Raw genomic sequence first — 72,089 nt, forward strand, 5'->3', positions numbered from 1 at the left:
GCTACCCTATCTCCTCTGAGATGCCTCCCTCTGCACTTCTTTTTCTCAACAGAGTAAAAACTCCTATCTTGTTTCATACACTATTATTTTATTTCCAGTCTCTATTACTACCTGGTGAACACAATTTCTAAATGATACACATATTTAATATTAATTGAAAATATTTTGGGATTTTAGGGTTAAATCTCTAGATATGAATAATGGCTCTCCCCCTCCCCCCACATTTCAATTTGTAAGAAAAAAACTAAGTGGTTATGTGAAGTTGTACTATTAATACATTTTGTGTAACTGTAAAGGATGACACTTGTAATGGGAACTATAAGTAGACAAAAATGAAAGCTTTATTCAATTATTTTATAACATGTATATGTGGACTTAAAAGAGGGGGAACATACAGCAATAGAATGTTAATAACTAGTTTTTCTTTACTTTTTGCAGATTTAGCTAACATAAGTACAATACTAATAGCAAAAGAGGGAGGAAAGATCAATCTATAGAGCAGTCGGATGGAGTGGTAAGGATTAATCATTTTCTCTTCAGAAGCTTCCCCCAATTCTCTTCGTCTTTTAAGATCCAGCTCTTTTGTGCAGCTCTCATGGATTCCCCTGTAGGAATTAACCTCTGCCCTTTATGCATTTATAGAATCAGGACTAAGGTACAGTGAGTAAGGCATTTGCCTTAGGCACAAAATTTAAAAGGGGGCCAAAAAGCTCAATAATCACGATAAATATTTGAATGGAATGTTTTAGCACACTATAGCATGCAGGCTGGTCTCCTCTTTTTGTAAATAAATTTTAAATAATACTTCGCTTTTATCTTTATTACAGAACTCAAATAGTGCTTTTTATAAACATCCTCTCTCAACAGGCCTATACTCATTTTTGTATTCCTCAGGCACCTACTACTCTGTTTTAAGCATAAAGGCCTCTTAAAAATATTAAATTGGCTCTATTGAAGGATTTTGCAAGAATATACTAGGGACTACAGGGTTAAATTTTCATAATTAAATTCAACTATAGCAAAAGGATACGCAGAGAGTGAAGAATGTTTTGAAAGTACTTATAATTCAGGTCTTGGGAATATCACCTGACTTCCCTATGACTAAAACCCTCCCCAGCCTAGAGAAACAGGGAATTATAATACTACTTTACATTCATATAGCATTTTGTCCTATATAAAGTGTTTTCTTTTAATCCTCACCTTAATCCTGCAAGGTAAGTATTACTATTCCAATTTACTATGAAGAAATTGAGAAGGTAAGTGACTTGCCCAAGCAGTTATAGGCAGGAAGTGGCAGAGCTGGGGTTTTAACCCAGGTTTTCTGGGTCAAAATCCCATTCCCGCCCTGGCTTGTGTGGCTCAGTTGGTTGAGTGTCCTCTTGTGCACCAAAAAGTCTGGTTTGATTCCCAGTCAGTGTACATGCCCAGGTGGCGGGTTAGTCCCCAGGGTCAGGATGCATGCAGGAGGCAACAGATCGAGGTTTCTCTCTCACATCCATGTTTCTCTCTCTCTCAAATCAATAAAAACATATATTTAAAAAATCCCACTCCTTTCTTCTTCAAGCGCTAAGTCTTAGGCTTGACTGAGGAGAAACAATTTAATAGAGCAACTATCATAGCGTGTATTCTGTTTATGAAACAATATCAGTAGCACCTTAAACAGCAGTATTTTACCAAGCATACTCATTAATAATTAAAATTCTTCTGATTTTTATGTGTATGTGTTCAATGACATAGATTGTCTTGTAGCATAGCATTAAATGTTTTATGATTAAGCGTGGAAACCTGCATATTGACATGTCAAAGGACGGGGATATTATGCAATACTTGAGTATGTTTCAAGCTACAGCTGTCCTACTGATGTGCAAAACATTCTGCGAAGAATGTAAATCATACATGTTTGCTTCTTTATGAAAAGAACATTTGGCGAAGTCTGAATTTTCAGCTGAAAAAGGTTATTTAAATGTGAAATTAAAGTACTTCAGAGTTAGGAGTTAAGCCTGATGGATATTTTTTTTCTTCATACTTAGGGGGAAAATACCTATGACTGTATTTTAAAACTCTATATGGTAATTAAATTTGTTTGAGAGTCTATAACTGCTTCAAGTATAATTTCCGTCAGCATATAATAAAGGCATAACCCAAACCGAAAATGTCTATTATTAGCCAATCTAGTAGATTTCTTATAAAAAGTATGGGTTCTCCCCATTGATTGTTGCCCGGAGAATTAAAAAAACTTCAGTCTTCCTTTGATAAGCTGGTAGGGAGTTCCCAGGAAAGCCTCATTGTCAAACACCACCGGAGCTCACAACAAATCCAACGCATTTCATTCTGGGGAACGGCAACCGGTCATCAACGACTGTTCATTGAATGCTCACGGGGTGCCGGGCAGTGCCAGGGGATTTGTCTGCATCAAAGGCTTTCTAAGGGGAGCCTGAAGATCTGCAGACGTCTCCAAAGATGCAGGGCGGCTACCTGGAAGGAACAGTCCGAACCGACCGGAGCGCTAGGGGCTCCCAGCACCCACAGGCGACTCTGGCGCGGAGACCCCCGCTGGGTGCCACGCCACAGGCCGGCGGGGGACGCGCCGGAGCACCCCCGGGCCCTGGACACGCCCAGCGCTCCCGGCCCGGGGCAGGGCCGACTGCGGCAATGGCGGCCCCGACCGGCCACCCCGTCCTCGCCCTTCCCCCACGCCGCGCTCCCGCTCCCACTCCCACCCCCCACCCCCGGCTCGCACCATCTCCCAGTCGCCAGGCCCCGGCTGGTTCTCGCGAGATCCGGGCAACTGAGCGCTCGGGGCCTTTTCAAATCGGGATCCGTTACCGCTTTCCCGGCCGCCGCCATTGTCACGCTCGGAGCCTCTCAGCGCGGGCGGCCGAGGCGGAGGTAGTGGCGGCGGGATGGCGGACGCTGACAAGGCCGAGGTGCCCGGCGCCGCGGGGCACGACAGCCCGCTGGCACAGCCCGCCGAGCCGCCGGGGGAGGCGCGGCGAGAAGCGCACCCGCCGGAGGCGGAGAAGCAGCCCCCTCAGCACAGCAGCGGCTCCAACGGCGTTAAAATGTATTGTCTTTTCCTCCGGGGGCCGGGACGCGGTGGGGGACGGGAAGTCGGCCTGGGGGGGGGGGGGGGACGGCCTGGGCCTCGGGGGGAACGGCCCTGGGCCGCGGGGCGCGGGCGGAGCAGGTGCAGCCGGGCTGCTCCCAGGCCCGAGCCTCCCGCTCCGGGCGCGGCGAGCGGGGTGCGGGGGGCGGCGGCCCCGTGCCGTTTGCAGCCGGAGGTCACGGCTGAGCCCCGCCGCCCCGGCTGCCGCCGGAGAGCCGGCCAGCAAAGCCCGGCGGCCGGCGCGGTTTGCTGGGAAATGGTCCCGCGTTTAAAGGCCAGTAGTTAGTGTTCATCACTAGGGAGTATCTAGGGATGACATCATCGGACATTTCCTCCTCGCCGCGGAGGCGGGACGCGTTTCCGAGGACTGTCCGCGCGCCTCCCCGCCTCGCGCTGCGCGGCAGACCTCCAGTCGTTCTGCTGTTTTCCAAAGTAAACACGCACTTGTGAACAGATAGGTACCGAGGGGAAGTTTACTAACGGGCTGTGAGGCTGAATCCATTGTGCTACCCTTGAATTGGAAGAGGTGCTTTTGAAAAGGGAAATGTAAGCCTTGCTCGCCCTTCCCGGCCCCCAAATGTTTGTCTACCGTGCAGGTATTTTTTTTTTTTTTTTTTTTTTTTAAAACAGTGTGTGATGGTAGGTTCTTAATTCTGGTATGGTGGCATAGTAGGATTTTTTTTTTTTAATTGAGGGAAATCCACTACTTTTAAGATTGCACCTGTCATTAGGACCTATGAAGAATTGAGTTGACGCGAATTCATACTAATTTCTAGTTAGTGTAAGGAAATGTTACGCTCCCCTTTGTTGTTGTTATGGGGGTGTGTGTGAAGGCGGGCTTTATTTGCATATGCCCAGCTCTTTAAACCTGAAGTGGGAAGGAGGTTGTTAATTTAGTGAAAACATCGTTTTCCTTCTCTCAGCTATTCCTCAAGAGTGGAAAGCAGTGGACATGTGCTCCCACTACAATAGACCAGGGAAGTGGTCTTGCTTTTCTTTTGTGTAAAAATGTTTGAAAGTGTAGTAAATCTGGCCCAGCCTGTCTAAGGGTTGATTGCAGATGAGGTTAGTTGTGGCACTCCTGCTCTCAGTTGGGTGTGGACAGGATAGGCGCTATCTTTAGGCAGAATGGAGGTAAAGGTACAGGGAGTGTGTTCCTAGGTGGAATGCGGTGCACCTCCGCAGCCCAGGGACCAAAAGTGACTGAAGCACTTTCTACCATGCCTACCAAATTGTGCGCTTTCAGGGATTGGGCATCATAAATATGAATGAAAACCAGTGAAATGATACATTTAAAATGTGCTTTTTAAAAATATCTCAACATGGGCCTGCCACCCTTTTCTCCTGAACAGAAAGTACAGCCTTGGATTACAGAGAGAAACCCTACTGAACTTGGATATAAACAGTGTAGTAGTGTCAGTACAGGTAAAGCTGCTGTCTAAACCTCCATCAGATCTAAAAGTCTCTAATCCCTTTTAAAGTCTCTTTGTGGTTTACTTAGACAGGAGAGGAGAGAGGCGGAAAAAGAATCTCTTTAACTTCTAATTGAGGAAAAAGAAAATACAAGGTGAAGAAATTAAGAAATGTGACTATTAAATACAGATACAGATCCTTTTCATACTGCTTATAGTTCATCTCTCTCCTGTCCTCTTTTCCAAGAAGTTGAGTGAAGAGGCAAGTTTACTTTCAGGAGTTTCTTGAACTGCCTATTACATAAAAACATAATCCAGCATGGTCCCTCTCACTGAATAACTAGGTACATTTACCTGTATCAACCTAAGAACCTTTTTTGACCCTGTGAACCAACGGGTGGAGTAGTTAACCCAACGCATAAACTTCAGTTGATTTCCATGTTTTTAATAATAAGAATTCATAGAGATGATAAAAATTGCCAAGTATTGCCTTAAAATATATATTGGTCAGAAGTGAACACAATGTCTCTTGTTATCAAGATTGAAATGACTTTTGCTGAGGTTAATCGATAGTCATTGAAGATGGAGACCACTATGTCTTATTCATCTTTTATCCCTGAGGCCTTATACTTAAAAAGGCCCAATAAGTATTTGTTTAAGAAGTGTAGAAGTAAACTTTTATGGTCATGAAACTCACATACAGAAGATTTAGTGGGTATGTTCACATCTTTTGACAAGAAATTAAAGATGTTTTCCTAGTGTAGTCTTTTGCTTTGCGCTGAATGGTATACTAGCTCTCCTTTTCTTAAGTGAGTAAGAGGAAAAAGAGTATTGTTATAACTCCTCATTATTCAAGTGTGATTAAGTAGTACCTTGGAGTATGTGGAGATTGTTAGTTACATTAGGATACTAGCATAAAAGTTTAAAGCATTGGAGTAGGGTGAAGTGGTTGAAGTAGAGTAGTACTTTTTTTATCATGTTAGGAATAAAGAATGGAACTGGACTTAATTTTGGATCTCATACTATAGCTTTATGTTCTTAAAATCATATTAAAACTATGTTTTCTTATTTGATGTCCCATATTGACTTTTCAGGAATTTATGTTATAATTTGGGTGGGCATAATTCAGCCTTAAGCGTAAATAACTTAAAATAGTCAACATGTACAACAGTATAGTGATTCCCGGGGTGGGGGGAGATAGAAGAGGGTAAAGGGGTCGATAAATGGTGACTGAAAGATACTTACTTTGGGTGGTGAACACATAATACAATATACAGATGATATAGAATTGTACACTTGAAATCTATATCATTTTATTAACCAATGTCACCCCCAATAAATTTAATAAAAATTTTTAAAAACTGAATAGTCATAGTCAGTATTTCAAGTATGTTAAGAGGAAGGTTTGCTTAAATGAATAGTTTGGGAATTATTAAATGGAATTCTGAATATAGTACCAATATTTTAATATTATGTAGCATTGTTTTTCTAAGAGTTTTAACATATATTTTTACTGTGTCTTTCATAATGTATTTAAGACATATAAAGAGTTCAGAAATTGAGCAGTTATAGCTTAGTTTCTTAATCAAACCATACCTCTAGCTCTAAACTTCCATAGGTAGTCTTAATTATGCATTGTAAATTAGCAGTTGCCATTTTCAGTAGTGCAACTCTATACAGACAAGTAGTACTTGCTAGAGTTGGACAGGTGAGATGATCCCTTCTAGGATTTCCCATTTCTGAAAAGGGAAGATGTTTGACAGTGAAGGTGTCCCTGTCAGGGTCTGAAAAAGTGGCAAAGCAAGTTTGGCCCTAATATCTCTTAATTTTAGCAGTTTTCCTGGAAGACAGTAGCACCATCTGACTGTTTGCTCACTCAAGAATTAATATTTATCGAGCGCATGTTATGTGCAGTCACCATGCTAGATGCTGCTGATCCCAACACAGATAGTTTTTCTTTTTGTAGAGTTTTACAAATTATATGTATGACTGTGTTGTTAACCTGCTCAGAAAAGTGGTGTGTGAAAAGTTCTATATATCATGGAACAAGTGACTAGAATAAGATGTGTGTGTGGAGCACAGCAATGTATATATTCTCACAGTTGCTTGGTTTAGAAGATAATTTAGAGACTGGATTATAAAGCCTGATTGGTTATCAGAATAATCCAGGAAGCTGTAAAAAATTTAGATTCCTGGGTGTCACTCCCAGAGATTTTTATTAATGCATATTTATAAACAATTGCTTTAAAGTAAAAGTTTTAGTTAGTTTTAGATTCACTAGTGTAATTAGTGATTTAAAATAAATCTATTGTTCTGTAAAAAAAAAAAGATTTCTTTTGAAAAGTAAATTGCATTTTTAAAATACATATTTAAATTTTTTATCAACAGGATTTACTTTAAGTATATACTTGTATCCTACAGAAGGTTGATGGATAGCATCACATAGTTGAATTGTCGTTACAGTTTTATAAATTCAAAAATTTTTCGGTTAAGGCCTCATTAAAAAGTAGATTTATAAACTTCTAGTTGGTGTTGTGTTTAAGTGCTGCTTCCTCCTCCACCCCACCCCCCCATTATTGATAATACTAATAAAAATGACTTGATTCTCTTACCGTACCCTGTCCTAGTTTATAGGTTAAAACAGAAAATGTTGAGCATGAAAATATTAGTATACCTTATCAGTTTTCTATGTTGATCAAAACTGAAAATAGAAAAAAATTGAGTCATATGGTAGTGTGTGCATGTACAGATACGTAGATATAACTACGTATTTTAACTACGTTTTTAAGCAACAAGGGAGAAGAGTTCTGGGAAGAAACTGTTAACCTTTAAGAGATGAAATTTTTCAGGGTATCATTTTGTAAATTAATTTTTTAGAGTTCTGAATAAGGCCCAGAAAGTTAATTCTCCATAAAGGTGGCAATTTTACATACTGTAGGAATAAAATTACACATTTCCCCCTCTTAAGTTCTAATTACGTTTATTATGCATTATGAAGGGAAAAACTGGGTGATTGTTTGGATGCTGCAGCTATTTAATATAGAAAAAAAGGATTGTGAAGTGAGAATTTTGGTAACATGCCCAAATCCTTGCTTTGAAATGGCATTGGGTAATTTCATTGCCAGCAGTCTGACTCTTCATCTGCTTTGCTGAGATCTAACTTAGTGGAGAGTTTTGTGAAGTGAAGTGATAAATATTGAATATTTAATATAGACTTCCATTTTCTTGTTTTTAATTCATAGGGAGAATGATGAATCAGTGAAAGAAGAGAAATCTGAATTAAAGGAAAAATCTACAGGAAATAAGAAGACTCATAGATTTCATCCTTATTCAAAAGACAAGAATTCGGGCACTGGAGAAAAGAAGGGTCCAAATCGTAATAGAGTTTTCATTAGCAACATCCCATATGACATGAAATGGCAAGCTATTAAAGATCTAATGAGAGAGAAAGGTAAACATCTTTGATAAACCCACTGTTGGGTAATCTTCATATAGAAGGGGGAGGGGACTAAGTGAACTTTTTTTATACCTATGAGCCAAACAGACTCAAAAAACCGATTTTTGTTCATTTCTTAACACGTGAATTAATCATTCCCTCTTCTTTCACTTGACACAATTTCATTACAAGGTAGTATGGATAAATAAAGTTTTTTTTCTTTTCTTTTTGTTATTTCAGTGGGATAGTAGTGAGCCAGCATATGCATGCCACCAAGAATTTTGTTAAAGTGATTGCTTTGTTTAGTTGAAGTTTTTATAGATTTTAAAGGACTATTGCATTAGTTAAGCAATACATTTAGCTGTTAAAGTATGAATAATAAGGTCTGATTATTTTTTTTTCCAAAAGCTGTTTTGTTATTATCTTGGTGGAGTCTGGAATCTGGCTGTGGAATTCATTTTGTTTGCATTGTCATGAATGCGATGATGCTGTCTCTGCAGTTCTATATTAAAATTGCGTTACTGCTGTTTCAGTTTTGTTTTCAGAATAACCTGAAAACCTTCATTTTATATACATGGTTGGTTTTGGGGAAAAATAATTTTAATACTTGATCTTGTAAAAGTTAGTTTTGTTATCTCTTGAAAAATTGAGTTTCAACAGTCCTGCAAACTATGTACTTGGCTTTGAGGCTGATCTCCTCTAATAAATTAAAAAAAAATTGCATTGGTGTATCTGTTGTAAGGTGACAACTATTTGATTGGTTTTATTCATTGACTTTATTTAGAAAGTGTGTGGCTTGCTGTGAAGCATGACTTGTAAATTTAGTTTGATGGCAAAACATGATTGAAGACATTCAGGTAGGAAGTCACCTTAAAACAGCTGTTGTGTGTAGGCGACTAAAGTTATTTGAAAAGTGCTAATGTTGATGTTTTTAATATGATAGGCTAAGGGACCATTTGTATGTATATGTGCATTTGTTCACCAACTATATCATGCTGGCCAAAATATGATCTGTAGTATGAATTAGGTTAATATGGTTGTTAGCTTTTTTAGAGAATGTGGATGATGTACATTTCTGAAAATTAGTTAAATTTACATAGCCATTGACAGGAGGTATGCTGGTCTGGTTTTGATTGTTGGTGAATAATAGGTGCTTTTCTGTAGAGTTGTGCACAGGTGTGCAGTAAAGCAAGATATTGGTGTTTAAATGTATTGTTTCTTGGTATCTTCCTTTTGTATGTCTTATGTAGTTGGTGAGGTTACATACGTGGAGCTCTTTAAGGATGCGGAAGGAAAATCAAGGGTAAGTGCTGTGGGCAGTAATCTGCTTGAGGTTTAAAAGTTCCTCAGCAGTTTACTTTTTGTATAATACTTGTACCAGTTTTTGGAAACTTAAGTTTCATTTTGTTTTACTTTATTATGCAAGATTTGAGGCTTTATATTAGCAAGTCTGACACTTATACAAATCAAGCTAGCTGCCTGGAAGGGATGGGTTTTGTAAATGCTCAAAAAGAGCATTCACTTTTTTAATGCTCTAAGGTAATGCTTCTTCTTAGACTATAGATTTTAATGTAGGATTTTTTTTTTTGTTGTGTTTTGATGTCTTCAAGGTTATTTTAAAAGTCACTGAATTGATAATATTCCTTAAGAGTTCTATGAGAGGCCTGTAATTTAAAGGTGTTACTTCAGAATGTTTGTTTGGAATTTATACTGAAAAAAACTTAATTTGGTAGCCTACAGGACTACATAAGAGGCAGTGCCCTGATCAATTGGTATGAATGACACTGATAATTAAATTGACCTAGAAGGGATTGGGCGATAGTCAATTTTGATTTTTGGCAACAAACAAGAAAGAATATGCTGAAGAAAGAATGGAAAGCTCTTAACAGTGTTTAATTTTATTAGCAAAAAAACAGTTGGGTGCATGAAAAATAAAAAGTTTGTCATTGCATCTAGTGACACTTTGAATAGTAACAATGACAAGGAATTATTTTTAAAATGATACTACAAATTTGTTTCTTTAACATAGGTGACTTTTTTTACATTCTTGCAACTGGCTGCTGTTAAATTGTATGCAGCCAGTTTGAGAACTTTGTTAAAAGTGAGATTAATATTTCCTATTTTGATTTTAATAAAATTGAAAAATATACATTAAAAACTATTTATGCACAATGTAGCTCCTGAAAATATTTATAACTGTGTAAGGATAGGGATATTGGAGTCTTCAATTATTTCTTTGAATTAGTTTTCATTGAATTTGTGCAATGATATTACATTGGTTTAAACTTAAAGAAGAATCATCTAAAATGTGCTTCAAGCTTATGCTAGATCCTACTATCTTAAAAAGATATTTAAAACTGACAAAAAATTTGTGGTCACTTGCCTTTTATGTTCTGGAGGTGTAAAAGAAAAAAAATGACAATTGATTTTAATGACTTAAATGTTAGACTCTACTATTAACTTCGTCTACTGATAAAACTTTTTTTCTTTTGCATATATTGACAAATCTACCTGGATATAGGGTTGTGGGTAAGAATTTTTTTTAAGTATCTTAAGTCAAATTTAAACTTCTGATTGTAAAAAATAACCTTAGTACATTAAAATTTCCTCCCAATTTTTCTCTCAATTAAGTGTGGTTGAATTTAAAGATGAAGAATTTGTAAAGAAAGCACTAGAAACCATGAACAAATATGATCTTAGTGGAAGACCCCTGAATATTAAAGAGGTAAGATTGCTTATATTTGGAATAATGTAAACATTTGAATATAAGGACATGTTTTCTTTGTATTTTTATCATTGGTAATGCATTTGTCTGACTACAACATTTTTTTTAGCATAGATTCTTATTAAAGTATTATCTATTGATGACAATTTTGCTTGTACATGATTTTCTATTTGCCCTTAAGCAGTTGTCCTAATATTTGATTTGCTCCAAATTATTATAAGCAGAGGAACATGATTTAAAGAAATTTCAGGACCCAAGCCCTGGCCAGTACGGGTTGGTTGGACATCGTCCTGTGCACCAGGAGGTTGCCAGTTCGATTCCCAGTCAAGGGCATGTGCCTGGGTTGTAGGCTGGGTCCCTGGTAGGGGTTGTGCAGGAGGCAGCCAATTGATGTTACGCTCTCACATTGATGTTTTTCTCCCTCTCCCTTCCTGTCTCTAAAAATCAATAAACTATTCTTTTTAAAAAAAATTAAAGATGACACACTTTAGGTGTTGACTTTATTTGGTATATTTATTTTCAGTTTTTAGATTGTGTTTAATTTGAGAAATGTAGATTATCAAAGCTTGCTTAATAATGCAAATACCTTATGGATTTGAATAAAATTGATACTTTTAATAACATTAACCTGAAATTATACCAGATTAAAATTTTTAAAAAGTTACATCTATTAGCGAAATTTATAACTGGAACTTGTAAACCCCTAAAATGGAGATGTTCCCTTTGTATGGAATTGTTGCAATATAAATACGTTGATAAAAGAATGATTGGAAGATACATAAAAAAAACCCTAACTATTTATAGTTTGGTGTAAATTGACCTTAGAAATAATTAGCTTGAATAGCAATCATTTTCCTCTCTTCCTTTAGTTCATATTGTTAATCTTATCTGAATAGTTTGATCACAGACCAGTTTTGTATATATCCTTGCTGAAGTCTGTATTAAAAAAGATAGAGTATACAACTTGGGAACCCTGAAGAGTCTCCATTAGCACAGATGTTAATCATTGGTAATAGAGCTGTACTATCGGTCACAGTTTAACTTAGTATAGTAGTGATTTGAGTCCCAGCTCTGTCACTTCTAGCTGTGTGAGTAGACATGTTACTTATTCTCTAAACCTTAGTAATTGAATAGTACTACAGATAATACTTACCTAATAGGGTATTTATAAGGATAAATTAGATACATGGTAAAGAACTTAGTCTGTGGCATAAGAGAACCTGTGTGACCCAGGGCAAACTACTTAAGCTCTCTATTTCTTTGTTTTCTTATTTCTAAAATGGGAATAATACTAGAATCTATTAATAGTGTTATAAGGAGTCAAAGAGTTAATATATATAAAACATTTAATAAATGTTAGCTATTTGTTATAATTGTGGTATTATATAAAGCACTTAGCATATTGCTCAAAATATTGTAACTACATAATAAATGTTAGCTGTAATAATAATTATGATTGTCGTTATTCCTGTCCAAGGTGTAGATGTTACTAGTCATTGTTCTCTTGTTCCTTAGTATGAGGTGATAATGCAGTATTTTCCCTTTATCTGCAATGGCTGCATTCCAAGACCCCCAGTGGATGCCCGAACCCTAAGTATATTCTGTTTTTTTCTATACATATTACCTTTTCACTTAAAGGAAGCTCTGTACAGCTTCCCTTTGTCATATTCGAATTGCCATCATCACTACTCTTGCACTTTGGGGCCATTATTAAGTAAAATAAGGTCACTTGAACACAAGTACTGTGATACCATGATAGTTGATTTATAACCGAGGTGGCTTCTAAGTGACTAAAGGGTGGGTAGTGGTATACAGTGTGAATGAGACTGGACAAAGGCCTGATTCATGTCCCAGGCTGGATGGTGTGAGACAGCACAAGATTTCATAATAATACTCAGGACAGCACACAATTTAAAACTCATGAATTGTTTATTTCTGGAATTTTTCATTTAATATTTTCAGGTGGTTGTTGCCCATGGGTAACTGAAGCCAAGGAGAGTGAAACCATGGATAAGCAGAGACTGCTATAGCTTAAAATGAAAGGCCAGGCTACTAACATACACAATATAAAAGTACCTCGAACCTCTCTATTTGAGTTAGTTTCTCACTTCCTTTCTAACCCTGTTTGAGCCTGGGGTTTCTTCTTTTTTTTTTCTTCTGACTGGGAAGTGGAGAATTGGTAGAGAAAGTTTAGACTGTTATGGTCTGTGCCAGCCCATTTATTTAGTGGTTTTTATGTGTAGGCCAGGACCAGTGTTCCAGAAATGTGTTGATATTCTAAATAATTTCCCATAAGGGTGACATTTGTAGAAAACCATTCTTCTGGGAAATTATTATTTTGAGGATTATGATTTACTGTTTTATGATGTTTCTTATTCTTCAAAAGACAAATATTACAGATTCCCAGTGTTTTTATTTTTAATTGGAAGAAAAGTGTATTGGATGCTAAAGGCCAGGTCCATGTCTTTTGTGTTCTTTTAAGTTTTAGCACATTGTGGATACTCAGTATTTCAGAGACCCTAGAATAGAGTTATGTGATCCGTGCCAATATAGGATACTTCCATTTTTAACCCTTTTAAGAGGAAAAAATTGTATAGGTTGGCCTAGCTAAATGGTGAGATGTTCTTTATTCAGTTACCTTTTTTGGATTAATATCACTAAAGGCCCCTTTTCTGGGAATATCGGATTTACAGATGGGTCAGTGCTGAGGTCAGTGCTGAGAACTACTAGTGAGAGTCTAAGGAAAAATTTATTTCCAATGTTCCTTTACAGGTATTAGAATTTCACTTTTCATGTAATTCAATGGGGTTTAGTAACAGTTGTAAACTTATTATAGGCTCTCTACTAGCATTAGCAGGCAATGACTGGCAGGCTGACATCCAAGGTAAAAAGAGGAATAAAAACTATTTATATAGTAGGTAATTTGTGTTATATAAATTGTATTGTATATATGTTTTTTTAAAAATATGGCTTTATTGATTTCAGAGGGAGGAAGGGAGAGGGAGAGATAGAAATATCAGTAATGAGAGTCACTGATCAGCTTCCTCTTGCACCCCCCCTACTGGGTATTGAGCTGGCATCCTGAGCATGTGCCCTGACCGGGAATCAAACCTTGACCTCCTGGTTCATAGGTCAATGCTCAACCACCAACCACACTGCTGGGCTGTACATATGCTTTATATATATGTATATATATTTGTATATGTCATGTACATAGAAGACAAATCAAGACATAGTAATATGCTTTATTAATATTAAGAGCAAACAACCTATCTTAATAGTTCATGAGCATCTATTCTTTTGTGTTCTTCTCCATAGGTAACCACAATCTTGACTTTTGTATTTGTACAAGATTTTGAAACCTTAGACCTAAAGCATTTATTGTTTCATAGCATTCTTTAAAATAATTTATTTCCTTACTTCCATATTTCTTTTTATTCTTCATGGTGAAGAAATATATTGGAGGCCAAAATACCTTTACTTGTGCATTCACTTTTTTACCTTCTATTCTCCCAGCCTTTCTAGAGAATTTAGTATCTAGAGAATGTATTAAAGTCACCAAACTTTCTTTTTATTGGTATTTCCAGACAGGCCAGCAGAGTAGAGTTGATGCTTACATATATCATAATCATTTGGTATTGCAGATGATAGCCTATTACTGTGTTTGTGTGGTTTAAAAATTTTTTTTGTTTTTTGCATTTCACCTAGTGAGATGAGTGAGAAGTATATTTGAACTTGCTTTTCATTGGTTTAAAGGTAGAATATTTCTCTTATAAAGTTAATGAGCCAAAAAAAGAGCAATGTTTACTATCATTCTTCATTTGGACATTTAGCCTTTATTCCCTCTGTGCACCCGATCTTAGATCATAATCATGAGGAGGGAAAGCATTTAGAAGGTGGATAATTATATTTTGCTTCTTCAGAAATGAAACTTGCACATTATCGTAGTTCCCCTCTACCCCAATATTCCTGGGTAATTCAGTGTGGCATTGCGTTGGTCATCTAGCAATGACAATTCATTATTAGTGCATTTGGGAAAGAAAAGAGTTGCAGTAAGTATTTTGTTCCTGTTTGAGTTATGTGTATTTATGTGTATGTGTATATACTTTTAAAATAGTACAAGGGCAAAATTAAACTATTTCAAGTTCTTAAGTGACTTTAGTGATTGGAAAGAGGTATTTAATTTACATCCCTGGAGACTGTAATCTTTTATCTGTCCACAGGTTTTTATGGGACTGAATTTTCTGGATGAGAAAAAAGCTCACTCTTTAAGAGGGCCAATATTTAACCCAGATGGGATAGCTACTGTAGAATTTGAAGTTGCTGTTTTAATTATATAGACTTTCTGATGTATCTAGTGGCATTTAACATTCAATGTGTGTTATAGGATCCTGATGGAGAAAATGCTCGTAGGGCATTGCAACGAACAGGAGGATCATTTCCAGGAGGACATGTACCCGATATGGGATCGGGGTTGATGAATTTACCACCTTCCATTCTGAATAATCCAAACATTCCTCCTGAGGTTATCAGTAATTTGCAGGCTGGTAGACTTGGTTCCACAATTTTTGTTGCTAATGTAAGTTTAAGCTTTAGTCTAAAATTTTGTCATTCAGATATGTAGTTCTAATTATGAGATTATTTAATTAGATGAATGGGTTATAGGTTTATAGAACATTTTATTTTTAACTAAAGTAAGCCAGACATAAATTATTGTAAACTGAAACCTAATTTAATTATATATATAAGGTTAGAGTGTATATACGAGTATTTAGAATTTTGAAAAAAGAGAACTGTGGAATTTATAAACACTTAGCAGTTCTTGACATTATTTACTTTTATTGTATGTGACTTTTGTTCATATTGGTAAGTAGATTTCTTTAGCTTTAAAATTTGATATTTGTGAATGTGCATGTTGTAGTTGGTTTGTCATTTGTTTGTTTTAAGCTTTTGAAAGTCAGTGATATCAACAATACTTTCCAAAATCTGAATTTCTCTCAGTAAAAATAGATGTGCAAGTTTCAAATGTACAAAACAGGATTGAGTAGGTGAGAGACTGTTTTGGGAATTTAAAAAAATTAAGGATAAGGAACAACATAGATGTAGCTTAACTAATTTTAAACAACTTAAGATCTTTGTATTTGAATATTATTGATATACTGTTTAACAAGAATTATAGTTCTTTATAGTTTGAGAGTTTAGAAAAGATTTGTTTGTATTATTTATAAATGGGGAGGGGTTTATTAGGTACGTAACTTTATATAATTTTATGTTAAGCTTGACTTCAAAGTTGGTTGGAAGAAGCTAAAGGAAGTGTTCAGCATAGCTGGAACTGTAAAGCGGGCAGATATTAAAGAAGACAAAGATGGCAAGAGCAGAGGAATGGGCACAGTCACTTTTGAACAAGCAATTGAAGCAGTTCAAGCAATTTGTATCCTGATTTACACTTTAGGGCTATTTAATAAGGTTGAAGAAGCTTAATACCAACCACTTTGTGGGAGTCCTGGAATTTAAGGTTGCCTGGCTTAGAAATGTGTGTTAGACTTTAGTCTCCAGTACGTAAAACCTTTTCTATGTCCAAGTACTAAAGTCACTCTTAAAACTTGAATTAGCCATATTGTACAGGCCTGGTATGAACCTTTTTCTACTTTCTCTTCCCGCCACAATTAATTATATGCATACATGCTCTTGACAGTTATGTAATCCATTGTAAATTAATACAATTGCTTTAAATGAAGCAGTGTTAAATTTTTTTTCTCAATGGTTGAATTAAAAGAATACATTTTATATATAAAATCAAACCTATAAAGCAAAGAATTGAAGTTTTTGAATATATAGAAGACACAATACAAATGAGTAAAATATTAAAGATGTTGATTAAAATACTAGATAGTCTGACTTGGATTATTAAAATGTGTTTGTATTCAAGTATAATTTTATAGTTGTCTTAACTGGCTTTCCTTGACTGAACCAACAGCTATGTTCAATGGGCAGTTTTTGTTTGATAGACCTATGCATGTGAAAATGGTGAGTTCCTATATATCACTTCATCTCTTCTCTTATCTGCTCTCTACATTGCAGATCTTTTTAGTTATATATTAACCTTATAATAAACTTTTTTGTAATTAGGATGACAAGTCTGTCCCTCATGAAGACTACCGTTCACATGACAGTAAAACACCACAATTACCACGTAAGTAAAAGCCATCAGAAAAATACAAACTCGTTTTTCAGTTTTATTATTTGCTAAGCAGAACTCCTTGTTTTTGTGCCTATATCCCAAGTTGCCCAAAGTTTGGAGTTATGCAGATAGTTTGGCATGATAGATTAGGAAGACAGACGATAAATATGTGCCATTTTTTTCTCTCTTTGGTAGTTTTTCCTCATTATAAAAGTAATATATACTAAAAAATTTGATTAGCTTACATACATGAGGGGAGAAAACTCTTTGTAATTTTACCTCCCATAAGCTATCTCCATTATAACATTTTTTGTATTTTTTTCCAGTCTCTCCTTCTATGTATATTTCTTACATAGTTGAGAATTACCACACAATAATTTTGTATTTTTTTTGTTTAAAATAGAGTGTAAGTATTATTCCATGTTGAAAATTATTTCCAAATATTTTTATTGAATGTATAATAGTCTATTATATGAATGCTCCATACTGTTATGTATATTTAGGTGTCTAATTTTTTTTTCCTTTAATCAACAACAAAGTAATTCATATCCTTTTGTATACAGATCTTTGGTATGTTTTAGTTACAGCCTTAAGATAGGTATCCTGAAGTAGATTTATAGGTTTTTCAAGGTATGCTCATTGATCAATATTATCAAAATGTTTTTCCAAAGGATTATAAAATCACAATGTAACGTACTTAACACCTGTGTCTCAATACCCCATCTGTAAAATGAGAGTGATAATAGTAACCTATTTCATGAAATTGGATGAGTATTGCGTGAGTTAATATATATAAAGCACTTAGCACAGTTTTCGAATAATGTAACCACTCAATAAATACTAGCTCTTGTTCTTACTGTTTTACTGTACCTTCTCTGGTTATTGTTAAACTTCTTAATAAAATACCTTAGATATACAGACAAACCTAAAATTACTCATGTATCCATCATAGTCCATATTTGTTTTAGGTGATTTTTCTTTAAAATAAAACTTTACAGATAAAGTTGAGATTCCTCTACTCCCCCGCCCACCTCTCACCAGATATCTTACCTTGAGGAAACAACTTATTATGAATACAGTGTTTGTCTTTTCGGTTTTAATAATTTGACTACACATTTATAAATCCACAAACGTTATATGGAATTGTTTTGCTGGATTTAAAATTTGGTGTGTGTGACATCATACTATATATATTATTCTGCAACTTGCTGTTTTTAGTTCAACATTGTTTTTTTGATATTCATTTATGTTGATACATTTAGCTCTAGTTCCTTCATTTTAACTGCTAATACCACATTTTATATGTTTTTCTGTTTCTTAGTTATTCTAATTTTTGTTATTAGAAGTAATAATTTGAAGAATGTGTGTGCTTTTTCTAATAGAATGATCTCTTCTCTTGATGTTTGCTAGAAATTACAGGTGAAACAGTCTGGCCTTGGTGTATTGTTTTGGGGAAGATTTTTAACTATTGATTGTTCATATTTTCTCTTGCTTCTTGAGTCACTTTTGGTTATTTCTGGTTTTCTAAGAATTTTACCATTTTTGTCCATTTTAAGATTTGTTGGCATAAAATAGTCTCTTAAAATTTTGCCATATCTATAGTTCTATCTTTTAAGTTTTCAAGGTTTGCAATTTATCTTTTTTTCTTGGTCAGTTTTGCTTAGAGATTTTTGTCAGTTTTATTAGTGCTTTCAAAGAACTAAATTTTGTTTTCGGTATTTTAATTTCTGCTCTAAGCTTTATTATTTTCTTCTATCTGTTTCTTTGGGTTTAGCCTCTTATTTTTGTCCTAACTCCTTAAGTTGACTATTTCACTAATTTGCAGCTTCTATTTTCTAATGTAAGTAGCTATGACTATAAATCTGGCTGCTTTATACAAGACTGTTATGGAGCGTTTTTATTGTTATTTACTTTTTATTAAATTACCGTTATAATTTTTTATTATTTTCTAACTTAACATTGTGGCCAGAGAAGATAGTCTATATCATTGTGGTTCTTTGGAATTAATTTAAATTTTGCATTTTGGCCTAATATATGGCACATTTTTATAAATATTCCAGGTGTGCTTGGTGAATGTAGTGTTTTGTATATGTTCAAGTTTTAAAATCATTTAAATGGTCTTATGGCTCCTAATAATTTTGTTTGCTTGTGCGGTCAGTTACTTAGAAGTGTATATGATAAAATCTCTCACTAAAATGGTGGATTTGTCTATTTTTTCTTATTTTTACTTTAAATGTTTTAAAACTACACTCATGTGGAATTTAATGAACAAACTGAACTACCGAGCAAAATAGGGACAGACTCATAGATAGAGAGCAGGCAGACAGCTCTGGTGTGTGTGTGGCAGGGTGTTGGGGGTGATTGTGGAGGGATTGAGGAAAAAAAAAAAAAAGAACTAATGGACATGGACAACAGTGTGGTGATGGTGGGGGAGAGTGTGGAGTTGGAAAAGGGCATAGAGGGGATAAATAGCGATAGAAAAAATAAAATAACAAATATTTTAAAGCTAACAGTAGGTGCATCCAAGTTTAGAAAAGATGTTTTCCCATTGAATCCAAATTTTATCATTATAGAGTGATTTTACTTTCAGAAACTACTTTTTAGTCTTTTGTCTAATATTAATGTAGATACAACAGTTTTGTTTACATTTATTGATTTATTATCTTATTTTTCTCCTATCTTTCTCTTTTAGTGGTTATCCTAGAAATTTTAATGTCTTTATAAAGTCTCAAATTAATGTAATTATTCTCTTGCTCAATAATAGAGTGACCTTTGAATGCTTTAATTCTGATCATTTTTCTATTGAATTATATGCTTATTGCTCTGTTTTATTCCTGTATTTCTTTTTTTTTCTTTTTTTAACTCCACAAATCTGTCATTATTATTATTTACCTTTTTTTTTCCCCCCTTTGGTCTCATCATTTCTCTGCTTTCCCTAGACCCTGGCACTAATTTTTTCCCCTGAAGCATATATTTTAAAAGCTCTCTCATTGAGGATCTAATGTTAGTAAATTCTCTCAATTTTGGTTTTTCTACAGATGTATTCAAAGATAGTTTCATTTGTATAGTTTATAAGATTGATAGTTATTTTCTCTTAGCACTTTGAAAATATTCCATAGTCATCTGGCTTCTATTGTTGCTACTAAATCAGCTATCTGTCCTTTCTTTATGGGCAAGCTGTGTTCTTCATATAGCTGATTTTAAGGTCTTTGTCTTTGATATGCAATTTCACTACAGTGTAGGTGGCGTGGATTACTATTTATCAAGCTTTCATAATATGGATACTCATTTTTAAAGGATAAACTAGAATATTCTTAGCACATGTGTCTTTGAATATTGCCCCTTCTCCTTTTATAGGGCAGTTCTTTCTGTCTCCATCAAGCTCACCTTACCATTCAGGGTGTCATCTTTTTTTTTTTTTTTTTTAAATATATCTTTATTGATTTCAGAGAGAGGAAAGGAGAGGGAGAGAGAGAGATAGAAACATCAATGATGAGAGAGTCATTGATCGAGCCCACCTGGGCATGTGCCCTGACCAGGAATCGAACCCTGATCGCCTGGATCCCAGGTCAACGCTCAACCACTGAGCCACACCCGGCTGGGCCAGGGTGTCATCTTTCAAGATCCTGGCTTTATGTAGGATCTCCCAATTTACTTTTCAACTATTAATACTTTAGATAAAAACTAAATCCTCTATTACATTTATACTTACTTTATATTATGTTTTATGTAAATGTTTTTATGTACTCTTATTGACATATGTAAATTCATAGACTTTGACAGAATCAATTTGTTATAGTTATGTTAATTGTTATTAACCTACCCATATTTTTTTCTCTTTCCCTCCTTTCATTTGCTCAAATTGTAACTTGGCAAGTGGGAGCTACCTCATTTCCTATGCCTCTGACACTACTATTTGACTTTTTGGTTAAAAACAGAATTTCCCAGAACCATGAAGATTTTTTTAGTTGAATACATGGAATTGACCTGCTTTCAAAGAGGCCTAGTTCGTTTTAGTGAAGAATGATATCAGAGATGAAAATATGAGTGCTTAGGTGTAGACATGAGCATTGCTGATGTTCAGATTTACAGTTGCTTTCAGTTGGACCATTTTTAGGGACTAAGCTGAAAAAAGATTTCCTTTACTAGGTCACATTGATCTTTCTAATTTAACACAACATACTTCTGTACTCTACCTTTTAAAATACATATATCTATGTATCTATCTATCTATCTATCTATGCGCACACACACACACACACACACACATATATAAAGTATATGGTTTTCTCAGCCCCTAATCGCTACATTAACTAGTAAGAACTTTAAAAGTAGAACAAAACAGTTCTTACTTAAATATCAATTAGTTCTGTCTTTAAGGCCATCAAATCCTCTTCTTAAAGTCTATTTTCAATTAATTTAATTCATTTCTTTTAAGAGAAGTAGTAAACAGAATATTGGATTTAGAGACAGAAAACTTAAATCTAGTCTTAACCACTTAGCTAGATGACATTGTGGAAGTAACTTAAAGTCTCAAAAATTACGTCGTCTATGGATAATAGATGTAAAAACATTTAAGGTACCATATAAATATAAAAAACATGTCAGTGATAAAACTAGGTAATGGAACATTTGCTTTATTCAATATTTTCATGGTAGCTGACTTTTTAGTTTGATTTGAACCATTAACGTAATCCTTGGATTTTAAGTGGTTCTACAAATGCAAAAAAGTCCCATTTTCAGGTATGTATGCCACATAGAAGGTGATACAATATTCAAAATCCTTTTAGTATTTTATTAGTCCTTTTCAATATGCCTTTAATTGGGATATAAAATGGACCGCCTTTATAAAACACTTCTCATTATTTATAAATGATATTATAGTGAGTGTGCAGAGTGCTGCATTCCAATGAAAACAAGAACCAGTGGTCTTATTTATAAATTTGTGGAATTTATAGATAGTACTACAGGCTTATAGCTTTTTAAAAAAATTGTAGTGCCAGTTAGTAAATCATATATGTGCTGGTAATATTCTTATATTTGTGTTTCAGGTGGTCTTGGAGGCATTGGAATGGGACTTGGTCCAGGTGGACAGCCTATTAGTGCCAGTCAGTTGAATATAGGTGGTGTAATGGGAAATTTAGGTCCAAGTGGTGAGTATTCTTTCTTATTTCTTTTTAAGAGATACATTTGCTAAGTCATAAAGCTCACATTTACTAGTTAGTAATAATGTTTAAAGGACTGTATTTTATAGTTGGATATTTAGGATGTCACTTCAGTTTGGAAAAGGAATGAAACCTTGGGGAGCAAAGGACATGAAAGAAGATGGGCAGATGTCAGGAGGTTTTCTCTTAGATCAACTGTGCTGTAGCTAGCCTTTTAGCACTGTGGATTTTTGAATTGGTTTTAAAAGGCAAAAGGCAAATGTTCAACATAGTGCCTTGTGGAATGGCTGAAAGGCTATCATATCATAAAGAGTTTAAATTTGTATATCTAGTTGGGTAGGTAGCTTTTTAGATAGTATTTGGCTCTTCACCTGGACTAACTTACAGTTTATTTTTGAAGATTGGTTTTTAAACTTTTTTAAACTTAAAATTTGTTGAAGGCTCCAAAGTTCTTTTGTGTGTATGATTATATTTATCAATATTTACTATCTTAGAAATTAAAACATATTTATAAATTTATTTTAAAATAATTATAAACTCATTATGTTAACATAAATATACTTTAAAAAAAGATTTTTTATTGATTTTTAGAGAGAAAGGAAGGGAGGAGGGAGAGAGAGAACCATCAATATTAGAGCGAAACATTGATCAGCTGGCTCCTGCACACTCTCTACCCAGGATTGAGCCTGTAACTTGGGCCATGTGTCCTGACGGGAATTGAACCAGCAACTCCTCGGTGCATGGGATGATGTCCAACTAACTGAACCACACTGGGCAGGGCCATAAATATACTTTTTTAAGAAAATAAATTATATTTTCCAATACAAAAGAATTAGTGACAAAAGTGGCATTATTTTACCTTTTTGTACATCTCTTTAATGTTGGGCTTAATATAAGACAGCAATGCTATTGTATTTTCTGCATTTAATTTGTTACACTATCTTACATTATATAGTAGTTTTTGGGAAATTCCACATTATACTCATGAGAGAATGAGAGTAAAACAATCAAATAATATCTTAGTATGAATGAAATAGTTTTGACCTATTAGACCCCCAAGGGTCCCCAGACCATACTTTGAGAACTGCTATTTTAATTGATAGACTAATAAATGCTATCAGATTCCTTTTTTTTTTTTTGAGATGCTATAGCTACCCTTTAAATTATGAGGGTAGTTATGGTAATCATTCTGATCCAAACAGATGGGATTTCTTCCTTACTCTTAAACCTTCCACCCTCCTAAATACATACTATTTTTATTCTTTAATTTTTAATGCTCCCTTAGCTGTCATGTGTAGAGGAGTGCTTAACTTTCTGACCTGATGTGTAACTCTGCTACAGTGTTAACTCTGTGTTTGTCTAAAAAAATAAAATCAGTGATAGTGATATTTTTTTGTCCTGAAAAAAAAAAAAAAAAAAATCATCCTAGATATTTTCTAACTGAATGTGTGACCAGTGAATTTTGTTTTCTTGTCTAATAAATATTCAAAGAAGCCTTTTTGAAGACATGATTAGACAACTGCGGCACAGCACTTTAAACCATCCCACCTGTACCCTGCTGCTTCTCTTAGTGTTCCATTGTGACTAAACCAGTGTTATCTATTTTTGCTGTATTGCATTATGTCATTCTTAGTCATGAAAATAAGATTTACTGAAAGTACATTCTGTGTATTTTATTTGAGGTATGGGAATGGATGGTCCAGGTTTTGGAGGAATGAATAGAATTGGAGGTGGTATGTATAAACACTTGTTTTTCATACGTACCCATTACCATTTTTAGTAAATAAGGAACTGTGTTGAGAATTCCAAGGGGGAAAAAGTCATGGTTTATTGCTGGCTCACTCCCTAAAGGCTGCTAGCAGAAACTGAGCCCAGTACATACTTAAGGGACATGGAAGGTGATGTGTTAAGCAGCTGCACAAGGTAGGGTAGATGAAGAGCTTAGTGGTGAGACTTAACATTTACAAATGTACCTTTCAGCTATATGACTGACAGTCAAATCTCAAAATTAATTTTTATTCCATAGGAATTGGGTTTGGTGGTCTGGAAGCAATGAATAGCATGGGAGGATTTGGAGGAGTTGGCCGAATGGGAGGTAAGTAAATGTATGTAGTGGGATGTATATGCTACATTTAGTTTAACTTATATTTAAAATGTTCCCCCCTACTTAGAATTGGGTACTATAGCTGTCTTCAGAGGGCATATGTGGGCATTTGGTAATAGGGACAGGCGTGGTGAAACAGGATATATGTGGTATGTGAGGTAGTAAGTTGGCTAAATCACTGACCTTTTTTATATTTGTGACTTTTGCTGTCTCTTTAGTTTCATTATGTTCCTAAATGGATTACTGTGTATTGATATACTTGAAAAAGGGTTAATTTGTTGCATAATTTTTTCAGAGCTATACCGTGGTGCAATGACCAGCAGCATGGAGAGAGATTTTGGACGTGGTGATATTGGAATAAATCGAGGCTTTGGAGATTCCTTTGGTAGACTTGGTAGGCTGGCTGAATATGTCTTTTCGCAGATTATATTTTTCAAAGTTTATTTCTCTTTTTGTGTGAAAACTTGGAAATATATGTTTCACACAATTTGTTACTAGAAAAACACTATGGATTTTAATGTACTAGCTCTCTTTTTTAGTATCTTACATATTTGAACCCTATTTCTAGAAGACTATACTTTTCAGTTACTGTACATCTTCTGAGAGCATAGTACCTTGGGACTTTTAAAATATGATTATTTAAATTAATTAGTATATTATCTTTCCATCCTTGTTTAGGCAGTGCAATGATTGGAGGGTTTGCAGGAAGAATAGGAGCTTCTAACATGGGTCCAGTAGGATCTGGAATAAGTAGGTTTAAATTTTACTAGAATTTATTCAGTAATATTGTGTGCTTGCAAAAGGCTTTGCAAGAGTAGTTATTGTAGTATAGTAATACTTTGCTCTTATATGTTAATAATGTCTTGTTATAATTTAGAGAAACTTTGATAGTTATTGAACTTTTCTGTTTGATCACTGAAATTTCTAAAGTAACCGAAGTTTACTTCTTTGATATTTCTAAACTAACACCAGAGTATGTGTTAACTATAAGCCAACCCAAGAATCTCCTTTCCACCTAAGAGGTCTGGGGATTTCTCTGATCTTGTGCCAAGAACAACTTTTGCTTTAGCACCAACTTAGATTCCTTGTTTATTCTCTACAACTGCTGCTGATTACTAGATTATTTCATCTGCGAATACCGTTTTTGTCTTTTGGAAGACACAGGTGAATTTCCCCAGATATAACTCTTCCAAAGAGACCTCCTTTGAAGTTGAGGGATAAGGTTGAAAGAGATGCTTATTTTCTCTCCTCTTAAACCTTCCATGTGGTAGAATCAGGAGTAGTTGAAATGGTGGGGAGTACTGAATCGCTTCCATCTGTTTCCACTACCACATTTTAGGCCTTATCTTAAGGCTTAACACATGGCTGAGTTTTTTTACCTCTGTTGCTTACTGGACCATGTCTCTAGAGCTCTCCATACTTTATAGACTTCCTTTAATTGATTGAAATCTCACAAATAGGAGACAGTCTATTTGAACTGTGCTAAGAGTGAATGCAAAAATCCTGTCAGCTGAAGCTACCTGCTTCTGTTGTCCCTTGCTTCTCATTTTATTCCTTCTTGTCGTCATCTTTTCAGCCTTGGCCATTTTCCTATTATTGGTAACTTCCCTACCTTCCCTCTTTCACCTCAGTGTTTACACTCTGTTTCCCTGATTTTGTATTTGTTATTCACAGAAAGCCAATTGGAGGGTGATGTTAATTTTTAGAATTTCTGTGTGTGAGCATTTTAGGTATGAGAAAAAGGGATACGTTTTGAGAATGAGTAGGACTGGAATAGTTAAAGGGGAGGGACTCAGTGCATAAGAATGAAGTAGATATGTGCTCTGAGCTCAATTCTCAAGCTCTGGCTGAAGGGGTGTGATTTCATTTTTTATTGTTACCTCCACAAGTTTTATATAACATTGACATTAAAATTTATGTATTTCTGTGGTTATTGAAAATTGAATTGATGCAAAAAAAGAAATTATATGTGACACAGACGATACTGAGGTGAAAGGGAAGCTAGAAAAAGAATACTAGGTAGGAGAGTATGATGAGAGCAACAGTTGATGTGTTGGAGTTGTAATAATTCAAATTTGCCCCATATATTTTTGTTTTAGCAATTATTAAACTTGGTGTATTATTGGAAAATAAAAGGATAAATACTGTAACATTAATGGATAAAGTAATTGGTAGAAAATTTACATAACTTACATATGATGAGTTTTATGATCAAGTGTAATTTTATAGAAATATATGTATATAATGTATTACATAGTGGCTAAAATTAACAAATTCAATTAGCCATTAACATTCAACTAACCAAATGTGTACCAAATTAAATTCTGTTCTTTGGAAGATTGTTATATTGTGCATATGAAAATAATTTTATGCTTACATATTATCTAATACATAAATGAATTAATTTTTCTCTCCCTTTCTTTCTCAAAAATGATTCATTCCCTCTTCTTCCTTCTCCTTCTGTTTTTAAAACAAAATACCAAACTTCCAAATCCTCTCGTCCCTTCCTGAAAATCCAGGTGGTGGAATGGGTGGCATGAACAGTGTGACTGGAGGAATGGGGATGGGACTGGATCGGATGAGTTCCAGCTTTGATAGAATGGGACCAGGTATAGGAGCTATACTGGAAAGAAGCATCGATATGGATCGAGGATTTTTATCGGGCCCGATGGGAAGCGGAATGAGAGACAGAATAGGCTCCAAAGGCAACCAGATATTTGTCAGAAATGTAAGCAACTAAATGTAAAGGATACTTAAAATTATTTTTTGCCTTGTATATCTGTTACTAATACCTTTTTTCATTCTAGCTGCCTTTTGACTTGACTTGGCAGAAACTAAAAGAAAAATTCAGTCAGTGTGGTAAGTATGCCAATGACTGCAGATATGTTGATCGTGATTATGGAGGAAAAATTTATTTTAAACTTTTGAAGACTGTGTTTAGATCTTTGTCCAGATGCTTATTCCTGGGTAATCTAATTTCATTTCAAATAAATGAATTATTTTGCTTTACTCAGACTTAGAGCAGTGCAAATTACTACTAAATAACATGATTTAGAGTAGAGCTTGTCATTGTCTCCTGTGGATAAAGAAAATGCTTGGTTTATTACCTGATTATTATTGGTTTATTACTAAAAGGTTATTATATCATAATTGTTCACATTTAAAAAGATTCCTTTTCTTGTAGGAAATACTAATAAATGGTATATTTATTTCCTTGTTTATAGTATAGTGTAGTACATTGTCAGCATGACCCAATGAAATGCTGTGACATCTAAATGATATGGAGTTAATAGATGACCCATTCTACGTACCTCATTGCCTACACAGCACAGGAAATTTATCTAATAGCATAGAACCCAGTCCTGCCTGGAACTTCTTAGACATAGGTACATTCTGGTGGTCTTTCTCATTCTTTTATAAACTGTTCTTCGCTATAGTGATACTACCTATCTAACATTAATACGTTCATTAGGTCTGTAGAAGATTAGGTGGGTTAATACTTTTAAAAGAAGGCCTTTTTTTTTGTTGGTGATGAGAGAATTAGTGTGAGTGGAACAAACTAACAAATTTTCCTGCTAGTGTTTTTCTGCTATTGGGTGGTGTCCTAGAGACTTTAATTACAATAGTAAGCTATATAAGTGGCTTATAATGATGAAAACGGGCTAAAAATGGTACATTCAGCCTTTGAGAGTTAATAAAAAGTTAAAAGTATTTGGAATATATCTTTAACTTTTTGAGATCATGAAGGGGATAAGTTTAATGTTCTCCCACAAAAGTAGCCTTTGTAGCCACTTATCACAAAGTGATAGATCTCTTGTGATCAAAGTGCTCACTGTGGAATCTATTTTCTACTGTGTTCTCAGAGTACTTCATACCTAACTCTAGTGTGATAATCTGTTCACATGTTTTCTTCCCTCCTAGATGGAGGCTCTTGAGGATAAGAACTGTCTTTATCTCAGCACCTTTCATTGCCTTGATACATATAGTAAAAGTTTATTAAGTGTTTTTGAGATTTTTATTTATTTAGTTATTCATTAAATCTAATACTATATTTTTGGCAGTTTGTTGTCATGAGTATTTGAAAGGCGAACAAAGTAAGATATTATCTCCACCCTTAAAGAGCATTCAGTGTGAGTATATCTAGGATGTTCTTTTGGCCTCTTTTTTGATCATCTTTTTAAAATATTTTATTCAAAGAAGAGAAACTAAACTTTCTTTTTTATAACAAAAAATATATTGAAAACGAGTAAACAGTCATCACTAAAAGAAAGCAGAATTTTATAAACTTGTTTTGGGGTGTTGGTAGTCTTTGTAGGAGTAAGATCTCAGAATGAGTAAGCAGCATCTAGCCATGAGTTTTATAGATTAAAGAGGAATGAATATACTTGGACTTTAACTGAAGTATATCAAATGAGGAGCAATGACAGCAAGTATAGATAATCTCTGGTGTAGTTTCAGTGGAAAAAAAAATCCCCAGATGAGATATGACTATTTTAAAAAGTAGAAATGAAACAAGATAAAGAACAAAGTAGAGCATACAAACGACATTAATCAAAATCCAACACCCCACGGACAATGGTGGGGAGAGTGACTGGGGAGGGGGAAGGAACAGAGGGGAAAGGGTCATTGGGGAGAAACAGGGACATCTGTAATACTTTAAACAAAAATAAAAATTATTAAAAAAAATCCAACACCCATTTTTGATACTCAGCAAAGTGGGAATAAATGTTTCATACCTCAACATAATAAAGGCCAAATATGACAAACCTACAGCTAACATCATACTCAATGGGCAAAAACTAAAAGGGTTTTCCTTAACAGGAAAAAGACAGGGTTGTCCACTTTCACCACTCTTATTCAACATAGTACTGGAAGTTTTAGCCACAACAATCAGACAAGAAGAAAAAATAAAAGGCATCCAAATTGGAAAGGAGGAAGTGAAACTGTCATTATTCATAGATAACATGATATTGTATATAAAAAACCCTACAGACACCGCCAAAAAACTAAGAGATTTAACAGATGAATTCACCCAAGTAGCAGGATACAAAATTAACATCCATAAATTGATGGCATTTTTATACACCAATAATGAACTCTCAGAAGCTTAAAAAACAGTCCCATTTACCATTGCAACAACAAAAGATATGATACCTACGAATAAACTTAACCAAGGAGGTAAAAGACCTGTACCTAGAAAACTATAGAACATTGAAAAAAGAAATAGTGGAAGATACAAACAAGTGGAAGAATATACCATGTTCATCATTAGAATGTCCATACTACCCAAAGCAATCTATAGATTCAAGGCAATTCCTATTAAAATATCAATGACATATTTCACAGATCTAGAACAATTACTCCAGAAATTTATATGGAACCAAGAAAGGCCCTGGATAGCCTCAGCAAATTTTGAGAAAGAAGAACAAAGTAGGTGGGATCACAATACTGGATATCAAATTATACTACAAAGCCATTGTAACCAAAACAGCCTGGTAATGGCCCAAGAACGGGCATGTAGATCAATGGAACAGAACAGAGAACCCAGAAATAGACCCATGTCATTATGGTCAGTTAATATTTGACAAAGGAGGCAAGAGCATACAATGGAGTAAAAGGTAGTCTCTTCAAAAAATGGTGTTGGGAAAATTGGACAGGTACATGCAAAAAAATGAAACTAGACCACCAACTTACACTATATACAAGAATAAACTCAAAATGGGTAAAAACTTACATGTAAGTCATGGAAACATAAAAATCCTACAAGAAACAATAGGCAGCAAAATCTTAACCCTGGCTTGTGTTGCTAAGTGGTTAGAGCATCAGTCTAAGCACCAAAGGTCAAAGGTTGATTCCTGGTCCAGGGCATGGGCCTGGGTTGCAGGTTTAATCCCTGCTCAGGTCATGGTGCGTTCAGGAGGCAACCAATCTATGTGTGTGTCTCATGTTGATGTTTTTTTCTCTCTCTTTCCTCCCCTTCTCCCTTCCACTCTTCCTAAAAATCAATGGAAAAAAATATTCTCGGTTGAGGATTAACAACAACAAAAAAATCTCAGACATCTCTCATAGCAATATGTTTGCTTATACATCTCCTAGGGCAAGGGAAATGAAGGAGAAAGTAAACAGATGGGACTACATCAAAATAAAAAGCTTCAAAGAAACCATCAACAAAATGAAAAGGGATCTCACTGTATGGGAGAACATATTTGCAAATGCTACATCTGATAAGTGGTTAATTTCCAAAATATATTAATAACTGATACAACTTAACAAAAGGAAGACAAATAATCCAATTAAAAAATGGGCAAATGACCTAAATAGAGAGTCCCCCAAAGAAGAGAGACAGGTGGCCAAGAGACATATGAAAAAATGCTCAAAATCACTAATCATCAGAGATACGCAAATTAAAACGAAAATGAGGTATCACCTCACACCTGCCTGAATGGGTACCATCAACACATCAAATGACAAGTGCTGGTGAGGCTGTGGAGAAAATGGAACCCTTGTAAACTGCTGGTGGGAATGTAGACTGGTGCAGCCACTATGGAAAACAGTATGGGTTTCCTCAAAAAATAAAAATGGAACTGCCATTTGACCCAGTGATCTCACTTCTAAGAATATATCCTAAGAATCCCAAAACACCAATGAGAAAGGATATATGCACCCCGATGTTCATAGCAGCACTGTTTATAATAGCTAAGATCTGGAAACATCCCAAGTGCCTATCAGTAGATGAGTGGATAAAAAAGCTGTGGTTCATTTACCAAATGGAACACTATGCAGCTGTGAAAAGGGAGGACCTCTTACCCTTTGGGACAGCATGGATGGAACTGGAGAGTATTGTGCTAAGCGAAATAAGCCAGTCAGTGGAAGACAAGTATCATGTGATCTCACTTATATGTGGAATCTAATGAACAAAATAAACTAACAAAGTAGACCCAGGGACATGGAAGGATGGAACAAACTGACAAATCTCAGAGCAAAAGGGGTGGGGGAGCAGGAAGAGATTAACCAGAGAACTTATATGCATAACCCATGGACACAGACAATAGTGTGGTGAATGCCTGGGGTGGGGTTGGAGCCAGGTAGAAGGGGGTCAATGGGGAGGAAAAGGGGAAATCTGTAATACTTTAAACATAAATTTTTTAAAAACGTGACCAGTGTTGAGTTGACTGTTCTTTATCTTTTGTAGGCAGATTTCCTTTATGTCAAGTGTGAGCAAGGCTTGCAGCAAATTTGAAGGGTTTTTGGTGGTCTTCTAGCTGGAGTGGTATTGTTTTGACCAAAGGACATCAACAATTCAGTGACATTTTCTGAAAGGAAAATTGATATCCAAATCTACATTTAAAAAAGTTGTACAGCATTTTAGCCAATAAAAAAGCAGTTAAATTATTATACTTTACTTTGTAATTTTATTTCTATTCTTATGTCCCTTTTTGATCAGTCTATAGTTACATCATGAAAGTAATGATTTTTGTTTTTCTTCCCAATTCTAATTGTAAAAGCTTCTGATGTTTAGATTTATATTAAGGCAATACCATACTTAAATAATTTCCTATCATCATTCTGTTTTTAATCTTGAACTGTATTGATGGGAAAGAAAAAAAGTTATATAGTAATACAGAATTAAGTGTCCAGCTGTTGTCAACTGGAAATTGCCTGGTTTGTATGAACTGAACCATCCATTTGTCTGCCACATCACTTTGTTTTTCAAATCTTAAGAATTTTTCTTTCTTAGTATGGAAGTTTCTTTTTAACCTGCTTCAAGCCAGCAATGGACTCTTGCAGTAAAAGGCAGTTTTTTGTTATTTTTTTTTCTCCTGAGCCCAAGGTGCATGAGTATATTCTCTTGGTTGCTTCCTAGTAAGAGTCTAGTGGTACTCCATGCATCTCCCCCAGACATTATCTGCCAGTAAATGGCACACCAGCAAGCCCTCTGCTTAGTAAATTTCTATAGTGGTTAATTGTCCTTGATGGAACAATTACAAAGGCTAAGAATTATTGTATCATGGATTATGTTACCCTCAATACAACCAACATTTCCTTAGCCCTTATAATTCAGAAAAAACGGTGTTCACATATCCCCAAGTATAAAAAGATGAGTAATAAGTATAGTAAAATACTGCCTTATGTAATTCCTCAGTGACATGCATTTTTAAGAAGGCTGAGTAAATAAACTGACCCATTCAGAGTTGGACCCTACATTAGTTCAGGTTGTACCAATGAAGCCAAAAGGGTATAGTCTTTAAATTTGCTCCATTTCTGTCTATCCACTTTAACTGTTCTCTGGTCTCCTGGCTTAGTGTGATTCAGGGCCATACCACTTTAGAACTGCAGTGCCTGTTCTTAACTATTACTGCTGTATGTTGTAAACAAATACAGCTTTTTTCCACAGATTTCTATTATGTAGTTTTCTACCTGAGTATGCTTGTTAATTTCACAGAAAATGTGGACTTGATAGATTTTATTTACTAAAAGCATATGCTGCTTCAAGCATGAATAGTGGGCTTTGACTCTGGAAGAACTTAACAGTAAAAATAATACAGTGACAGTAAGCATAGTATATGAAGAACACTTATTGATAGTCACTTTTTACTTGTAAGAAACACTAAAACTTTGTTTTTTTGGTCCCTTATGTCATAATTATTTCTTGTAGAGTATCTGATTTTGCTGTTTTTTTCTCTCCTGTGGTTATGTTATGGCTTGGCTTTGAAAGTAGATTTCATTGAATCAAATATTTATTTATGTTTTCATTTGGTCTACTTTGAGATATGCTTTTATATAAGCATTTCCCAAAGTAAACACTACAAGTTAATAGGCTAGGTAAATAAAGTAGAAAGTTTTCTTTTACTTCAGGATAAGTCATTTTTATAACTAGTAAATGTAAAAGCAATATGTTTGATGATTCTGTGGTACCGATTTCTCATTGCATACTATTCTATATTGTTGCTAAAGTAGTTCTGTTTTTGTTTTTCTTGGACTCATACAAGATGTTTGTAGATATTTAAGTCATTTAAGAAAAGTCCTCAGAGAATAAAAAACCAGAGAGGTCTGATTTTATTTAGTTATTCGAAACTAAATTTTTTCTCCTTAAATACTTAAGAAAATATCTCAATTGATGTTTTTATGGGATTAAGAAGAAACTTAGCAAACATATAACTCTTTATGTTTCTGTGCCTACTGGGATTTATGCAACAATCTAACAGCACAAGTATGTCTAGGCCACTCTCTCTGTAGCCTGAACGTCCAAACTGGAAGAAGTTTGGAGTATCTTTGCTAAGAGACCATGCGAGGTCAGTAGTTTGGGGGTCTGAGTGATGATCCCTAAACCAAGAGACAGAATTTAAGAGGAGGAATAAAAGAGAAACTAGTCCTGAAAGGTTGAGACAGATTTTGCAAGAGATAATTACATATTTTCCTTTGAAGTTTTAAAAATTTCTTGCTTGAATGAACCTTGCTATTGCTAATAAACCTATGGTGGGATACTTAATGTTAAGAAAAACCCTAAATTTTTAGGTAAAATTAGAATGAGGGCAAACCTTTAACCTTAAAAACCCTTGAAAATTATCCACAGTCCCCTTTAAAATCAATGTAAAGTGTTGCCACTTACCAAGGTATACTCCTTTAATTAAACTTGCTTTTTTTCAGGTCTCAGCATTCAAGATATTAAGATGGCTCTGGAAATTCCTCTGTATCTATTTTAAAGTTTGTTTTTAAAATAAGTTTTCCAGTTTCATTTTATGATGTTTATTAGAAAATGTGATTTCGTGTGTGTGTGTGTGTGTGTGTGTGTGTTTAACCAGTTGTAGGGTAAATATTGTTTGGGTCTGCTTTAACCATTATAATATAGCTTTTTTGAGGATTATTCTGTTTTGTAACTTTTTAGAACACAGTTAAAGACTTCCTGGTCTGGGTTACAAAATCATGGTTTTGGCTCAACATGACATTTATTGACTTGCACCATTTAATTAGTTTTGAGTGATTAAGCGATGGACTATCAGTTTTTTAAAAAAGCAGTTATGGGGAGTGAGGGGAGAGTGGATGAAAAAACAGTAGGAAAGTAGTCCAGGATGTTGTAGATAAGAAATCAATCAGATCAATATTTAAAAAGACAAAAAAATCTTACTCATTGAAATGAAAAATTGTCCTCATTGCCTAAAAAGAGCTTATGGAATTTTTTGCTAAGCCCTTTGCTTTTACCTTCCTCCTCCTCCTGCCTTTATAGAACTAAGTATGAGCTAAATATGTTTGGCTCTCTGATTTTTGCCAGGCTAAAATTAGCCCATAGTGTTCTGGCAACTACAATATTCAAGGGGAAGGAAATATGGTATATAGTCACACACCGGTGATCATACATCCCAGTTTGCCTGGGAATAATCTCACTTTACATATGTTATATACTCTCTCAGATGTTCTGGTTTGGGAGATACATTTTTATGGCCACTTTGTGGTTTGATAAATGATAATTGATTTAGTTCAAATACCAGTCTCTAGAGTTAGCAGTGATATTAACTGTATATGGAATAATTGTCTAGTTTTCCTCCTCTTCCTGGAAACTCTTCTCTATGCTCTTACCATAACTTTTTACCTTTATTGATTTAAATCTGCACTCTCTCTTCCATGCCTATTTCCATAACATTTGGTGCCAGTCTTATGCTTGGAGTTCAAATCGTGATACTGAATAAATGACTTTGGCACTGTGGTTGAAAACAAAATTAGTGTGCCCTTTGTGACCTAGCAAAACTTAAATTTCAGGGCAGTTACTCCTGTTTTTAAGGATCGAGGAGTCGAAATGGAGGATACAAGGGAGGGGAAAGGAGATTGAGCAGAAAGCAATAATTTTTTCAAAAAATTTGTTTAAATTTGTAGTTTGTTATTGGGTGTGGTGACTTGGTGGCATTTTGTGCTAGCTTACCTTATTGCTATAAAATTTACTTCAGCAACTAAGGAATTAGCATAAAAATAAAATTTTTCTAATAAAATATTAAATCCTTAGAAAATTTATCAAGTCCAATTTTGTATATTCTAACCTGTGTATATTTATAACTTTATATGAATTACATTATATTCAGAATATAAAATGATGTGAATAGTACTTGTATATATTATTTTTAAATCGTTAATGTTTCTAGTCCAGTCACATCACTTCATTGGCAATGAGAAATTTCAAACCTGTGTAGTGAAATATAGAACCTGTTTAAACTGGCTAGTAATTCTATGATTTTTCTTTTACAGGTCATGTAATGTTTGCAGAAATAAAAATGGAGAATGGAAAGTCAAAAGGCTGTGGAACAGTCAGATTTGACTCCCCGGAATCAGCTGAAAAAGCCTGCAGAATAATGAATGGCATAAAAATCAGTGGCAGAGAAATTGATGTTCGCTTGGATCGTAATGCATAATTTCAAACCACGGTTGGAACATTCTTACATCTGTTTTGCTGAATCTCCTAGTAAAAGTCATTTTTTAAGTAATACTGTATGCTTACAAAAGCTGTAAAAATGAACTTTTAAAACTCCCACCAGCTTTTAACAGTATAATGTTACATATACTGTGATTTTTGTTAATCTCAAGTTTGGGTTTTTAAAGACAGCAAGTCTGGTCATTCAGTTTAAATGAATGGTTATACTGTTTTTTAATGAAATAAGCCATTTTCATGTTATTTTCAGCACTACATAGTGGGATTTGTTTGTTCACGTTTCTCCAGCTTTTATCAACTTATTTATTGTAAGGTAAACCATAGATGGTTTTTCAAAACTTCTGTTATCTATATGTAATTGTTTTTGGTAAGAAAAGACTCAGACAAATTAGGATATGATTTTGGTTGATTTTAAATTACTTTTCTTTGATGATAAAGAATTACTGTAAGTTTTAAGAGTGTAAGGTTCAGGATATTTTTTATTTTACTTAAATGAAGAATTGGAGTATTCCTTCTCTGCCCCTTTCTATCATTCACATTCTCCACCTATCACTATTAATATTAACCCCCACAGCCACTTATTTTGTTACTTCCAATAATTCCAAGTTCATACAGAACTGATAATGTAGCAAGTCCCAAGTATAATAATAGACAGACTACTCCCAGCTTTCTGTCTAGTTTCCAGCCATTGAAGTGAACAGCTGAAAAAAGGAAAATAATTGAAATGTTAAGAGAGATGGTTATGTAAGTTAGTCCTCTGCTGTTCACTTCTACAGGAGCTGATGTATTTATAAATACAGTTTTAATCAACCATGGAACACCTAGGCACAGCATATCAAACACATTGGATCCCACGATGTTAGACATAGCCATATCTCCTTTGCCTGCAAAAAAAGCATGTTGTTAAAATGTGCATACCATTACTGTATTTTATTAATAAGCTTCATAAGAAAAGACACTGGATACTTTTTTTGTTTGTTGGTTTTGGAAAATTGTATTAGAGCAAAAGTCTTAACTGAATTTGTATTTTTTAATTTGGGGAGGTTAGTATTTAAAGTATTAACATTTATTTATCTAATAATTATCTTTATTAAAGCATTTTTCAATAAGGTATGTAGATTACTTGTTGCTTTTCATTCTAATTTAACATGTTTAATTACAATTTAATGCACATTTCAGATGAACTTTATTGGGGAATTAGACTTAGTGAAATTAATCTGTTTGTTATTAAATAGTAAATCCTTTCTCTGAGTTACTCCTTTTTTTCTTCAAAGTATGTTACTGAGGAAATAAATATTTTTAAAGGCACCTTTGCTTACTGTAGTTCAGCCAGGTTTGAAGAGTTGGCATTGCAGCTTGAAGGATCTAATTCTTACCTTTTCTTGCAACCAACACACTTGCAATCGTGTCTGGTATGCTTGTTCCTGCTGCTAATAAAGTAAGGCCCATTATTGTGTCTGGAATTTCTAATGTTTCCCCTGTAATAAACATAGATATTGTAAGTCACAAATCTTAAAGATTCACTAACCATTCTCTACAGATATTTCAGATATTTCCTCCCTGAACAAAAAGAAAATAGGTACATTTAGATTACAGAGCCCATAAGTATGTATTTAGATTTTAGCTAGCAAAATATTTGAACAAGATTGGTGAATTGGGTAGCATGGGTAGCACAGAATCTTTTTTAATCCTCACCCCAGGATATGTCTTTATTGATTTTAGAGAGGGGAAGGCGGCGGGGAGGAGAGAAAGAGAGAGACACCAGCCTTAGGTATGTGCCCTGACCGGGAATCAAATCTGCAGCCTTCTGCTGTATGGGGTGATGCTCCAACCCACGGAGCCACTTGGCCAGGGCAGCTGGGACAGATTTTTTAGACAGATATGTAAAAGGCAAAATTCTACCAAGGAGTAATTCCTCTCCCTGGTATGCTCACAGAAGTTTTGGATGTCATCGCTGTTTATATCATCCAGGCTGTTGCTTAATGTATGGTAATAAGATTGGTCATTTTTTTTTTCTTCTTTTTAAAAACATTTCCTTAAAGTGGTCATGTGAAGCAAATTATTTATAGCTATTTTTAAATTGTAAATGTGTTAACATGGTATGCATTTTTACGTCCTACTTTAGTGATATACCTTAATTTATGTTTTCTTTGAGAAAGTACCATAAATCTGAGGAAAACAAAATAGGGTTTTTCTTGAGTCTTTCTAACACTGCAGACCCAATTTATTAATGCTTCTGTTAAATTTGATGTCAGTTCAACATTTTTCAGAAATGCATTCATTCTAGGAAACAGAACGAGCAGGAAGTTTTAAAAAAAGTACATGTAACTGCTCTTTTAATGTTATAACTGAAAACTTGCTTTAGAATCATTCTTTCTTCCTTTTAAGTATCAATTTAAAAAAACTTTTAAGTAGCTATTTATTGCATGCTTATATATATTGATATTAGGATTGTAATTGATTGTTAATTTTTGTTACTGGTTGGCCAGAGTTCGTATGTACGTGAATAACACTAATACTTATTATCTTGGGGGTTGGGGTGTTCTATGATCTGTTACTTGATTTTGCTCTTTTCCTGTTTTCCTAATATCAAATATGTTCTGGCTGAGAAAGTTTGGAGAGATATACTATGCAAGCTAATTGGACTTTATCTTCCTCATTAAAAAAAGAAAAAAAATTCTGCTTTTTGCTAGCATACTATTCTAACTCACATATTAATTTGGAAAAAGTCAGAGATCAGAAAACTTCTTTTGTAAATGGCCAGATAATAATTATTTTAGGCTTTGCAGGCTATAGTCCTTGTTGCAATTATTTGGCTCTGCCAATGTAGTGTGAAAACATGCATAGATAATATGTAAATGAATGGGCCTGATTAGCAAAAACTGAGACCCAGAGATTTGGGCACCCTGGAGGTAGTTTGCTTACCTCTGATACTAGTTCATTCAGGTTTACCTTTGGGGCAGAATTCCTGAATTTTTTGTTCTGTGTTTATATTCAGTTTTTTCTTCTGGACTAGGAATTCTGTGGGACCAGAGCTGATTATGACCAAGCAGTAATAGTTAAATCTTAATCATGAAGGTAGTAGAAACCTACAGTGAAACTTTATTTTATATCCTTTTTACTCATTTCATAGTACATTTGTATTGCCATATTAAAAAGCAAAATAAAATGTATTCCAGTTAAATAGTGAGCACCCATTGTTTTCCCCAAACATTGGCATCTTGCTATATTTTTTATTACGTAATTGAACTTAATTTAAAGAGTGTACTATGGACCCCCTGCAATGTGATTTAATTATTAGCCTAATAGACATCCTCTGAATTTATTTCATTTATGATCCCTTGACTTGTACCCCTGGGCTGTATAACTGTGAGAATACAATTGATACATAATACACAACGCACAAAACCTGGATGATTGCCACATTAATATTTAATTTTTGGTAAATAGCATCATTATTTACTCTTTGCTGAAAAAGAAATTTGCTCCTTAGCTAGACTACCTGTAGTGGATGTAAGGAGTTCTTACATAAAACTGACTATTTTCTTTTTAAATTGTGCTCTGGTACTTAAGATACATACCAGTTATTGTGACCATCCAAACCAGGATATATGTAAATGCAGATATCCATAGTGCCGACATGAAAAAGGTTATCACAAAATAATTTTTCCAAAACTTTCTTCTACAATCCGGTGTGGTTATAAAAAGTAGTGTAATAATAGGAAGAGATAGTACCCAAAAAATTCTTTTTAAATCTGCTTCAGGCATGTTGAAAACACTTGGTGGATCTGTTGAGAAAAAAAATTAAATGATTCTTAGTTTTCTTAAATGGCCAATTAAGTTAGAAATGTCCATTTAGAAAGCTATATTGAAATAAATTAGCTGTATCAGTTTTTAAGAGGCTGTTTAAAACATTTGAATACCTCATTACTGATATTGCTGGCAAAAAGAAACTAATTGAGACTTTAGGGCAAACAGTGTAAAATGTGATACTCAGCATGTCTTGATTTTGGGGCCTTACAAGTCCATCAAAATGTCTTGGGTCATTCACTAAATATGTTAGAGATAATGTTTATGAAGTGTCAGTCGGACATCTCTTGGTTTTCTGCAATGTGGATGGCTTTTGGTAATTTTTTTTTTTTTTTGCTTATGGAATTAACATGGCTTTTACCTTATCCATTCTAGTCGTCTCCACTTCCCAATATTGATGATGCCACAGCCTGTACTATGTATCAGATAATGTGTACTTAGGGATTATATGATAATTAGGGCATAATTTTTTAAATTAAATTGGATAGTCCATTCTAATTCTCATTGTAAGTGGTTTTGAGGGACTTATTTCATTATTTTTTCAATAATAAATTCAGAATTCACTACAAATCTTAGAAAGAACCTTAAGAAAATAGGAACTAGGATAGGATCTACATGTAATTTATAAAACTTTAGTTTGTTCCTTTATTCAATTTGTTTTATGAAGTTGTGAAAGACAATAATAATATATTAGATAAAATGGGAATTTATTTTAAAATTGTTTAACATTTGTATGGCATTTACAAAATATGTACCCACATATTTGATCAAATCACATTACTACTAATGCTAGTAAAATAACAAAAAAATTTTGCCAAGCCTCAGCCAATGGGCCATTAAGTAATAATAGGTATAATTTTAGTATAAATAATAAATTTTGGACTGATTCTTTTGAGTTTCTTGTTATGCAGTTTAACTTAGAAATGTATAACTCTTGTATCTGAAGGACTATAAATTTTGTAAGAAAGGGAAAAGTCCTGTTTTAATTTTTTTAAGTAGTAAATTAGAGTAAGTTCCCTTCCTTAATGTACTCAGTTAAATTTAAAATCTGTTTTATACAACTGTTTTATTTTAAAAAGTTACCATAAATTTCTATTTGGCCATAGACGAATTTGACTTTCTACTAAACATATTTACCTAACTGTTTTGTTTCTGCTTCAAATGACGTGTTTAAAACTCAACTGTTTCCTTTGTCTTCTCACCAGCCCTTTTTCCTAAATTCCTAGTTTTTGTAAGCAGTGTTCCATTTTCTTAGTCAGTTGTGATCAAACCTTCAGAATTGTCTCTGCTTCCTTTTCTGGCCCCATATAGCCCTTTAATTGCCCAGGCTTCGTGATGTGTTCTCTGCATTGTCTCATGTCTGTTCTCTTCCATTCCCACTGCCTTTGCTCTGTCTGTGCATCTGTTAGACACATCGGCTGTTTAGTAGCCTCTTATAGACCTCCCTGTCTTTTATCCTGTGTTTCAGTTCTAGTGATTTCCCTGCTCACAAACCTGCAAAGACTCACACACAAACATTTAAGCCTCTTCCTATTCTATTCCTTTCTGTCCACCTTTCCTCTGCTTTTTTACCGTGCACATTTTGTACTTAGTTGTGCTAGTACTTGAACAAGCATCTTGCTCATGTATTTTCTTGGCTTCAATCCATAGAATATACTTTGTTCTTACCTCTGTATCGTTTACCTAATGAAGACTTCAGTAGCTGTTACTTCTTGGTTATAAATCAGATCAGTTAAAATCTTACCTATTCTACTAGATTCAGTACTTTGTATTTAACCATTCTCATCCAATTTTAAATAATTATCCCATTTAGGAAGAACAGTTACACTTTATTTCTTTCTCTAAGTGTGTAAACCTTCATATTTTAGTTATTTTGTTTTTTTCCTGCAGTATTAGAAGCTTTGTAGGGATATGGACTGCCTCTGCATCTCTGAATCTCCAGTGTCTTTTATATAAGAAGTCTATAGTACTTGCTGAATTGAAATGAGATTCTCACTACTGAATAGACTAGTGAACAGACTATTAATAGTGGGCAGGATGTGGTTATTACCTTCAGAAACCTGGTTAAGACCATGTAAACTTATAGAAAGCTGGGAGTAACCAGAGTCCTCATGAAATATTCCGCTGTCGTTTCTTGATTGCCGACGGATGAATGGTCGACCCTCATCTTCCCATCCCATCAGTGGTTGTTGTTCACTTCTCTCCTCCATAGCTTTGGCAAGACGGGTACAGCAAGGACTGCATTTCTTTATAATATATTGGTTAATTTTAATGTCAAAACACAGCACCAGAACATATAATCCGTATATCAAAAGTAGTAAAGTTCCTTCATACCTGTAAATTAGAGAAATTTGTGTACTTTTTAATAAAAAAACAAGAGTTATTTGAGAATTAATAGCTTTTGAGGTATATGCTTAATTTTTAATGCAGCAGTAGAACAATCACATGTTTCTAGATATATTTTGGTTTGGTAGATGTGTTACAGCATTATTAGAAATTTATTCATAGGAGCTTGACTCTGCCTTTTCTGTATTAAAAAAAACAAGGATTGGAAACTCATCTTCATTTATAGATTCCTCCAAGATGGTAGGCATAAAAATGCTTTGAAAATAATATAGATTTTCAAAATTAAAGCAAAACTAATGAATAGTAATGGGCATTCTTCATCTCTCAGTTCATTGGCAGAATCCATTCCCCAAAATACATAATAATTATAAAAGAACATAGCATGTATTAGTTCATTTCAACTGTGTCTATTCACATTTTATAATGTAGGGATTTGTGTAAACTATTCGGAATATGTTAGGCTTTGGATGGGGCTTTTCAGTTTTCTATACAGAGAGGTTTTTTGATAATATTAACATAACTGAATTCGCAAGAAAACAAGGAGATATTCTCAGACATAAAATTATACCTTAGACACTGACAACTATTTTCCTACACTGGTTTCCTATTTAAAGAACTGTGATTAGCTAATACCATCACATTTGAACCTTGCATTTACCTGTTACTTTATAGCTAGTGAATCTCTGCTGCAGCCGAAGCACAGAGTTCCTGATTTCCCTAGTGGAGAGATACTCTCACAATCATTGTCCCCTTATGGACAGCTGCTGAGTCCCAGAAATATCCCAACTGTAATATATAGTTTTCCTGTGGAGACAGACTAGAGTTCAGAATGATTCATTTAGAAACTTTGCTCCCTGCTAGATTTTAGGTTTTTTGATAGCAGGCATTCTGCAGCACTGCTAAGTTGTACTCTAGAGGGGAGCCAACCTGTGTGGCTGTGGGTTTAACATTTCTTTATCCCTGATCATTGCTAGCAGAGTGATAAATGCCTAATAGATACCTGGTGCATGTTAACTGAAAAAGTTACCTGTCTACTCCATCATTCCCTTTTTATTTTCTTGGAAAGGCAAGGCATAGGGAGATTATAAAGCAAGCAAGCAAGCAATTTTAAACATTGAAACCTACATATTTTTGGTTCTTAGAGGAAGAAGGTTATTATAGTTCCTCTTCCTAAATGAACATCAGGGAGAAAGTTGCAGGAATTCAGAGGGATGTTTACATCATCACCATCTCTCTCCAATCTTGTGACCATGACCACTTCTAACTGAGGTAAGGTGAACAATAACCCAATAGATGAAAAAGCCAACTGTTAGGACTTTAATGGACAACAAAAGTTGGGAGACTTTTTGAACACTCAGTGGGGAAAAGGGAGGATGGTAACCTCCAGTGATTAATGAGACAGAAAAAAGGAGACTGACGACTAAAAACATGCAAAGAAGGGAGAAAAAAGGCAACCAGCAATTGTGACGAGGAACGTGAGCTCAGAGACCCACTGGAAAGCGGTGCGAAAGTGGCAGATATTTGAGAAGTGACTGAAGTTACATTTCTGGAAACAAATGTTACCAAGCCATTGGAATTTCATAAAATGTTCTCTGTAATTGTGTTTTACGTAAGAGTAACGATTATTTCAAGCTTACCAGTACACTTTGTTGTCATATATTGTGCCGAGAACTGCTGCTCCACTAATCGCGTATGCCGCGCAGTCTCGGAAGAGGGGCCAGCAGGATAGCGTTGAAACCTGTAAAATGACAATTTACTGTTCCCATTACACTGTAACTTCAAGTACATGCTTCATGTAATAAAGTTGTTTGTATATTTGTAGCTAAATATTATCTTTTGGATATTGTCTAGAGAAAAAGGAACTTTAAGGAAAATTGTTTCTTAAACCTCTGATTTTCATAAATTTGACCAAGAGCTATTTGTGGGTTAACTTAAAATTGAATACATGTTGGTTTTTCTACTGATTAATAAATTTGATTGAACACATTACTAGTGCCTTATTTGTTCTAGACTATAAACAGTTCTTTAATCTGTCAAGACAGTAAATTTTGTTGAATCAAGTTTTCGTACATACCACATTAGATAGCAAGCCACAGGCTGCGCAGATGCCAAGGAGATTATAAATGGCAGATCCAAGAATGGTGCTAATGCCAATATCTCCCTTTGTGATAAATACACCTATGAGCAAGACAGTAGGTAAGTTAGTGTTGATTTGAAATAGATAAAATCACATGGGGTTAGCAAAAAATATAAGGTGCAATATTTACCTAGGAAAGCAGTAACTAATTCAGGAGCTGAACTCCCGGCTGCCATAAAAGTTGCACCTGCAACATCCTGAGACAATCCAAGGGCTGAAGACAAATGAGATTATGTTATGCCTGGTAAAGTGACAAATGAAAGAGTATGTCTTTATAACTAAATACAGTAGATATTCAAAGCTACAGCTTCACGGAAAAGCACTAATACTGACTTCAACTGGAAAAGGTAAAATCTACATGTTAGGAAATAGGGGAATGTAGTGTCTTGCTTTATGACTCCGTGACTTAGAGCTTCTGCAGAAAGGGAGGCAAGGCCAGAAGCATATTGAAGCTATGCTGCGACTCAGTGTTCTGAGTGCAAAGATGCATCTTTTGGGGCCCAGGAAAGATTCCTTTCTAGATGTGGGTGTGTAGCAACAGCGTGACTTTTTAAAAACTCAGTGCTTCAATGGAGCTGAGAAAGTTAATGGTAATTCAGAAATCCTAATCCAACTTGAAAGAAAAAGTGAATATTGGTAGTTCTTAAGATGTATAAATGAAGCTGAATTAAGGAGTGTATTCACAAATTGGCAATTTCAACCTTGTCTAAATACATGAGAGGAAATTAACTAAAAACAAAATTGACTACTATGTGGTAACTACTAAGACACGGGATCATGAGAACTGCTCTAAAGTAGGAAATGTAGGAAAATACTATTCAAATTGTGTGTATCCCCTATGTTTATGAGCATACAAGTCCATTACCCTCAATGATTGGTGGGATGAAGTCTTAAAGTTTTGCCCCCTCAATTTTAGAGCCAAGGGACCTACTTCAGCAAGGAAAGAGAAAGCCATTTTGAAGAAACCACCTGCTCTAGGAAGGCTGAGATAAGGCTGCGTGAGAAATCCCCAACCCGGCTGTGCGGGAAGAATGAAAAATAGCTGGTAGAGGCCGTTACTGACCCTGGTCACACAGTTGGGACCAAAATTCCGGTTTCCAAGGCTCTTGATAGCAGCCCCTTGCTGATGTTTATTGTTTATTATACCTATTGATTCTTGACACTTCCGTCTTCCTGGGCCCCTCAAATTCTGCTGTGCTGTGGTCAATATTCCCTTATTCTTGCCTGTGGGGACCCTTATATGTTGCTCATTCTCAGGTCCACCTCGTGTTGCATTTCTCTTCTGGGACATCTGCCTTTGACTTGACTGATTTTTTTTCTTGGTGTGGCAGGTTGTGTTTTACAAAAAATGGCTACACTATTTCTGCCCACGTGATTTCCCAGAACCTTTTCATTCCCAATCCAAAAAAAAAAAAAAAGAGTCTAGGTTTGTGTCGCCTCCTGGGCCTGGATGAGCCTTTGTGACTCACACTTTGACTGACAGTGTGGAAGAGCCATAATATTTGCCAGGCTAGGACATAAAAGGTGACAAACTTGTCCATGTTCTGTAAGGACATTTGCTTTAGAGCTGCAAATCCCCACATAAAAGTCTGGCTACCTTGAAACCCCCATGCTGGAGAGACCTCATGAAGAGCCCACATTGAAATAGAGCCCACATTGAAACGGAGATGCTTGAGGAACCCCTGCTCTTTGAATGTCCCCATCGCAGGTAACAGCCATGTGAGGGAGGGAGCTTTCCGATGTCCCTCCCTCTCTTCTGACCCTGAGCAAGAACCAGCTAGCGGAGCCCAGTTTTGGGGTGACTTGTTAAGCGGGCATGGATAATAAGAACACCTGGCTATTGTTCATTTCTTTGTCGCATTTACCTACTAGGCCGGAAGCTTTTCTCATGTGCTGGGAATATGGCAGTAACAAAACACAAATGTTTCTGCCTGTGGAACTTGAATTCTAGGGAGAGGAAACGGACAAGACCAGCAAACTCTATGTTATGTCAGAAATAGCAAAGAACAAAAGCACGGAGGGAGTACATGAAAGGGCGGGCTGGAGAGACCGGGATTTTAGGTTGGGTTACAGAAAGGGCTTCACTGAGACAGTGGTACCTGAGCAAGGACTTCAAAGGGAGCGAGCTGGGCACAGACACCGCTGGGATAAGTATCCCAGGCAGAAGGAGGGAGCGCGAAGGTCCCGAGGTGGAAGCCAGCCTGTGTGTGCAAGAAGCACACGGCCAGCGTGTCGAGTTAAATGTGTGAAGGGAGAGCGGTAGATGACAGGGCCGAAGGTAATACGTGGCCAGATCATGCAAGGCCTGCGGATCCTAGTATGGACTTTGGCTTTTATTCTGAAAGAGAAGGGAAGTGCTGGGAAAGCCACCCACATATGCCTGCCGATGATACCAGCATCAGGCGTCATTTTTTTTTTTTTTTTTAATACCTGTGGGGTTATTTGGTCTCAGAGGCCCAACCAGCTCTAGTCTGGCCACCTGCTAAGCTTTGTGAAAAGTCCTCGGGATCGTTGGGATGATCCAATCCAGGCCCTCTGTCCTATTCCTCACTATTTGCCTTTGGTGGCTTGATAAACATCTACCTGCAGTGACTAATGAAGGGAGAGAAGTAATAATTTATGAAAATTATAATTTCATAAATGTAACTTATGAAAATATAACATATATATATATTACATATCATCCATACCCACTTAACAAATCACCCCAAACTGGGCTCAGCTAGGTGACATACGTGTGTGTATATATATATATATATATATATATATACACACACATCACTCTATATAATATATAATAGTTATGTAATTACATATATAATTTATATGTATATATGTACACTCTTATTACAACTCAGTAATGTGCACTAAGATCAATTGGCCATGAAACAAAATAAAACAAGATAAAGCATATTGCTCTGTGATTAACTTTTTTCATTTTAGGTGTGAAGTAAGTAATATATTGATGGTATGCAACTTACCTCACATAATTTATGAATCTCAACTATCCTCAAATATGAGTGGTGGTATTTCTATTCAGATATGAAAAAGGCCCAGGAGGTTAAGTAGCTCAAAGTTAGGTGGATAGCAAGGATCTTAAATGTGAGAAGCTACTACATAAACCCCAAGTATATTGGTGCTAAGTCCAGCGCTATTTCAGTTTCACCACAGAAACCCAATGTAACAATGGCAGTTAGGCAGGCCCATTAAACCTGATTGAGTTATTTTCTTCTCTGCCTTGTGGCACTAGCACATAACTGCCCCCAATTTGTTCCTTTCTTGTGAAGGAAAAATAGTTACTGGGAGTCAGAGATACTTTGGAAGTTTTCCAGCTTTTCCCAGAGAATATAGAAATTTAGTAATATTGGGTATTATCATGGAGTTTCACATCAAATCAGGGCTAAATAAGATGTGGAGGAAACTGGAAAAATAACAAGTCACTGTCCAAACTCGGTGCAACGGAAGAGTTAATGACCAGTTTTCATTTAGCTGAAGAGGGTTTCATTAGAGAAATTCAATCTGCAGCGCGATCTATTGGGTTGTTGCAAGACAGAGAAATCCGCGACTCTTTAGAACACCTTCCCTCGCAAAAGGCAGTAACAATAAAGTGTGTTGCTCTTCGCTGGGCCCTGAGTCAGGAAAGGAAAGAGCTTGTATCAATGGACATGTAAACCTTCAAAGATATTTTAACAAGTTATATCTTAAGGTTCTAAGCATATTTTGTAAAAATTCTTTTTTACATCTGAACTTTAGAATAGACTGGCCTTGTCTTCGCTGACCTTTGGCTAGCGTTTCTCTCTGCTTTAGTTTATTATTAGAGAGAAATTGTTCAGGGGATTTTTCTCCTCCAGAGCTATTTCTTTCCTCTCTATTACTCTAAAAGGAATAATCACATTTTCCTTCAGGATATAGTAGAAATGCTTAAGGTGAGTTTGCTTTGTAAGTTTAGATATCAACACATTGTTTCTATTAAGTGCAACTTTATGATAATAGACTGATTACTAAAACTCATCAGACTTTTTCTTAAGTGTGTTCTCTTCTAGGATGCCATGTTGGGAAGTTTATAACAGTTTTTGAAAATCCACTTCTGGAAATATAGTAGGAAGAGTTTTAAACTAAAATGGAGACCTGGATTCTGGCCCTGCCAGTAAGCAGTACCTTAACAGGAGATTTTAGGCAAATCATTCACACAAGGCTTGTATTTTGCCATCTGTAAAATGGGGGGTTGGATTACACAATCTTTAAGGTTTCTTCTAATTTTATCAAAATTTAGAGTATGAATTCTATGTCATAGACTCTGTAGCACTTTTCATGTTAAATAAATCCCATAATAAAAAAACAACCCTATATTATTGAACATTTAGAAGATGGAGGAAAATAGAGGGGGGAGAGTCACACTCTTCACTGTTGTGTTTAACCACTGCTACCATTTTAATGTATTTCCAGTCCTTTTCACATTATAACAGAATTACAGTTGGGCTGTATGCAATTTGGTGTCCTCTGGCACTATTTTTAAAAAGTCCTCAATGATAGCAAATTTTCATGCTTTGTGAATGGACTCGAGTTTTGGAAGCAATCAAAAGTCATTCAGACCCAACTCTAGTGACTTGAGGGGGTAATCATACTGAGTAATACCCTTTAGGGTCCAAAATGAAGTGTAACAGCAAACCAAAGCCTTTTATGGTTTGCAAAACTCATTCTGACATCAATTTCAAGTATTTTTCTAGAAACATTTTGAGTAAAATTATCATCATTGGATTGAATGCTTGCCTCTCAGTGCCCAACTGCATGTACATGCTCTGAGGTTCTTGACTATAAATAAAAGCATTTTGAGTACTTTATAGCTGCCATCTTATGTTTTGTCTACTCTATGATGGAATGAATTCTGGAACCCTGTACAATGGTTTTAAACTCTTGATTCCACTGAAAAAAGACTCTCCTCACCCCAATCTAACAGCTATAATATTACAATGAAGGCCCACTGCCCTAAGCCTATCATATAAAGCACGTGCAAGGCATTTTATCACCAAACCTCACAATTACCTGAGTTATGGCTTCATCATCTGCCCACGGTCCCATGGTAATTGCAGAGATGGGATTGGGCACCTAGATCATTTTTACTTTAAAAAGCTGCTCTTGCAGTCATTCATGTAGGTAAAGTAAAAGTAAAGAGATCAATAATAACAATGACATTATTATTATTACAATTATCATTGCCTATTCCTGCAATAGCATCTTGGTAACATCCAAATGACTTGGCACTTATTTAGATCCACACACCTTGGGTAGATTTAGCTGCAATTCAAGGGGACCACAGTTTAGATCCGAGAGAAAAGAAAACCAGAAAGGCTGGAAATGCTCTTAAAAGGAGGATGAGTGCCCTGCCCACGTGGCAGGGAAGAAGCACTGTTCTTAGGTTCTTTGTTCTTTGGGAAAACTTTGCCTCTGTAAACTTCATGAGGATTAAGAGAATCAAACGCTGAAACTGTAGACTATGCAAGTGCCATACTCAGAATCCCCTGACTCCCTTTCAGTTTCATCAATTTAGGACCAGATCTACCTGGAATTAAAATGTGCGCTCCTTTCTTACTGTCTATTTCTGAAACACAAGGTAGAACACGGGCAAATATGAGCTCAAAGCAGAGTGAATAAAAATAACTTTTTTAATAAAAAAGTAAATATTTTATTTAATGATGTTTCTCCATCTCTTACTAAGATCGTTTTCACGCAGGACGTGTTACGCCTCAAAGGATCAACGTGGTGGAGGGATTAGAATTTCTAATTGAATAGTATATTAGTGTGACATTTAAAATGAAAAGTTTCATAAGCTGGCTCATTGTGAACTTCGGGCTATGATATCAAGTGACCAGTCGTAAGGAGGGGGTCTCAGTTTTCTATGTAGATCGCTTGGAAAAAAGGTTGAAAACACAAAAGCGGCTCTGAACTGTGGTTAAGTAATTCTAGGAGATCCCCTTTACATATAAAAAAATATGTAAAAAGGATTTGCTTTGACTTTACACTGAACTTTTGTGTTTCTAAAAATGAACTGAGAGATAATAGTCCTATCTGGGCTATAAGATAATGTAGTTTATATTTTTAACTTAATTTATATTTAAATTACACATACTTTAAAATATCCTTTAAACAGTAAAAGATTGCTAAAGGTGGAATAAAATGGTATGGATTTTAGTGTAAAAGAAATAAAAGGAACTCTAAACAATATTCTAGAGATGTTTAAGGTATTGTTTAAAGTTGCCAAATGGGATATTAGACGAAATAAAAGAATTGATTTCACAAACTGACTTGCGACCTTGTGAAGTCGTGTTTGCTTTCGTTTGCCTTCAGCTTGGCCTCCAGGCCCCAGCAGATGCGCCCTGGAGAGGGTATATGCCCAAGCAGCTCGACGTTGGCTCTGGTCACCGCTCTCCCCCTTCACCTTCCCCGAGCGCAGGGTTCTAATCCTGCGGGCCTGCTCTCACGTGGCAGTGAACAGGCGGCGAGCTTGCCGCGAGCTGCGGCCGTGTTTCCTCGCCGCCCGGCGCACAGCTCTGAACCAAGAGCTCCGCCCCGGCTGCGCGGCGGGCAGGGGGCTCGGGGCGCTCTGCCCAAGTCAGAGCCAGTGCGGGGGGCTGCCAGGCTCCATGGGGGACACTGAACCATCTCACGGATGGCACTATAGCATAGAACAGCACCCCCCAGCACCCCACGGATGCTCAGCGTGGTCCTAGGCCATTCCGCAAGCATGTCACGGAGATGTAAAGCAAGGCGGACACCGCCCCAGGCAAGCGGTGCCGCTAGGAGCGCAGGGTAACGTGACTGACTCCACAGACCCAGCGAGGGAGCTTAGGCGGTTTCCTAAGCCAGGCTGACGTGAGTGACCGGGGACCACGGAGGCTCCCCTCGCTTCCTTGCCGTCATTTGGAATCCTCTCTGATGACTGTCTGCAGGGGTGGGGAACGCCTGGCCTGCAGGCAGTGTGCAGCCCACAAAATCATTTGGCCTGGCCCTGCCAAGGCAACCACAGGCGGGACTTGAAATTCAATATATCTAGGACCTTTTTTCATAGATAATTTTTAAGTTGAATAGTTTTGTATGGCCCACGAATGATGTTATAAATATCCAAGTGGCCCTTGGCAGAAAAAAAGGTTCCCCACCCCTGGAGCAACACAACTGATGGTAATGAGGGAGCTCCCCACAGTTTTTTCTTTACCCCATTTTCCTTAGCTCTAACTTGTCTCAGATAATATTCCCCCTCTGACGACATCTTTTAACCCCTTACCCTGAACCCCAGAACCCATTTCCCCATCTAATAATGTGGATTAATTTCACTTCAGCCCTCTGTGGTCTAAGAATCATCCTTAGCCTCTTTTCCTATAGAGCCTAAATGGGAAAAAGGACATTTAGAAGAAGGGGGTATAGCAATAGCATTTTTGGATGCTGGTTCTACACAGTTAAGGGAGAGCACACTGTCTCAGGTTGTCTAGTAGGGGTACGTGCTTGCTTTTCCAGTGTTGAATTGGGGAGGAGGGGTTGTGTGACATTTATGATTACGAGTAGAGCAAGGAGGAGGGAGACATCCCTGCTGGAAGCCTCAGGCGTGGCAGCTCTGGGGGAAATTGCCAGACCAACATACATAGCTACTGACAGACAGCACTTGCCGCCTGAGCTGGGGCCCGGCCAGGGGGTCAGCAAGAGACTCTGCCCTCCACCTCCTCTGTCCCCTGCACAGAGTCCATTCCTGAGCCTCTTCAAGTCTTCACCTTGCTAATGCCCCTTCTGCCGGCCAAATGAATCGCCGCTGGTGACTTGAGGAAGGGGTAGCGGGGTGATGGGGCCGGGGTGGGCCAGGGGCCTGCCGGTCCTACCGTCGTATTCTGGGTGGGGACTCAGAACATGGACCCCGCAGACAGTCATTGCTCCGCACCTGATTGATCCCACAGTACGATCTCAGGTACATCCTAGACAAAAGGTGCAGGCCTCACAGTTCACTTATTGTGGGTAAATGTTTATAACATTAGCTTACAACCCCCAATAGGATGCCGAAAGCCTTAGCTGACTTTTGAAGTGGATTCTCCTTATTTGATAGTATACCTCTCCATCGTTGCAGTGGGTATTTGATGAGGCTTTTGGCGCGTCAAAATTTCCAGTGCCCTTGGGAGGGAACCATCTTTTCATTGTTCATATGGAATAGTTCTTCCGAAACAACCGTGTTACGGCAGCTAATCCCGAACAAGGAAGTGTAAAATTGTATCAGACAGCGATCGAGAACTTTCTTGGCTTTTGGCACTACAGAGACCAGGGCTTTGCCTGGTACTGACTGCAGCCTTCTCAGCCTCAGTGTTCTCTTCAGTGAAACCAATCAAATAGTCCCTACTTTGTAGGGTTTTTGTGAAGACTAAATAAAACCATGTATATTTAATTTAGAACCATGCTTTGTCTTTAGAACAACTAACTAACTAACTAACTAAGTAACTAAATAACTAACTAACTAACTAACTAACTAACTAACTAACTAACTAACTACATCACACTCCGGTACTGTGTGGAATGCCCCAGTGAACTGTTTGGAAGGTAGTATTTATTGGCTGACAGGATGGGGGAACTACTGTAACTCAGTGCTCATCAAAGAGCTGTGGGAGAATGTCACCAACACATTGCAGACCTTTGCGTGGGTGTAAACAACCTCCAGGGAGATTGTTTTTATTGCTGATGTTCTAATGTGGATGAGACCATGCTAGACCTTGCAAAGAGAAATGACAGCATTAATTTATAGACTTTTAAAAATGAATGGAGCTAGCACCATCTCTATGGTATTTTCTTGCCAGTATTTTTAGTCCTCAAGACCAGGGTGAGCTCTTAGCTGCTGGGGAAGGTTGGGCAGTGGCCGGCATCCATCAGCCACGCCTCTGTAACAGCTACTGGAGTCCACTGCAGAGCAAAGAGCATGCACTTGAGAAGGGCATGTTGTTGATGATGTTTCTAAGGAATTCCACAAGTGGCCTGGTGGACGCGATTGTTAGGGATATTCTATGAAATCACTTAATGAAGATTTTTTGAAGTAGCAATCCAAGCTTTAAGGCAGTAGTGTCTTTCTGCAGGGTGAGGAAAGTTATTTATTTACCACTCTGAAGACAATTTTTTATGGATTTGTTCTTTCAGTCAAATCATTGTTTGGAAATGTGAAAGCATAATTTTTTTAAAAAGTGATTATTTTACTTTCCAGAAAGATAAAGATTCTAGGTGGGATATAGTAACTTAAATTGTAAGTTTCTTAGGCTTATATAATTAACATTATTTATTTAGGTATTCTATTTAGAAGTACGATTCTTCCCGCAGGATGAACAAGTAGATTATTTCTGCAACAGAGTTGAGAGTATAGAAGCAGATCCATATATATAAGAATTTAGTATATGAAAACTGATCAACTTTTGAAAAAATAGCATTGTATCCTATAGCAAAACAAATTCTTAGGGGAATAAATAAGTAAATATAAAAAAACTATAAATAAAATAAAATGTCCTAACCTAGGGATAAAACAGTCTCAGTATAAAACCAAGAGGAGAATCCTAAACTATTTATAAATTTACTTAAAATATATAAAATTGTAATGTGATAAACACACAAAATAAAAAGCAAACATCAAACCATGAAAAAGCATATGATATATAAAAATTGTATTAGAAAAAGGGTTAATATCCTAATATTTAAAGAAAAAGTCTTAGAAATCAATAAGAAAAAGACAAGTTCCCTCCCCCCCCATTAGAACATGGGCAATAAGACACAAAAGAAAAAATGAATTTCAATAAATTTATAAAATGTTAACCTCACAAATAAGATAAAAGATAAATACAAATTTTATAAAATGAAGTTCAACTTTTAAAGCAATTAACAAAGACATTTAAAGTGATATTGTTCATGGTTTTGTGGAACTGAAGCTACCACACATTCTGGAGGTTTCGGCCCACACACTTTGTGAAATGCTCTTGGCAATGTGTAAGATGAAGCTTAAAACACACATAGCTCTGCACCTTTATCAGGAAATGGTCAGAGAAGTTTGCAAAGGTTTTATATAAGTAGGGACATGGCATTGTTTAGAACAACAACAAACTCCCCCTTCCCAAAAAATTCAAATGTCTCATGAATTAGTAATTTTAAAAACTATAAGTTTCTACATGGTGCCTACTATGTATAAAAAACAGTCTTAGGTGCTCAAATCATTTACATAATCCTTAAGTATCATGCTACTACTAAAAATCATGCTTCTGAAGAGCATTTAATAATATGGGGAAATGTACACAATACGATATTATATGACAAAAAGGAAAAGACCTTAAACTGTATCTATAACAAGATCCAAAAGACCGAAAGGAAATACACCAAGTGGTAACTGTGAGGCTCTCTGGGTGATGGAAATGTAGATGATTTTACTTTTTTCCTCTATTTTTCTTGTACTTCATCAATCCAAGTACAAACACTTTGTTAAGTAATTTAATCTCTATTAAAAAAAATATAAATGTAAAACATCAGTGTAAAAATGTGTGCATTTACATCTACTTAAGTTAAATAATAATTATAATAAACTTACGCTGACCTATTCTATAATTTGTTGTTGTTGTTGTTGTTAAACAAATATGTGTTGAGTGTCCCCGCTGTTGCCAGGTGGTGTTTTAGGTCCTAAGGATACTGTTATACTGTAGTGAACACAGAGAAAAAACACAAGGGGGGTGGGGTAAAGGAGAGTTTATGTTCCTGCTCTCCCCCTCGGTGACCAAATGCTAGCTGTTTGGTGGGGTGGGGATGCTGTTTCTGTCCAGTAGGTGACCTAACCCTACAACGCTGACTTTCTCTGAAGTGACCATGCTCAACTAATTAAACGAACCAAGTAGGAGACAGAGACTGGAGACGCTGCCATTTTTGCTTATGTGGCATAAAACATCACTGACATCTTGCTTTTAGGGGCCAGGGCACCAGTGGAAGGTCTGGGTGATGTCCGTGACCCAAGGGATATAAATAACCAATGGACTTAAACGGGTACATCTTATTTTCAGAAACCAGTAATGGAGCTTAATTTCTAATAGCAAAATTCTGCAACCGGTGGAGAGGGTCGGAATTGTTGCCGAGCTGTTTCAAAGGCAGCGGGGTATGTGTGTGGAGCGACTATTCTGGAAGGTCACAGGGGAGATCCCCAGCCACTTACATTCACTGATGATTTCCAGGGAGGGCAGGAAGTACTGGTCACAGACGACAGACAGGGCCATGAACATGTACACTATAATTAGGAAGTAGATGACCAGGCCTCCATCCGCGCGCTCCTGTTGGGTGAAAAACCCTTCAGGAAACTCCGACGATGGGGAAGCGACACACTGGGTGCTGTTTCCTGGGGAGGGAAGGGGGAGCATTTGAAGGATGTCGGAGTCGCACATTCCAAGCCCACAAGGGGGATTGTTTAAGAAAACTGTAAAGGGTGGGGTTTCTGGGTGGAATCTTAAGAACCCGGGTGAAAATGTATAAAGCTTTTGAATACGATGTAGTTGTAGATCCTCTAAAAAAAAAAAAATAAAAAAAAAAAAAATCAGTCTCTGGGACCCGAAAGAGATGCTTTACTGAAGTAAGCGGACGACAGTGGAAGAATTAAAAAGGAAATCACGAGACCACTCTTCCTTGCCTGCTTCATCCCTACAAGGGAATTCCGAACCCCTTTTCCCCCTCGAGGACAGATTGTACCTCTGATTATAAAGATTTCTAATATCTGTACAATTTCATTTCCCATGGCAGAGCCCAAGTTGTCCAAAGGCCTGCAAAGAGTCATCTGCTCTCGGCAGGGTGAGTTCCTAGGATGAAAGGAGATTTTTGTTTATTTTTTTACAAAGTCTCCAGCAATAAAAACTGGAGGCTCTCCTGCTTCATGATGTCTGGGAATTATTTCGGGGCTCTCTCTGAGAACTTATTCGAAGGATCAAAAGTGTTTCATACTCTTCCAAATGCAGAAAATCAGAGCAAGCACAGGAGGAAGCACAAGCAAAAGGGAGTCAAGTGAGGATTTCCCTCTCTGTCCCTTCATCTCTAGGCAGCAGCAGCAGGGGGAGCCGACCCCAGTGTCCACCTACCTGTGGCCCTTGGGAGACGCTGGGGCAGGGAGGCGCCTGGGGGTGGCAGACATGCGGTAGCCCAGAGGATGCCCAGGAGCAGGGCCCTTCTCGTCCACCGGGGTCCTCCTTTTGTCTGCATTTTCTGCCGCGCTCTTACTGCAGTCTGCAGCTTGAGGAAGAGAGGAAAGGAGGGTTAAGCTGGATCATGTGAGGAGTCTCCTTCCTGCCCATTGCCCTGCCCAGGGCGCATTTCAGCAAGGCCACTGCAGGAGGGAGGGTGACTGGAGCCAGCCAAGCTTCTCTGGTCGGGAGCCCCAAACTCCAGGGAGGCTGGAGGAGGCAGGGAGGAGAGCAGACACCCCTTGTCGACAGCTGCTCTGGGCCCACAGTCCCTGCAGGCAGAGCCTGGAGGCTTGCGCTTTAGGGGGTCGTCTTTTTAATGTCTTCATACTGGCTCTGCTTTTGTCTTTCTCTAGATTTGTAAGGATCTGAGCTTCTGCAACTGCTTCCACTTCTCTGCGACTCTTGCTTCTAGAAATTGTGGGGCCTGGGATATGTGTATTCTTTGGCTAACTTGGCACCTTTTACACTTCTGTTTTTGCCATTCATCCATATCTCCAATTAGGGCCAGAAGCCAGAAGGTGACTTAGGAGCTACTGCAACTATCCAGTGGAGGAATAGTGGTGGCTTGAACCAAAGCAGTGGCAACTGGGGATGGAGACAATCGGCAGCTTCAAGAACTATTAAGGAGACAGAGTGCATGCTATTTGATCATTGATTAGCTGTGCTTTCTGCCAGAAGCTGTTATCTAAAATGCAAATTCAACAAGGCAGGGAGTGCTCAGATATGCACCGCTGTCTTCCCCGTTCTAACATTTCCCGGGCTTGCCAAGGTGTTAAGAACTTGTGGCAGTATAGTAACAGGTAGCTAATGTCACAGGCTCTGCAGTCAGGCCACTTGGTTTGAGTCCTAGCATCGCTACTTTCTGGCTATGTGACTTTGGGCAGGTTATTTAACCTCTGTGCTCCTCGGTTCCACCATCTGTAAAATGGGAATGTTATAGTACCACCTCTGTTTGGGTTGTGGTGAGGATGGCATAAATGAATGAGCGCAATCTGCTGAGAACAGCCTCTTCCACATGGTCAGTGTTATCTATCATTGGTCTATACTATACTATTATATTATTATTATTATTATTGTTATTATTATTATTATTATTACTCTTGGTTGAGATAAAAGCTTCTTGGCCTTAAAGAAATTTTATAGCTTTACAGCTCTCACAGTTCCTTGGCTTTGCAGAAAAAGCATATGTTTGCTAACTTTTAGATTTAGAAACTGGGTTTTTCTGGGAAAGAGTTGCTTCTGTATATTTGTGATCTTGGGTCGGTAAAAATTCTTAAACAGCCTTTAGTTTTGCTGGGAATTGGTACCCACTATAAACCTCTCTGAAGCTGTCATTTCGAGGAACTCGCTATGCAGATGCGTGGTGTGGTGGCGAGGCCGGGATGGTGAGTCACCCAAGTGTAGCCCAGTAACAGCAGATTCTCAGCGAGCAGAGCTCCCGCCGCCCACAGCCGCAGGGGGACGCCCTGGGCCCCTAGGCTGTGGCCTCGCTGCCGGCAGTGGCTGAGGCAGGCTGGAGGCCATTTACTCCTGTGCTGAGTGGGAGTGTTCATGAGTCTTCTCCAAAATGCAGTTCAACCGACTAGTAAAACTAAACATTATAAACAAACAAAATAGCACAAAAACTCAAACCCACCTGACTACTTCCATTGGTGGTGTTAATCCAGGGGACAGGAAGTGTCTGAAGAGACAAGCCAGTTACAACAGGGCAGCAATGTCTCGCAGGTAGCAGGTCCTTTATAAACATTTGTTGATTGATTACATTGTAGAGATTCTTAAAAATACACTCCGAGAACAAACATGTACTTGCTTTGAAAAACTATATAATAAAATAAGGATTTACCAAGAAAAGAGAATTTAGGAGGCTAATGAGAGTTGCTGTGTAAATTTATTCTTCATTTTGCAAAAGGATCTTTAAAAGTTTCTTGTTGTAAAATAAAACACAGATAAAACCAAACAAAATAACTGTAATTTACTGTTATATTATCATTGTTGTTTTTTATATGATAAACACCCCAAGGTTAAGAAATAGAACTTTGCCAGCCACCCTGGAAATCCATCCATGTGCCTCAATCTCAGCTCTTCCTCTTCTCTGAAAATAACCAGACTCTTGACTTGTATAGTCATCACTTTCATGTGTGTATTTTTTTTATTGCTAATCCTCACTTGAGGATATATTTTTCCATTGATTTTTAGAGAGAGTGGAAGGGAGAGAGGTTAGGGGAGGGAGAGAGAGAAATATTGGTGTGAGAGAGACACATCGATTGGTTACCTCCGGCTCTGACTGGGGCTGGGGATAGAACCCGAGACCCTCCGGGGCACAGGCCTGTGCTCTAACCACTGAACAACATGGCCAGGGCCATGTGTGCATTTTTAATAGTTTGTCACCCATCCCTAATTGGGTGTGTCCTTAGGATAATATGGCTTAGCCTTTTTAAAAGAAGTCCTTTAAGCCTTTTTTAGTATATAGATTTCCCCACCTCCCTCTTCTTTTCTTTATAATTTACCTGTTGGACAACCCCAGGACATTCGACCTGCGGAGTTTCTCAGATTTTGCTGATCATGTCCTATCGCACAGCTCGATATGTTCTCCTGTTTCCTGTATGTTTGTTAATGGGCAGCTGGATGCAGAGGCTTGACCAGATTCAGTTCTGTCCCTTGGCCTAGGCGGTGGTGTGATCTTCCCTCAGAAGCACACAGTGTCTCCTTGTCTCTCTTCTTGTGACGTTAGCAGCCTTTCATGCTCATTACCTTAACCCATTCATTCTTTAGAGGTTGCCAGAGGGTGGCATTCTAATTCTATAATTTCTCTTTCATTTGTTACTGGGAATATTTTGCAATGACATTTCTATCATTTACTCTTTCAGTACCAGGGATACCCAATTTATATAGAAACGAAAACATACATGCTTGATTCTTTCCCTTTATCAGTCCTCAAGATTATTGGTTTTTTTTTTCTTTTCCAAATATAATCAGTTAGAGTTTAAAAATCATTATAAATTAATGTATTTAAATATATCTGATGGGTTCCAATTGCAATTATCTTTTTTTATCTTCACCAGAGGATATGTTTATCGATTTTAGAGAGAGAAGAAGAGAGAGAGAGAGACATCAGTGTGAGAGAGAAACATTGACTGGTTGCCTCCCCCCACACTTGGACTGGGGATTGAACCTGCAACCTGGGTATGTGCCCTGACAGGGAATTGAACCTGCAATATTTTAGGTGTACAGGACGACGCTCCAGCCAACTCCTACCCAGCCTGGGCACCAATGATCTTTTTTGAAGCTCAAATTGCCTCATCTTTAGCTGGTGGGAGCTTCTTCAGGTTGTCTTCTGAGGGCCTTTGACATGATCTTAATAGGTTTTGTAGCTTTCTCACTACCCCATATAAAAAGATGTTCAGGGCTCATCTTATACACAAAACCAGCCATTTATCCAAAACGTCTCTTTATTTTTTTAGTTGGAAAATGTATCAAGATTATGATCAAAGAATCTAGGTTCCCAGGGATGCTCATTGCTATTGAGTTGCTTCCACTATCTGAAGGGATGCTCTTCTGCCTCTTTGTCTCTTTTATCTTTATAACCTTGTGGAGATTTGGCCTCACTTCCATGTGAAATCATTTTTTCCTGAACTTTTAGAAGAAGGCGTTGTTTAGTAGAGCTTTTCTCAATTCACAGAGATCCCTCTTCTGTTGTTTCCTTGTAGGGAGATTTACTGGGTCTGCCCTCTACTCTTACTTTTATTGGGAATTTCTCTCTCCTTTTTTTCTCTGATGTCCCTATCCTGCTTAGCATTATTCCATTTCTAGAAGTTTCAAATCACTACGCATCGGCCCTGACCCGGAAGGGAGCCCTAGTTGATCAGCTTTTAGAGTTTATATACGTCAGTCCTTCCTGTGACCCTTGGTACTCACCCTCTGCTGGACTGAGCCAAATCTTTTTTTAAAATATATTTTTATTGATTTCAGAGAGAGGAAGGGAGAGGGAGAGAGAGACAGAAACATCAGTGATGAGTCATTGATCGGTTGCCTCCTGCACGCCCCCTGCTGGGGATCAAGCCCGAAACCCGGGTACATGCCCTGACCTGGAATCGAACCAGGATCTCCTGGATTCTAGGCCTATGCTCAACCGTGAGCCATGCTGGCTGGGCTGAGCCAAACCTTTTTTAGTTTCAATTAATGTTCTCAGATTTTCTGTTCCTTCCACATAGAAGCTGATACCATGCATGTCTGATATTATAAGGGTGGTTTGTCCCCACTTATTTGTATTTGGGGTTCTTGGAGATAGCTCGACACAATTTTATTTAAAATGCTGCCCGTGGGTCTTCAGATTTGCTCTCTAGTTGCTTTCTCTGTTTCTATGTGGATATTTGGAAAGACTGAAAAACCATGCCACTTCTGTCTCTGTCTTGAAAGACCATTTTGCTTTCAACCAAAGGGATTCATAGTTTTAAGAATAACCAGAAAGTTCTTTCAGTACATTGGAAAAGTGCTTCACAAAGATCTTATTTACATATAACCAGTGGGAAACTCATCTATTATGTAAAGCTGCATACAGCTAAATTGTTAGATAGGTTCATGCCGAGCAAACAAAACAAAACTGAACCTTTCCCAGTTTGGGAAAACCACTTCACTTCTTAGGGTTTCCTTGTTCTCATTTGTAAAATGCTAGGGCTGGGCTAGATATGACTCTAAGATATGGTCTTAATTCTCCTTACTAGCACCATATTTGACATTATTGAACTCTGAGTGGTGGTTTGTACTCAAAATGGAAATTAAAACAGAGAAGTTACAAAACAAGCCGTCTCTTGAAATGGCCAAGTAAACTAACCCATTAAAGTGAGCACCACGGTGGTTATTGAGCTGTGGCCAAGTTATAGATTTGTAGTCTTGTTTTTTTAAACAACAACACTATCAGAATTATCTTCAGCTCTTCCTTGCTCACTGACCAACTTTAGGTGAACAGTCTTCTCCAAGATACCTGGACCTCTGCGAAGCATACCTGTTATACTTGGGAATCAAAGCTAACAGTTATGAATTTACTGAATGGAGGTCTTCATGTGCATCATTCAGTGAAATTATCCCATCAACCCTCGAGGATAGAGGAGTAGTTCTCACTGGCTGCTCAAGAGAAGAACCTGGTGGCTTTTAAAACTACTGATGATTTGGCACTTACTCAGACCAGCTGAATCAAAATCTATGGGGGAGCCTCAGGCATGCATATTTAAAGAGTTTCCCAGGTGATTCTAGGAAGGTCGAGAACTACTGGGATGAATGTTGCTATCCGTGCTTTATAGATGATAGATTGAACAGTTGCCTAAGATCTAAGGTTAGATAGTTCTCAACTAGGTAGCAGAGCCAGGTTGTGGACAAAGGTCTGTGTAATGCTAAAGTGCAAGAGCATCCTTACCTGCTAAGCTGAGCCAACACCTCCTAATGTAAGTTTTGTGAGGGTAAAACCGTGTCTAACTTCTCACTGCACTTCCAGCGTTCAACACAGGGATGGTCGGGCACATGATGGGAATCTAATAAATGTTGCTGAACAAATAAATAAGAAGTTCCGCAATGGCTCTTCCTTGACCATATCCACAGGACTGCAAAGGAATACACATGGTTTTTGAAAATTGACCCTTTTGTTCCATCTTCTCCATTGCCTAAGCATTTGTCTGAAGTGTCCCCTTACTGAGTGGCCCAATTAGCTCTCAGACTTCACCTGCTGATGCTCCAAACACAGCTGGATTTCCAACTTCCTGTTGGAGAGAACATGGGGGAGTCTACTGGAAGCCCTGTGAAAGCTGTCATTTGAAAAGAGATTTTGACTCTCCTTCATGGAATGAGACCTATGGATGGATGCTGGCCACTCTCAGCCTTGTATTATCTGCAACCCAACACTGAGATGAAAGTTTTCATAGGCTGTCCCTGTCACTGTGAAGACAGAGGAGGAAAAGGCAGCAGGCAGCTATGGCTGTTCCCATGCTCTGACTCCAGCTTGTCCATGCTACCTTTTTATTTTTTAACCTTTTATTATATAATATATAATATATATATATATGTAAACACTATGTAATAAACATGCAGAAAAGTGCACATATTTTGCCACTGCCTTTTGCAAATTAAATATGCAGAATCGAGTCCCGTAGGTCACACTTGGTAAGGCGAGGGATTGATTGATTCGTGTTAAGCACTGCCTGGGAAGGCTGGGATGGAGTGAGTGTTGGACTGCTGCTGTCCCATGAGTGGCCCTCCCTCAGGCTGCCTGCACAGAGAGTGGCCTGGTACTAATCACGACTCAGAGGTTCCGTTTCAGGCTACTGAACTCCTTCATATTTTGTCCAGCCATCAGAGGAGTTGCTAGCTTGAGCCTCAGCCATGCCTGTGAGCTGATCAGCATTCCACTCAGCGGTTCATATATTCATAAGCTGCCTGCCAGCTTTCCCTCGCCCTCACCCTCAGTGAGTTCACCAGCGAAAATCAGGGTGAGCGCTGGTTTAGAGTATGACTGAAAACTTTCCATCTTCAATCCAGTTCAGATTGGTCTCATTCACTGCTGTGTGGGCCCCACTCAATGAAAATTATTTAAAATATTTTCAATTCCCAGAAGGCCTTCATGGTCTTCTCAAAATTTGTATTTTTTTTTCTTTTACTAGAGGGCATATTCCAATTTTCTGAATACTGAAGGGGAATCCAACTTGCACATGAAATGCTATTTAAAATAAAAATAGTTTAGAGAGGAAATTATTTTAGAATTAGCTAAACCTGAGTTAAATCTCCCCTCCTTCATTTTATCTTATTTATTGATTGACTCTACTGGAGTGACACTAGTTAATAAAATTATATAGGTTTCAGGTACACAATTCTATAATACATCATCTGTGTGTTGTATTGTGTGTTCACCACCCCAAGTCAAGTCTCCTCCCATCACCATTTATCCCCCTTTATCATCATCTACCTCCCCCCACCTCCCCTTCTCTCTGGCAATCACCATACTGTTGTCTGGAACTCAGTCCATGGGGCTAACAGTTCATGCTTTTTAGGCTGTGTGATTCCAGATCTAGGACATAAATATTCATTCTTTTTCCCTCTGCACTGTAACTCCCTAGGATCACATTTTATGTTACCAGAACTTGGCAGAGGCTTAGCTCTCAATGAAAATGAATGTATTGGACAGGCCATCAGCTGTGGGGAGGGGGCGGAACAGAGATTTTTATTGGCTATATCTACAAAAAATGGAATTTAACTTTCAGACTGCTTTTTGATATTGGTGCTCCCACTTCATTTGTGCTAGCTTCACTCTGTCTTTGTTCTAAGAATTTAAAGAAAAGTCTTCCCTAAGTGTTCCAGTACTTGGAGGTTTACTGAGTGACCTGGACAAAGGCCCGCCTCGGTCTGGCTTTGTCATTTTCTCCTCTGGCTCTATTTCATGGAGGTGCTCTGAGGGGATGGCGAGTGAGACAAGAAGTGGAGGGGCCCGGACTCAAACATGCCAGAGTGGGGAGATTTATTGTCTTTACTTTAATATAATAAACCCCCTCAGGGTCTGAGTTAGCATCATCATTTTTCCTTAGTCTGCCCTGTGAAGGCTGCCAAACCTACGTGGAGAGATTGATGCCTCCTTCACTCTGAATAATAGGGACAGAGGCACTCGTCAGGGATTCTTCAGAATTTGCTGGCCCTAGAATTTCTCCCTGAGGTTTGGAACTCAAGTGCCCTAGAGCTCTTAAAGACAGAATGTAGGAGAATGTGGCCCTGAAGAGAGACAGCCAGTAAGTGTTTTGTAATTCTCTCTGTGCTGGCATAGGTCATTCACATTACTTCATGCGCTTTGAAGTCCCTCCTTGCAAAACAGAGGTGAGGTTGTCATAGCTCTGTTTTGTGTGTGTGTGTGTGGGGGGGGGGGGTGTGCTGGAGAAGTAGGGAAGTTGACCAGAAAGATGGACTATTGCAATACGAGTAACTTGTGTATCATCCCATCCAGTCCATGACTGTTGCTGGGACTGAGACAATGGTCATTCTTTGTAAATCAATCTCCTGCAGTCATGGTCTGCACATCTCTGTGAAAGGGGTCGTTGCTTTCCAGGCCTCTGGGTACTCAGTCTGTTCTGTTTTTAGCTAGATATTCCCAAAGAACTAGAACTATATTACTATTTTCTAGAACCCAAGGACACACATATCTCACCTTTTGCCCTTCTCTCCCTCTTTTTCCAGTTCTCCCCCCAATTGATAGGTTACTGCAATAGACATGTACGTGTGCCTTCCGGGTTCTTCTTGAGGAAGGACTTGTTGTGCCAGCACTGGGGGTGTGCTGTCAGGGACTGCCTGAGTTGCAGAGAGATACCTCAACTGATATCACATCACCCCCAGCCCACATCCAAGCAAGGCAGGGACAGAGAAGCCCAGCCATTTCAGCCTGATACAGACAACTGTGACTGGCAATGCTCAGTTTGGAGCTTCCTGCTGGCCCAGGGTTCATTGGAGCTGCCTTAAAGTTCAAGTTCTTCCACCTCCCAACTCTGCCTCCTCCCTTCCCTCTCACAGGTGCTGAGCTCCAGTGAATATCGTACACTCCAAACTCCATGTCTGAAACAGCTTTAAAGTGCTTTACCTGTGAGAAGCTCTAGCCTGCTTGGTTGTTTGGTAAAATTCTATGCTAAGAACTCCAGCCTATTCTGATATGTAAACAGTGAGTTTTAGAATTTAGAAAACACTTCTTTCCTTCAACAAATCTTGGTCTTGAAACTGTTGTCATGGATAGAAAAAAAATTGAATTTAAAACTCAAAGTTGAGAAATGGCTCCTTTGTTCTAAGCTCTGTCTAAACCCCCCCCCCCCCCCCCCCTTTTTGAAGCAATGAATGCCATTGATTCCATGAGCGGGTAGCCACAGGGCAAGAGGAAATTAAAAGGAAAAAGAGTTGGAAAGCATTTATAAAACATTATTCCCATTAGATCTTTGTTAGAGAGCTTTGTAAACTCTAGAGCACTGGGCAACCCCTGGTGGTGATTGCTCTTTTGATGGAAGAACGCTGTCCTTTCTGCACATCGTAGTCCATGACCAACTGGGCTGGCCGTGTCTTCGTCTCCTCCTCAGCCAACTCTGCCCCAGGTAAGTTGGGAGGCTGTGTAGATAGGACAGAGCAGTGGCCGTGATGGCAGGAATGGCTTTACTCTAGTTAGAATATTTTAATTTCAGCCCCTGTCTTTTCTGCCCTTCTTTTACTCAGGTGCTTACTTCTGGCTCTGGAGTGTCCTTCTAATCCAGAGATTTGCGGACTTCCTCCTAGATACAGAGGTAACGACAGGTTCACTCTCAAAGGGTAGCCTCTTTTTCTGTGCCTTCTGTGCTTACCTTGTGACTGTGACTGTGCAGCCATCAATCTGTCCTATGTGGGGACTCATGTCACTGAAAGGTGTGGCCACTGGAGAACCCCAAGGGACCAGCAGCCTTGAATTCTCTTCTAAATGAATTTAGCTGCAACATTTAGCATCCATTCAGCATCCCCTTAGCATTCTTGGCTTCCTTTTAGGAGAAGTCACTATGAGAAACAAGAACTGAGCTGCCACACGGGTAGAGTCTCTCAGCTGACTGTACTTTGTGGAGTAAAGGCCTTTCTGTGCCCGGGACACTGAACCAGGCTCAGATGTTCTGAACAAAATGCACATGGTCCCTGCACTGCTGGGAGTCAAAGGTGGTCAGAACAATACTTGCATCTCAGATTTTCTGCTGGGGAATAAACCTCAGACCCTCTGCTTGCTGCCTGATTCTTCTTAAAGGCTCAGTTGGGAGAAACCAGGTTTCTGGAAAAGTTCTAAAGGATGTATTATATGCAGCCCATTTTCCTCCCAAGTTCCCCATCTTAGTGAATGACACCATCCTGGATGTCATCGTTGACACCTACTTTTCCCATGGCCTGCCACATTTATCAATCACTGAGTCCAGATAGCTCTTTCTCCTAAACACCCGTTGGGTCAAGACACTCTTCTCTATATCCATTGCCACCATCATCTGTCGCCCTGAGTTTTATAATAGCCTCTTGACAAGGCTGTCATCTCTTTGCCACTCTACAGCCCACTGTCCTTCCAACGCCTATGTGTCAAGTGGTCAGTTGAATATACAAGTACACAGCTCAGAGGTGCAGCCTGGTGGAACGAGAGGTGTCAGCAAGTGAATTTCACGAAGACGGTCACTGAAAAAGGAGGGCAACTGGAGGAATGTGGCATTGCCAGGGTAGAAGATGGGTGGTTTCCGAGGAGGAAGTGATGACAGGTTAAGGTGAAATACAAGACAGTCCATCGTATTTGCCGGCACAGGGATCATGGACGACCTTAACAGAGAAGTTTCGCTGGATTCCTTTGTGCAGAAGTAAAATTCTAGTCAGCAGAGAGAAGGGAAGAGCAGAGGTGGGTTTTTCGCTTTTTGGGCTTTTTTTTCCTCCTATATGTGAAAGATAAATTGAATTAGCAGCTGGAGGAGAATATTAGATGAGGGATTTGATATTTTTTGTTTGTTTTTACCATGGAAAATTCTATAGCATGTTCGTGCGTGGATGGAAATGATCCAGTAACAAGCAAGAGACTGAAAATGCAGCCAAGAGAGGGAATCCTTGAGGAGGTGCTGAGGCTGAGGATCGGGTCCAGGGCCCCAGAGGAAAGATGGGCTTTTGTTGGGGGAGCTCTGCTTCCTCCCCTGAAACAAGAGGAAATGGAGACAATAGATATATCATAGATTTGGTGGGGAGGAAGATATATACATTCTTATCTGGTGGTTTCTACTTTTTTTCACTTGAACAACATTTTCGTTTTTAGTTTTATTTTTCAATTACAATTTACATTCACTATTATTTTGTATTAGTTTCAGATGTACAGCATAGTGGTTAGACAATCACATACTTGACAAAGTACCCCCCCATGTTTCCGGTACCCACCTGGCACCATACATAGTTACGACAATATTACTGACTATATTCCTTGTGCTGTACTTTGCATCTCCATGACTATTCTGTAACTTCCAATTTGTACCTCTCAATCCCTTCACCTCTTTCACCCAGTTCCCTAACCCCTCTCCCCTCTGGCAGTGATGGTTCCTACTTTTTTAAAGCATAAAAAATATTTAAAATACCATGTTTAATTCACATTTGAAGGAGGTTTGAGGAGCAAGACTAAAAAAGTATAAAATAATCATTGAGACTGGAAAAGCTTACTAGGGAAACGTAAGAGGAGAGTCGAGTGTTTTCTTCAGTTTGAGCTTTTGATCATGAATTTAAAGTGAAACTGGTCAGCAATATTTTGGGCTTGTGTTTTTCTGCCAGTATCTATTTTTTGAATCCAAGTGTGGATAAGTTGGACTCAGCAAGGCTTGGTTTGACTCCTGGCAAGTGTGACAGAAGAGAGAGGTGTAAAGGAGGTAAAATTGTCAGAGAGGTGATTGTAATTATAGACGTGATCTAAATGAGTAAGAAGGAAAAAGAAGAGGGAACTTCCTGGCGGATAATGAGATCATGGTTGGTGGTTCGGAGGCATCAGTGAGGTTAAAGAATATGTTAGTGGGCTGGAGATAGGGGAGGAGGTGTGGGTTAGAGAAACAGATTTGGAGGGGATGCTGATTGTGATAATGCCAAGGTAGAGTGTAATAATAAGACCAGATTAGCCGTAATAAAGTGGAGGGAAAAGCAGCCGGAGAGGAGAGGGTCAAGGAGCTGAAAGTGCAGAGTTTAGATGTCATCTCATTTTGCATATATCTCAATGTTTTGTAGTTTGCTGTATCTTTCCAACAAGTATGTTATATTCTGAAGGAAGGAACTACAATGGTCCCTCGGTTTTCGAATGCAATCCATTCCTGGAGAACTTTTGAGTTCAGAAACGTTAGAAAACTGAGGGATCCACAACCCACAGCTAAGCCTCAGGATCCTGCCCTCAGCAGAAGCTGCGTGGCATGTTTGACTTCTGAGGTATGTTCGAAAACCAAAACATTTCCTTCCAGATTTACAGCATTTGTGAACTAAAACGTTCACCAACGGAGACGTTCGAAAGCCGAGGTACCACTGTACGTGAGTCTTGTCACTGATTCTTCCCTAATTCCCAGCACAGTACCTAATCCATAAAATACTCAATATATATTTAATGAATGAACAACTAAGTCCATTCTTTAAAAAAAAATTTAAAGTTATCTTTGAATTGAGAGCTGCACCTTGGGGTGCCATTGTCTTGACGCCTTATGGACCATGTTTTGAGAGCTGCTTCAAGGTAATGACATTTACTGCTGCCGGGGATGCTGTAAGAAGCACTCTGGTTTAATTCTCCATGGTATTTTAACACAGGAGTGTGCTGAAGAAGTAACTCACTTCCTCACGTAGCCTTCCTTTCATTAGGGCCCACAAGGGAGATTTTTCTGGGATTTCACTGCTAGGACGACCTGTGACTCTCCTAAGTGAACGGACGATTTGTGAGTCTCATAAGCAAACATGTTTTCCTCTTCGCTTTGCCCATGTCAACCAGATCTGTGGCTCAGGCTCAGCTTTAGCAATTACGTATAAAAATATGGTACCTATTTCTTAGGAAAAATTTTACCCTTTGCTTTATCTGATTATCTTTTCCTCATGTCCTCATTTCAGTGATTTCTTCTCATGTTTCTTTTTTTTTTTTCTTTCTTTCTATTTTAGAATCTTTCTTGAGCATTTAATGCTAAAGTGTGTTTCCTAAGGTTCACTGGGTGAAATTTTCTTTTCACCACTTCAATTGGTGTCTGATGATCGTATGAAAAGCAAGCCTGTTATTTTAGAAACTATGATAGTAAAGGTCCATCAGATTATGACCATTCATAAATAATGCATGTTTCTGAGGATTTGTGGAGCTAATCTTTTCGAGTTATGCTTAGAATTTCTACAACATATAGTGTTAAATGTGCCGCCTATCTTGGATTTAATATCAGGCACAAAATTGCTTACTCAAAGTAAATGCATTTCTGAGCACTTCTCAATGAAATCGAAAGCTCCTATCTGAGACTCTATTCATTTAATTAAGGAAACAGGAATTTTTGAGCATATATTTGCTTAATCAAATAATGTAAGAAGTGTAAAGGGAACTAAGTCACGAGTAAGGAGTCTGGGAGTCTTATAAGAAGGGCACATGCAATAATAAGCAGAGATCAGAATGACCAATATGGACCGAGGCGCTGCAGAGTAAGAAGGGGGAATGAAACGAGGGGATGAGTGAAACCCTACAGGACTAAGCACACAGGCACACTGGACACAAAATCTACAGACTGTAAAGGAAATGAAAGGGGGGAGAAAGAGGAAACATTACGGTGGGAGTTTTGCAATATACAATGTTGGAAAGCCATTAAGTACATTAAATACTTTCATTATGGGAAAGCTGATTTCGGAACACTAGTGGAGACACCTACTATATCTTACAAGGCTCGTTTCCTGCAGACAGAATGCCAAGCCTGCAGGACAGGGCATGACGCATGGGCACCCTCAGCAAGGGCACGTGCGCCGGTGGAGTGAGGCCAGGCCACTTGTGTAGTTTGGTTCGGGACAAATGTATGCTTTTCTCTGAAGTTTGATCACTAGTCTCGTTAAGTGTTGTAGATGAGAAGAATGAGATTTTTAATGATGTCTACCGTGAAATATATGAATAAGTAAGTAAAACGTATTAAAGTTTTATCAGCAACTGTAAAATATTCCAGAACGGTATAAGTTATATTGGCACAGCTAGTTTTACATATTTTTGTTAGCTACCTCCAGTCTTTTCTTGGGAGAAGCTGGGTTACTCATTACATGACATAAAACAAGACAACGTAAAGTCACATTTTCAGTACTGGATTTTTAAAAAATGACTCTGGGGGCTGAATGCTTCTATTAGTATTATTAGAACTGCTAGCTATCATACATCGCATGCTTCTAATTTGTTAAGCAATATGCTAAACATTTTTATGCCTTATTTAATCTTCATAGCAATTTGATGATAATTACAATCACTATTCCCATTGATGCAATCGGGAAACATTTATTGAGTTCTTAATACACGCTGCCAACTTTTCTAAAGTGAGTGAGACAAAGACCTTGCTTTCTTGGTGCTTCCCTTCTAATGGAGGGCACTGAACAAATAATCTCACAGCATATTGAGAGTAATAAATGCCAGGAGGAATGTGAAGTTAGACAAGGGGAGGAGAGGGACAGGGAAAGCCATTTATTTAGACAGGGTGGTCTGGGAGGACCCCTCTGAGGACATGACATTGGAGAAGAGACTGGTGTTCAGAGAGTGTGTGTCATTTTACAAAAGAGGTAACAAAAGCTCAAAAAGGCTAAGTAACTTGCCGAGGTCACAGATGGAAAGTGGCAGAGCTGGAATTCAAGTCCAGGTGTATCAAACTCTGGAACCTTCACTTTTCACCGTTAGCTTTGCTGCCTCAACGTTCTGGGCTAATTCCACTGCAGCACCGGAGGGCAATTTTGTTTTTGTTTTTTACGTGCTTTTATTTATTTTAGAGAGAGGGGAAGGGAGAGGGATAGAGATAGAAACATCTATCGGCTGCCTCCTGCACGCCCCCTACTGGGCATCGAGCCTGCAACCGGGGCATGTGCCCTGACTGGGCAATCCAACCGGTGACCTCTTGATTCATAAGTTGATGCTCAACCACTGAGCCACCCCGGCCGGGTGCAGAGAGCAGTTTTGAAGGTAGGACTCTCAACTCCTGGAATTCCAACTTCCCAAGTCAGGCTTGCGGCTCGCTGGGGCTCAGTGCGGTGTCTCGTTGTGGCCACTGCAGTGTGGCCAGGCTACAATTTCGTGGCAAAAAGATAAGCACATCTTTGATTAACACTGATCTGAGAAACAGCTGGGAATCAGTTTTGCTGTGTGACAACAGAGGAGGGGGCAGTGTTTTTGGGAACTGCCTTGGGCGGTGTTAGAGCTAAAGTGCTACTTGACCGTGAACCTGCAGAATGTTCACGTTGCTTGAGGGTAATTCACGTGGTGTCCTTAGCCCGAGTCCTACCTGATGAAGTTGCCAGCAGCGGAAATATGTTTCCTCCCTTCGACCTCCTCTCATTTATTTTCCGTCATGCTATAGTGGCTGCTGGTAGGGAATGCTGTCTCTGACCGTTTACACTTACTAGCCTGCGTTTGTTCACTAGAATTCCTGTAGCCTTTCCGTCTCCACCGGGGGACCCTCAGTATGTATGACAATCCCTGGCTTCCATGGCACTGCGTGTGTGGACTGGGTTTAATCGCTTTCTCTCCCAGTCCAGCGATGAGTGCTAGTAGGTGTTTGTTCATAAGGAGGAGGGAAAACCATTTTATTGAGAGGAGCCTGGATCTGGGATAAGTTCCAGAAGAAACCCTGGTCCCTAGATGTGCAAAATAAGTCTTCAAGTTGAGGTAGATTTGAGTAAATCTCAAGTTTTTGAAGATGTCGCAGATGGTCTCAGAAGAATTATAACCTGTTCATTCATTTGCTCATTTGCACATTTATCAAGTACTTATTAAGTACCTTAAATAGGCACACCACAATTCTTAACTCAGGAGACACAGAGAGCAGATGGTCTCATGGGAGAGACAGACATGAACAGGATCATTGCATTTAGTGTTAAAAGTGGTTTAAAAAAGGCATAAAGAGGGGGATGAGGGAAAAACAAAGAGTGACACCGTTGGGGGATCCAGAAAAGCTTTACAGAGAGGGTGCTACTGGAGGTGGACCTTGATGGGTGAGTAGAATTTGCCAGTGGAGGAAGGAATGAAAGTTGATATAGAAGGGACAGCTTGTCCAAAGACACAGAATTCACACTTGGCCTGGCTTACCCAGAAAACAAGGGGATCTGAAATGCCCCTGCAGGGAACTGGGGGAGGGATGACTGGGAGAGGGCCGGCCAGACCAAAGGCTTCTGCTCCCAGCCAGGAGGCTGGGCCTCTTTCTTTCCCTCTGTGGAATGGAAGCACAGGTTTTGGGAACAAAAGGGGCCTTAGAGGACATCTAGTAAATAAAGAGCCTGAGACTCAGATGGTGACTGAATTAAACTAGAAATTTATAAAGAGAATGTGATT

General features: G+C 37.7%; 2 protein-coding genes across 3 annotated transcripts; one reads left to right on the top strand and one right to left on the bottom strand.

Moving 5' to 3' along the window:
• Positions 1–2,888: 2,888 nt before the first annotated feature.
• Positions 2,889–41,022, top strand: MYEF2 (myelin expression factor 2). 2 transcript variants are annotated; one of them, XM_087821666.1, is made up of 17 exons: positions 2,889–3,064; positions 7,761–7,969; positions 9,205–9,257; positions 10,476–10,483; positions 10,586–10,679; positions 15,067–15,258; positions 15,957–16,110; positions 16,657–16,706; positions 16,809–16,872; positions 21,912–22,013; positions 23,708–23,758; positions 24,052–24,120; positions 24,425–24,523; positions 24,808–24,879; positions 26,649–26,857; positions 26,937–26,988; positions 35,365–41,022. In XM_087821666.1, the coding sequence occupies exons 1-17, from the start codon at positions 2,904–2,906 to the stop codon at positions 35,526–35,528; spliced, it is 1,803 nt and encodes a 600-aa protein (XP_087677792.1). In that variant the 5' UTR covers positions 2,889–2,903; the 3' UTR covers positions 35,529–41,022. The 2 variants fall into 2 exon arrangements, with proteins under 2 accessions (XP_087677792.1, XP_087677793.1); XM_087821667.1 differs by lacking the exon at positions 24,808–24,879.
• On the bottom strand, positions 36,107–56,066 carry SLC24A5 (solute carrier family 24 member 5). The gene is made up of 9 exons (XM_016211188.2): positions 55,946–56,066; positions 55,036–55,215; positions 43,969–44,052; positions 43,776–43,879; positions 43,339–43,439; positions 41,406–41,689; positions 39,127–39,333; positions 36,922–37,023; positions 36,107–36,429 (listed from the first exon to the last, which is right to left on the bottom strand). Exons 1-9 carry the CDS (start codon positions 56,064–56,066, stop codon positions 36,107–36,109), a joined length of 1,506 nt encoding a protein of 501 aa, XP_016066674.2.
• Between the last annotated feature and the right edge of the window lie 16,023 nt (positions 56,067–72,089).

Source organism: Miniopterus natalensis, chromosome 1, assembly GCF_054644295.1.
Source record: "Miniopterus natalensis isolate mMinNat1 chromosome 1, mMinNat1.hap1, whole genome shotgun sequence".
Taxonomy (NCBI): Eukaryota; Metazoa; Chordata; class Mammalia; order Chiroptera; family Miniopteridae; genus Miniopterus; species Miniopterus natalensis.

Excerpts from the sequence above, each read along its gene's own strand:
- MYEF2 (XM_087821666.1), top strand. The coding sequence starts at position 2,904 with ATGGCGGACGCTGACAAGGCCGAGGTGCCCGGCGCCGCGGGGCACGAC. Across the intron at positions 16,111-16,656 it reads TGAAGCAGTTCAAGCAATTT|CTATGTTCAATGGGCAGTTT; the intron begins GTATCCTGATTT and ends CTGAACCAACAG. Across the intron at positions 23,759-24,051 it reads AATGAATAGAATTGGAGGTG|GAATTGGGTTTGGTGGTCTG; the intron begins GTATGTATAAAC and ends TTTATTCCATAG.
- SLC24A5 (XM_016211188.2), bottom strand. The coding sequence starts at position 56,066 with ATGCAGACAAAAGGAGGACCCCGGTGGACGAGAAGGGCCCTGCTCCTG. Across the intron at positions 55,216-55,945 it reads GCGTCTCCCAAGGGCCACAG|GAAACAGCACCCAGTGTGTC; the intron begins GTAGGTGGACAC and ends TTCCCTCCCCAG. Across the intron at positions 36,430-36,921 it reads TGTGTTGGTTGCAAGAAAAG|GCAAAGGAGATATGGCTATG; the intron begins GTAAGAATTAGA and ends CTTTTTTTGCAG.